Consider the following 72,089-nt stretch of genomic DNA (forward strand, 5'->3'; position numbering starts at 1 on the left):
AAGAAAATGATTAAGAAATATGAAAGAATTACCTAAAAATCCCATTAAGCAAAATAAAATCTTAGCCTATAAACAAACACCAAACCTTCAGTTGATAGAACAATAATTCTTATCACTAGCATAAACAATATGAGGACCTAGAAAATCATAAGATATCACTGTCATTAAAATGTGATTGATTTTTAAAAATTCTCTGTGAGTTATCAATATTTTAAAAGTTGACCAACTAAAAAAGAATGCATACTTGTTTTTCAAAAAAGGTGCAAACCATATATAGAATAAAAATTGAAAGTCTTCCTTCATAAACTTTCATATTTTTCCCTGGTGACTCATATGTTAAAGAATCTTCCTGAAGTGCAGGAGACCTGAGTTTGATCTCTGGGTCAGGAGGATCCCCTGGAGAAGGGAATAGCAATCCACTCCAGTATTCTTTCCTGGAGGATTCCATGGACAGAGGAGTCCTACAGTGCAGGGAGTTGCCAAGAGTTAGGTATGACTGAGTGGCTAACACTTTCACTTTCACTCTTCCCTCAACTCCTCCAGAGGTAACCACTGTTAACAGATTAATATATGCAGATCTTCCTCTCCATGTAATGAGGTTATGTCATGATAAACCTACTGTAAACTGAAAATATTGTTAGTTGAAATACATTTGATACATCTAACCTACCAAACAGCATAGCTGAGCCCAGCTAAATTTAAATGTTCTCAGAAAAATTTATTCGTCAATATTTGGGCAAACTCATTTAATGTAAAGTCTATAAACTGATGAATATTTCATGTAATTTGTTGACTACTATACTGAAAGTGAGAAATAAAATGGTTGTAGGTGTATTGATTGTTTATCCTCATGATGACATGGCTGACTGGGAGCCATGTGTTGTTGCCTTGCCCAGCATCACAAGTATTATTTCCTATGTCACTAGCCTGAAAATTAAAATTCATAATTCAAAGTATCAGTCAGTTCAGTCACTCAGTCGTGTCTGACTATTTGTGACCCCATGGACTGAAGCATGTCAGACCTCCCTGTCCATCACCAACTCCCAGAGATTACTCAAACTCATGGTTGATGCCATCCAACCATCTTATGCTCTGTCGTCCCCTTCGCCGCCTGCCTTCAATTTTTCCCAGCATCAGGGTCTTTTCAAATGAGTCAGTTCTTCATATTCTTCACAAAATCAGATGACCAAAGTATTGGAGTTTCAGCTTCAGTATCAGTCCTTCCAATGAATATTCAGGACTGATTTCCTTTAGGATTGACTGATTGGATCTCCTTGCAGTCCAAAGGGCTCTCAAGAGTCTTGGTTTCTTTTGAATGCCACTTTCACATCAATGTAAAGTTGAAAAATTCTAAGTCAGACCATTTTAAATAGGGAACCATCCATATTATGCAATCTTTTTATGTTTATACAAGTCACTGTATGTGGCTCAGTGTTAAAAGTATCTGCCTGCAATGCAAGAGACACAGGAGAAGAGGGTGCAATCCCTGGGTTGGAAATATTCCCTGCAGGAGGAATTGGCAACCCACTTCAGTATTCTTGCAAGGAGGATCCCATGGACAGAGGAGTCTGACAGGCTACAGTCCATGGGGTAGCAAAGAGTTGGACATAAGTGAGTGACTGAGTACATATAGATACGTGATCTTTCTTTAAGCAAAAAGAATAAATGGGATCATATTGTGTCCATCATTCTCCTTTCCCCCTACTTTATTTGTCTTAAAAATGTTTTTGCACATAATTGTCTATACTTTTCAATGAGTGCCGAGTATTCCACTGAATTAAATTAACACAAGTTATTAGCTATTTCTCAACTGATATTCATTTAAAACTTCAATTTTTCACAATTACAATGTCACAAGAAACATACTTGTTTTCTGCACATGTAAGAGTACTTTTGTAGAATAAATTCTTAAAAGTAGAATTCTTGGAATACATTTTAAAATTTTGATCCTGTTGAACAGTGTGCCTGTGTGCTTCAGTCGTGTTTGACTCTTTGAGACCCTGTGGACTGAAGGCCTCCAGGCTCCTCTGTCCATGGGATTATCCAGGCAAGAACACTGGAGAGGGTTGCCATGCCCTCCTCCATGGGCTCTTACCAACCCAGGGATTGAACCTGGTCTCCTGCCTTGGCAGGTGGGTTCTTTGGCACTAGTGTCATTTGGGAAACCCACTGTCAAATTACTCCACAAATAAAATTTTATTGATTTATATTCTTCCAAAGTTCTAAGAGTCCATTTGCTTGTAACTTCACCAGCACTGGATACCACCAGTTTAAATTTTTTGTTCATTTTTTGGTGGGCAACAGTTAGTATCTAACTGTTGTTTCAAGTTTTACTTTCCTGGTTACTTGTATGTTTGAACATCCTTTAATAAGCATATTGATGATTTGAGCTTTCTCTGTAAGTTATCTCTTCAGAGTCTTTGTTCATTTAAAAACACCTTTCTTCAAAGAATAATTTAAATATTCCTTATGTATTATGGCCTTTAACCAATTACGTATCACAAATAATTTCTTGTTGTCATTTAGCTTTAGCCTATGTATATTATAGCCTCCACTGAACAGAAGTTTTTAACATTTATGTTATTAATGCTCTCTGAACTCTCTAATCTATTCTTACTGAAATACTCTATAATTTTCTGCTATTATTTTGAATATTTAAAGTTATTTTTAGGGACTTTCTTGGCTGTCCAGTGGTTAAGAGTTAGCCTTCCAATGCAGATGGTGTGGATTTGATCCCTGATTGGGGAGCTAAGATCCCACATGCTTTATGGCCAAAAAACCGAAGCATAAAGCAGAAGCAATACTGTAACAAATTCAATAAAGACTTTAAAAAATGTCTATATTAAGGAAACTATATTTACATTTACCTCCTTAAGTCATCTGGTATTATTTTTATAACTTAATAAAAGACTATAACTTAATTGTTTCCATACAGGTACCAATCCCATTTATTGGAAAGGCTATTCTTTTCCTAATGAATTCAAATAGGTTAATAATATAATAAATTTATGAATATGCATGGATGTGTTTTGGGTTTTCTATTCATTGGCAATATTTGATTTTTCAGTATTCTTTTCATATACCTCTCCTATTTGACCACACAATCCTAACTCTTCTATACCCAAGTAGGGTAATTTTCTCAATGTTCACCTTACCTCTATCGCCTGCTACTATTTTCAAATTCTTCTTAGTTAGTCTCGTGCACTTGCTTTTTAAGATGGGTGTAAGAATATGTGTCAAATTTTATGAACAAGCAAGCAAACAAAACCTATGTAGATTTTGAATTCAGTATATTGAATATTTTAGAAAATTTGAAGATAATAGACATCTTCACATGAAGGACTTTCTTATATAGGAGCGTGATATTTTTTTCCCTTACTCTGGACTTGATAATGTTCTTCATAAGGTATTAAAAATGCTTGCTAAGTTCATTCCTGTTTTATGAAATTTTGGCTATTTTGTTAGTGTTTCTTTCCTCTGTTATTACAAGTTCATATCATCCCCTGCTGCTATACAAGAAATTTATTTCTCTTTATATACCCTTTGAATCTTATATTTAGGAAAATTATTTTACTAAGTCTGTTCCTCAGTGGATTGTCTTGGATATTCTAGTTATGAAGCCATGTCACAAACAAATCTTACGGTTTAGTTTCTTTCTTTACAAATTCTATACCTCCTATTTGTGATATGAAGTACAGCAGTGATCATTGGTGAGAGTTATTATCATCTCTTCTTTTCTTCTCACTGTATAGAAATACATTTCAACACTGAAGATGTTATTTGGTGTGTGTTCCTGACAGATACTTTTCATTATGTTAAGAAAGTTTCCCTTCTATTTCTAACTTCCTTAGGATTTTTCAAAGCAAAGAAATCATACCAGTCTTGGTGTCTATTGCACTGAATGTTTTCTTCCATCCAGAGATTTAGTGATTTATGTTAATATTTTATATCCTAATGTTGAAGTATCTTTGTATTCCTGGGACACATCCTACTGTGTTGAGAAGTATTATTTTTAATACAGTATTTGGCTCAATTTGATATTTTATTAGGACATTTGTATCAGAATTAATAAGTGAGATTAGCTTAATATTCTCTCTCCTTTCTTTCCTTCCTTCATTCTTTTATGCCTTCTATATATAGTTTGTGTATGTATGCTAAGTCTCTTCAGTCATGTCTGAATCTTTGTGACCTTATGAACTATAGCCGGCCAGTCTCCTCTGTTCATGGGATTTTCAGGCAGGATCAGATTAATTAGCTTTAGAGAATGCGTCTTGTTTTATGCTCTTGGACAATTAATATAAGATTTGTATTTATCTTGAAAATTTAGTATAGCACTGGTAAAATAAACTGGATCTCATCTCAAGATTTTTTGACTAGTTTGAATACTGTAAAAAATTCTGTCCACCGAATTATAAAAAATTATAGAACTTTGGAATATGGGTTAATAGCACAAAATTTTTCTGCCAGTTTAGTTTTTCTTCTTTGATGCTTTAGAACAATGCTGTTGAATTAATTTTGTTAAATATCATCTCCTCTACCCTTTTCTTTCTATTAACAAACATTTACTGAACACCTAGATATAGGTGTTCATATAGAAAATGAGGTGGTTAGAGGAAATTAGACAGTGTAGAAACAGACTTGTGAATAATTAGCTTTATCATTTCAGTTGTGCAGTCGTGTCTGACCCTTTGAGACCCCATGAACTGCAGCACACCAGGCCTCCCTGTCCATCACAAACTCCCGGAGTCCACCCAAACCCATATACATTGAGTTGATGATGCCATCCAACCATCTCATCCTCTGTCATCCCCTTCGCCTCCTGCCCTAAACTTTCCCAGCATCAGGGTCTTTTCCAATGAGTCAGCTCTTCGCATCAGGTGGCGAAAGTATTGGAGTTTCAGCTTCAACATCAGTCCTTTGAATGAACACCCAGGACTGATCTCCTTTAGGATGGACTGGTTGGATCTCCTTGCTGTCCAAGGGACTCTCAAGAGTCTTCTCCAACACCGCAGCTCAAAAGCATCAATTCTTCTGTGCTCAGCTTTCTTTATAGTCCAACTCTTACATCCATACATGACCACTGGAAAAACCATAGCCTTGACTAGATGGACCTTTGTTGGCAAAGTAATGTCTCTGCTTTTTAATATGTTATCTAGGTTGGTCATAACTTTCCTTCCAAGGAGTAAGCGTCTTTTAATTTCATGGCTGCAATCACCATCTGCAGTGATTTTGGAGCCCCCAAAAATAAAGTCTGACACTGTTTCCACTGTTTCTCCATCTATTTCCCATGAGGCGATGGGACCAGATGCCATGATCTTAGTTTTCTGAATGTTGAGCTTTAAGCCAACTTTTTCACTCTCCTCTTTCACTTTCATCAAGAGGCTTTTTAGTTCCTCTTCACTTTCTGGCATAAGGGTGGTGTCATCTGCATATCTGAGGTTATTGATATTTCTCCCGGCAATCTTGATTCCAGCTTGTTCTTCCTCCAGCCCAGCGTTTCTCATGATGTACTCTGCATATAAGTTAAATTAGCTTTATAATCTAACTGTAAAATACTAAGTCTTAAAAGAATGATCTGAAAAAAGTAATATGAGAGTGAAGGCAGTCACCATGTCTTGCCCTCTGTCAGCAGCACACAGTGTCATTCCAGGACCTTGCTTCAGAGGTGTAAGAACTCCTATCCATTAAACTACTTATGTATCTTATAAAAGTGATATGACATTTCAGAGATGAAGTTAGATAAGAACTTGGAATTCTTTAATTTGTTTTATAGACAATGAGGTACTTCTGAATTTTTCTGAGTAGGTAGATAACTTGATCTGGTTTCATTTTATTATGAAATAAAGGGGATGATGAAGGGAAAGATGGTCTTAGGGTATTATAATTAATAAAATGGCAATTAATACAATGGCAATCTTAATGGCAATTTTATAGAATATGAAGTAAATAGTAGAAAATCTTTGTAAATCAAGGTTTGAAGGTTGAAATCACATTTGTATGGAAACATTAGTTTTTCCCTACAGTTATCACAAAGGATACTTTGATCAGGGTAGTTATTAAAATAAAATATTTCTAACTGTGGTGCTGGAGAAGACCCTTGAGAGTCCCTTGGACAGCAAGGAGATCAAACCAGTCAATCTTAAAGGAAATTAATCCTGAATATTCACTGGAAGGATTGATGCTGAAGCTGAAACTCCAATACTTTGTCTGTCTGATATGAGGAGCCTACTCATTGGAAGAAACCCTGATACTGGGAATGATTGAGGGCTGGAGGAGAAGGGGGCAACAGAAGATGAGATGGTTGGATGGCATCATCGACTCAGTAGACATGAGTTTTAGCAAGCTCAGGGAGGTTGTGAAGGACAGGGAAGCCTGACATGCTGCAGTCCATGGGGTCACAAAGAATTGGACACAACTGAGAGACTGAACAACAAAGTTATTAAAATACTTACTAATTAGTGTGATATAGGTCCTGATAATCAGAACAGAGAACTGATCTATTTTGATAAAAATAGACCAAGTCATAAACATGTAATTAACAAGGGTGACCATACTGGTATGTACTGGCTGAATGTCAAACTTCCCCTTGACTCTGATTTTACAGCCATGGATCTCATAATCTAAAGTATTCTACTTGTTAAACACATTTCATAAATCTAGTAAAAATTTTATTTTCCAATTTCTGAATTTAGTATATTTCTCTAAAATCTATTCTTTCAATAGATTTCTATAATTTATATTAGCTTAAGATTAGTATCACAGAACTTAATTGATACAATTTTAACATCTGTCTGTAAAACCTGATTGTTGGTTGGCTTAGTGTCCTTATATCAGACAAACATGTCATTTCTATTTGGTATCTTGAAATATTAAAATATTTACCTAATTTTATAAAATTTCCAGAAGACGGGTGGACTGCTGTCCTCAAGTAATAGTGTTAATTTATTTCATGTACCTTATAGTAACCTGGAGATACTTTAAAACTCAATCTCTCTCTCACATCTCTCTCTGTCTCTCTCTCTCACACACACACACCATAAATGTCTTTATAATTGACCATATTCATTAGTTGCCAAAGTCTCTACAACTCCCTTTTGTATTACACATTTATATTATTTTATCAAACTGAACCTTGGAGGCATATGTGCTTGTCATCCCTGATTTAGATCTTTATAGGGCTTCCCTGGTGGCTCAGATGGTAAAGAATCGCCTGCAATGTGGGAGACTTGGGTTCAATTCCTGGGTTAGGAAGATCCCCTGGAGAAGGGAATGGCTACCCACTCCAGTATTCTGACCTGGAAAATCCCCATGGACAGAAGAGCCTGACGGGCTACAGTCCATGGGGAAGCAAAGAGTCGGACACAACTGAATGACTTTCATTCATTCATTCATTCAGGTCTTTGGAGACATCATTTTGTTCATGTCATTATCCAGTTCCAATTGTAATGAGTCATGCTGTGATAGGGTTTTAAAAATTTCTGAGGTGACTCCATCTCTTAAGCACCGTTAACTCTGAAGATTTACGATTTACATTTGGCAGATTTTGCTTGAGCTGAATTTGCTTTGACTTCCATTTTAAAGACTTTTTGACTCTTTAATATTCTATTGTTGAACTTCCCAATGATTTTGAAAATGACAATTCACTTTTTATACTATCCAAAACTTCTCATTTTGATTTTATTTTGAATCTTCCTTCTATTTATGTCTCCTGCTCCTCCTCTGAAACTAATTTCCTTAAAACCATTTCCCTAACTTCCACCAATAAAAGCATCAGTGAAAGTGAGTAATTCATGTTGTTGCCCTTGGTGCATGTGCATTGGCAGAGACCAACTGGAAATGTTCTTGTGCCTGTTTGGTTTGCCTGTTACTTTCATGCCCTCTCCATTCCTCCCTTGGACCAGTTGCTGATATTGTAACTAAGTCTAGTCTAAGACATGGCCAACTTTGTGCTCTAAATGTGCTTCCCCTCCCATTGCTCTTTGTAGACATGATGGATAATTTTAGTGAGGATGAAGTAGTGGAAGGACAACCAGAGGAATGTTGAATGGTCACAGCCCAAGTGGCAGATATAATGTTTTTTTCATGAACATTAATGAGCCAAGATGTTTGGCGAAAGTACATTACAAAGACTTCGTGAGAGGACATTATGACTGGACCCTGTGGGTCTTGCTTATATTCATGGGGAATCAGTATCCACACATCCTGACCTTTACACTACACTGGCCCATATTAAGTAGGAGAGTGGATGTCAAACTAATGGCAGAATTTGGGGAAATTTTTCTTTTTCCTTTACAAAAAAGGTAGACAGTGTTTTGAACACAACTTGCCATAGAACATGAAAGTGTAAGAGTTCTGGCTGTTTGAAGAGAAAAAAAATATAAATCTATTTATTTGAATGCTAAAAACTAGCCTTCTCTCAAGGGCTTAAAGAAAAAAGCCCTGAGAAATGGGAGTGGACTGCAAGATAGTGTTCGTGTAACAAGTACCTCAAACCACAGAAGTCACATGGGCTCTTTCTGCTTTGCTACTTTTGATTACTTGTCAGAGGGTTATACTTTTAGTTTCCCCCACCCTGCAAGGCCATTCAACCATGTGCTAGCTGGAGTAATCTTTACTCACAATGTCTTTACAAAAGCTCAGGAAACAGAGCAGCAATGGCAATTTCATGGAGTACTATGCTGGTCCAGGGCATAGCTCTTACTCCACACTCACAGGCAATTTTACCATGGATGATGATAACAGAAGGCTTCAAATGCTGGCAGATACTGTGGCTACTTTGCCTCGGGGAAGAAAGCAGGTATGAGGGCTATTTTTTACCTTTTACAGTGTTCTTGTTCTCTTGAGAGCAGAGTGATATATTTGTCTGACTGCATGTTAAAAATGTTATTTCAGATCCTTTGAAATTAGTGGCTCAGAGTATGAGTGAAGAAAGAGGCAAGGAGCCCAGAAAACTCACACTCTAGTCATTAAGTCTTAATTTAAGATTTAAGGCCATAAGAAAACATTTTTAAGGCAAACCTGAAAGAATATTATTTTCTCACTACAAGAGGTATTCTGATAAAATAAAAATCATTAAGCATATCAGCTTGAAGATGGTGTATATTGTAGACACAACCAGTTTGAGAATTATTGCTCCTTTTTCCTATACGTCTCCCATTGGGAAGGAGTCCTTCCCTCCCAGGCTCTCTCCCAGTCTCTAATAGTCATGTCAGTTCATAATCCAGGGAGAAGACACATTTTTTAGTGCAAGTTTTATTGACAACATTATCTTTAATTCTGGGCTCTGGCATGTACCTCACACTACTGGGAATTAAGACTTTTATTGAATAAATGAGTGCAAGATCTGCCACTTAGTAGCTGTGGAATCTTGAATAAGTCATTTTCTTCTCTAAGATTCAGTTTTCTTTTTTCTGAAATGAAGATAATAATAGAACCATCCTGTGGGGCTCTCCTGCGGTGTAAGTGAAGAAATGCGCGGTGTTTAACAGAATGACTGGTATGCAGTATGTGCTCAATAACTCAGTAATTATGTTATTATTTTAATTTTGATTGCAAAGTATTTCCCTAGAGAGGAAAACTTATTTGGGAAAATCCATGTCCAACTGGATTTATTGTGAGTTTTTTCAATTTCCAACTTGTAAAAAAGAATTAAACCAAAAAATCTCTTCAGATTTTGGTTCGTTAGCTTGCTACAATGTCCCACATACACATCTGAATGCAAAAATATTTAGAATTGTTTTAAAGCATGAATTTTTGCCCTTAAATCTTGCATGCACATTGTATGTTCCTCTTAAGCCTTCTAATTTCAGGATTACAGAGTTATAGCATAGTGGAAGAGTCATGATCTTTTTTTAGATCATTCTTTGGTATTTTTCAAAAGATATAAGGGAATAATTTGTTCTGGTTTGGATGACTGATCTTTTTCAATTCCAAAGTGCCTTTATGACATTAAGTTTAATAAAAAAACATTCCTATCGAGTTATTTTCTGAAAATAAAGCCCCTGTGGGAAGTACCAAAACCTTTATTCACTTTTCAGGTGTATAGCAGTGCAGGGTGTATAAAGATGAGAAGGACAATTTCCTGGCCTTATAGGGTTTACGATTGAGTAGACAGAACAAGTAGGTGTTATACAATGTAAAGTAACATACATGCTCGAACCCAAGTACATGTCTTTGAGTACAATCTTCAAGGATAGATGTACTGTATATTGAAGGGTATTCCAGCACAAAGGAATAATTAAAATGCTGAGGTACAGATCTTGGGGCCCTTAGGGCAGTTTAAGTAATAGTACATAACTGTGTTAGACAGACCTGATGAGTGTCTGTGTGGGAGAGAAGAGGAGACCTCAGAGCTGGCCTGCTTTTCATAAGATTTGGACCTGAGGAAGTAGTAATCTGACCAGCACCCAGGGAACCAACTGAGCATGACTGAATACAAAGTTTTAGGAACCTTACTCTGGAAACTTGCTTGTTGGTAAGTGGCTAGAGACTAGTGGTGAGGGAGCAATTTTTGCAGTAGTTGGAGAAAGAGGAACTGAAGGAATGGAGAAGAGACATAAAGACTTGGCTGTGAAAAGCAGAGAAGAAGAGGGAGCCACATTTGGTTTGAAGCCTGAGTGAAGAAAGCATGAACTGAAATGAAGCAATCAGGGAGTCTATGGGAGAAGATGAGAACAATTTAGGTATATGAGATACAGTGTGTGTGTGTAATCTGTATATCTATTTACACATACACACACACTTCCACACCAATTATTTTACTAATATGTTCACATCTTTTGTAGGTCTTTTCTTCTCCCTTTCCTCATATTCTTTCCCATGGTAAGACTCCTCCTATTCAAATGGCTTTTTGTTACTGTTGTGAAATTTACTTAAGGAAAATAAAAAGCAAAACAAAACATTTGTATATGATATATTTGATTCTGTACAATTATCATCAATGAGACTTGATGCAAGTTTATTCCAACCGTTCAGAATTTTCCAAATGGATGTTCATTTGCTTTAACTGATCTTTAGAGGATAACTATTCATTTGGCACTGACTGAATTGCAGGCAACGAGATCCCTGTGAAGCAATCCCACAAGCAGGTGTTTTCTGCCCACTGTTATTTTCAACCCTTTCAGTGCTGACGTCAACAGTTCATACTTCTTGTTATCATTGGCTTTGGTTTCTGCAAAGCTGTATCTGGTTAGCCCGTAGTTTCAGATTAATTTTCAGAATCATTTGGGTGTTTGCACTCAACATCATTTAAAAATAGATTTCTCTGTGTTTGTGTTATCTCAATACCTGTTTTTGTAGGAGGTGACATACGCCCAGTGAGGTCTCCTAGTTTTGAACACAGTTTTAGGAAAAAAAAAATCCCTGCAATGGAAAATGCTGTAGGAAGGAGATGGTATGAAGTAATGTTATCTTGATGAATGTTGTGATACTAAAAGAGTAGCCATGGGCCTTACACCCATTTTCCCAAGGGAAGTAGGTCACCCTTGGAAAGTAGTTTTCACTGAATGCTCTAGTGAAAAACTGACAAACAGAGGGGAAGACTGAATATGCATTCGTGGAACCACACACTGTTTTTCTTTGTTTGGTTTTCTTTGGTTATCAAATTATTACTAAGTAGACAAGAAAGGGTGATTTCAGTTATAAGTCAGATATAGAATATTGTGCTGACTTTGTATGTATTTCTGAGATGGATTCTGCCCTTCAGGAGCTTTTATTTTATTTCTGGCCACACACTCATCTGTCACCAAAATTCCTAAGTGTTCTTGATGTTAATAAGATATTTTGATCATTTAATGAATACTTTTAGTAGAAAACTGTTAACTTCATTACAAAAGAATTTGATAAGTAGTCTCTAATCCATATTGTGGTGTGCTTAGCGAATATATCCAAAAATTTTTCTTGAAAGAGATTCATGAGCCCACAATAAGAATTTCTTGAGAAGCTGCAGCGTTGTACAGTATTTACATTCCTTAAGAGCACTTATAGTTAAGAAATTGAGTTCAGCTCCATTATTTTGTTAATCTTAAAATGTTTCTGCAGAACTGTGTTATTCTAAGCCGCCTGACTCAAAAAGGGGAAAAAACCTGTATTCATGGAAGAATTGGGAGGATGAGGTAGGGTACTGGAAAGGGAGCAGAACACACAATTTGTGGACTTCTGAAACAAACAACAAAAGCAAAAATACCTCATCTGTGAATAGGTGTCTGCCCCTCCCCCCACTCTTGACACTTTCAGGAAATGAGTACACAGTGAGGAGAGGAAGTAGCAGGCTGTTACTTAGCAGCAGAAGTGGCTACAGTATGAAACTACAGGCTCCTCTGCAGGGCTGACTATCTGGCTCTGCTACAGATTTTTCCTATTTTCTGCAAACTGACAGTTGAAATATTTGGTCTTGTTTCCCACTAAAGAAAGACATTGTGAATCATCTCATAGCAACAAAAATTATGTTGCATTTTTTTGATAAGCTTTTAAATCACCTGACTAAAAACACAAGAGTTGGGATCCTCAGCCCAAACCCCAGGCATCTTTATGTTAGAAGCTGAAAAAAAGTGAAAAGCATTAGTTGCTCAGTCGTTTCTGACTCTTTGTGACCCCATGGACTGTAGTCCATCAGGCTCCTCTCTCCATGGAATTCTCCAGGCAAGAATACTGGAGTGGGTAGCCATTCCCTTCTCCAGAGGATCTTCCCAACCCAGGGATCAGAGGCTAGCAAGGGGTTAAGGAGCTTTGTCTTCTCAGGAGACATAATTGAATGTGTAGTTTGCAGCCCTGCCAAATTGCTAAACCTAGATTTCTCATATTAGATAATGTGTAATAAAAGACAGCTGTTGCCAGCATATGCTGTTTGTTGCATACCAGTTCCTCATTAAAGAGTTTTGGAGTCATCCCTCCAGCCCTGAGAAAAGACTCGGGTTGGGAGGGCGGTCTAGGGAGCAGAGACTCCACTGGTCAGATTCTAGAAGAAGGCTGCTCACTTCAGGGAAAGGCTGCAGACAAAACTTGTTCTAAAGTGTAAGATCTTTGATAAGACCTCAGACATACTTCTTTTCACGTAGACAGATAGTTTGGTCGAACCCTAAGAACATTCCTTTGGTTGAACCCTAAGAACATTCCACATCGCCTGAGTCTGAGAGTTCAGATAAAAAACAAGTAGGTACTGTGTCTAGATGTGGCATGTGTCAGAGAATTTGATGGTGCCTCATTTATTTAAATTTTTTTTTTTTTAACTTAAATGTTAGGTGCCTATGACAGGCTCATTGCTGATCCAGACTGGAAATTAATTTATAATTTGATTTAGTCTGATTTTTTTCTTTTTCTCACTGAACCCGAGTCAGTCCACAAGAACTGAGTTTCTTCTCTGCATCTCATGTTGTGCTAGGTAGAAAATTCCATTTTAATCTAGTCAATTAGCTAGAGTAGAACTGTTAGCCCAAGAGAGGTGGGGAAATTTCCTTTTCTGCAGACAACTTGGATTTGTCTTGTGGACTTAATTTTGTATTTGAATCTATCTAGAATGATTTTTTTTTAATTTAGAAGGCAGGTTAATGGAGGATGAGATGAAATCTTGAGATTCTCATCAATGCTATGATTATTTGCTTAGCAAATGTGTACTTAAAATTGATGAGGAAAAAGTCTCAAAACTTTAAGAATTCATTAATTCCTGTTAAATGAATGAAAATGAACTATTCATTCATTTAGCAGTTGTGTATTTAATGTTAGGTGTCTATGATAGGCTCATTGCTGATCCAGAGTGGAAACTAATTCATAATTTGATTTAGTCTGATTTTTTTGTTTCACTGATGACCCATGTCAGTCCACAAGAGCTGAGTATCTGCTCTGCATCTCATATTGTTCTAGGCAGATATTTCCATTTTAATCAGGTCAATTAGCTAGAGTTTGACTGACTTTGTTTTCTATTAGTCCTTTTGCTATGGTTCTTGCTGTTTTAGAAGTCAGTTTTTTTTTTTTTTAATCCTTGTTTGTTTTCTTTCATTAAAATTTTATTTTATATTTTTAAAAGTCTACCCTTGAGCTTTTCCTATGAATATTTAATTTAATGGACAGATTTGAAGACTCATATAAATCTTTGCATCTCCCACTACCACTTACTTGCTTGTATTGTTATCTAGTAGTTTACTTTTGTTTTTCTGTTTAGCTGTTTATATGGTTCCATTCTATTCCAAACCCTGTGCTAGGTGTTGGGGTAGAAATAAAATGAATACATCCCTCAAGAGGTCCAAAGCCTACAAGTAATTATGAACAGAAGTGAGGTGTTTAATCCCATCTGCCTTCATATAAGTACACATATATGCTTCCACATATATAAATATATGCATAATCTGATGAGTATTGATAGCAAGAGTAATATTTTTAAATATAAAGACTAGTTATGATTTACAGATAGCATGATATGACCTACCTAAGTAGTTTACATCCAAAATAAGGATAAAAGCCAAGCAAATGGAAATAATGAAAATAAAAAAATATGAGTATAGTATAGTTGAGAGGTTGAGAATGTTTGGGCATATCAAGTTTATTGCTCTCTTCCACAAGAAGGCAGCCCACTGCATAGCTGAATGGTCCCCACTCTTGTTAACGGCACTTATCAGGACAAAATCAGGCTGAAACAAACCACACAAACTGTAATAGGCCTTCCGCAGTTAGTCCTTATAAATTAAAAATAGATTGTTGTTCACTCGCTAAGTCGTGTCTGATTCTTTGTGACCCCATGGATGGCAGCATGCCCGGCTTCCCTGTCCTTCACTGTCTCCTGGAGTTTGCTCCGATTCATGTCCATTGAGTCAGTGTTGCTATCTAACCGTGTCATCCTCTGCTCCCCTCTTCTCCTTTTGCCTTCAATCTTTCCCACCATTAGGGTTTTCTTTTAAGCAAATATAGAGAAATGTGGGTTTTTTTTTTTTTTTTTTTTCGGTTCTGAGCCTTCTCTTGTTGTAGTCTTCAAGAGGATATAAATGATTTGCAGTCCAGAGCTAATAAAAGAGGAAAGTATAATAAGTTTATTATTATTGTAGGAAGACATCAGTTTTTCATTGGGTTAACAATACTGACCAGTGGCCAAATTCTGAACTCTGAACCATTCAAGAAAATTTGTGAGAATGCTGGCATTTTGTACTTGGTAATTCAAATTCCTTACAGTGATGTAGCTTCTCTAACAAATGCCTTAATGAAGATTTCATTTGTGCATTAATTTCTTCTGCATACTTTTCTCCTTTCGGCTGTTATCTTCTATTTTACTTTTATTTGTTTGGACTCCTGCATTACCTCCTGATATTTTCTGTAGTCATTGATATATAAGAAGCATAATAGGCTGCCACTTAAATAAACACCTTGGACTAACCAGTAGCATGAACTTCTGTTTTGGAACATTGGACCAACACTTGAGAAAGAGCTGATTAACATTTGTTAATGCCTAAGCAAAGAACCAACACAAAACACACAAAACTCACTATAATTACCTTAAAAAAAGAGATGACACCTTTCAGCAACTTTTCCTTTATTTATAATGATAGACTGTATCCTGGAAGCTTATCTCTAAATGATCTCTTCCCAAAACATGCAGAGAAGTAAAGTGAAAGTGTTAGTTGCTCAGTCCTGTCTGACTCTTTGCAACCCCGTGGACTATAGCCTGCCAGGCTCATCTCCAGCGAAGAATACCAGAGTGGGTTGTCATTCTCATCTCCAGGGGATCTTCCCGACCCAGGGATCAAACCCCGGTCTCCCACATTGCAGGCAGATTCTTTACCATCTGAGCTACCAGGGAAGCAAAAGGTTATGTCATTTACAACATTTATACCATTCTGAAGTTCCTTTCTTTTCTTGGCTGAAATCTCACTGTACACTTTTAAAATCATTGCAAAAATAAATCATAAAAATAATTGAGGTTTTGAGTCCCTCATTTTACCCAAATTATGCTTCTAGGTATTAGATGATTTTATCCTTCTAAAAACAGTAACATATTGAACTATTACAATAAACAGTCATTTCAACAGTATCTCCCCAAACTATAAACTATTTGGGTTTTATATGCCATTCTATGGGTGTTATTTTTTCTTTGGATTTCAGTGTGATTATAAACTGTTGTGGTTAAACTTTCAGAGGCTATTTCAGGTACAGATTAGATATGAAGTTCTTTTTGGAAGCTTTGGAATTTTGCCACATTACATTAACTCTTTTGCCATGAGGTGTTATTATCGAAGCCTCTTTTAATCTTTCAAATGGAATACCTGAATGGTTCCTTTCCCAGTTCTCCTTTGCTATCACTGGAGAATGGAAATCACTGCCTTTCTGTAACAATTTCCCAGGAGTGGGGCCAAAGAAGAGTCCTTTGTGATTTAGAACATTTTATAGATGTGTCTTAAGGATCTTTCAATAACTGTGTACCTATATTTTTCAGCTTGCTCTGACAAGATCAAGTTCTGTGGGTGACTTTTCCTGGTCTCAAAGGTAAAGAATTTCATTTATTTTTTGGTGTCTCACAAAGATGTTTAGGAACACAGCTTTCCAGGCTGTTGATATCTCTCTCTCTCTCTCTCTCTCTCTCTCACACACACACACACACACACACACACACACGGACAGTCATATATACTACAATTTATACAAACATCAGCTATTTTTTATTGACAGTTATTTTTAATGATAGATATGTGCCAAATGTGATACTTTAATCTTCATTCCTAGCTTTTTTTTTTTAACAGAAAGCTTGTTACCGTGGAAAAACAAGATAATGGAACATTTGGATTTGAAATTCAGGTGGGCAGTTTTCAAATTTTCCAGACTTTTAATTAAGAAAGTGGCACTGGCAATGTCATGGTATTTACAAAGAAAGAATGAAGTCGGGCTTAGGGATTGATAGAGGCTGTGACTTGTGCTCTATGTGTAGCTGTTTTTGGTAGTTTTTCAGTGTGTTGGGTACCATCAAGGAAAGAAAACATTCAAGCCGATAAAATAATCACCCTGAGATTTACTCAACTTCTTGTTTCTCTTTGCTTTATTCTTCTTGTCGGTCTGAGACTGATCAGAAATTCTTGCTATCAGTCAGCTCATAAATAAGAGAATGACATGCTCTTTATAGGTGAATCTTATATATTTGCATTAGTGATGGGTTTTGCATAATAATTTCTTATACTGTGCATCAGATTTTGTCTACACTTCAGTATTCAGAGATACTTGAAAGAAATGCATTTGTGTATATGGACTGCATCTATTCATTTATAGTTACTATTACATTTGAAAAAACTAAAGCTTTCATATTGGACTTTATGAGAAGTTTGTACTCTTCCTTAGTGATAACATTTTATAATTACTATTTGAAAATACTTAAGAATATTTGGCTCTATGCGTGTATTGCCTCATGCTGTTGGAAATTTTAAGTCTTTATGGATTTCTATTTAATAGCCTAAGAATTTAATTTCTTATTTGCTGTCTGCTTTTTCATGGCTATATTTGTAAATATAATGCATTAGGTCAAACAAAGGCTTGTCTAATTAAGCACAACAGAAGTAGTTTAAGTATTACTGTGTTCTTTTTCCATTACACTTTGCATTTCTTTTAGTAGCATTCTGCATAATCATATCCTCATGCCAAACATCAGTTTTTATATCTTAACTTTGGTGCTGGCTTCAGAAAACTTTGGTGACTAATTATCAGGGCAACAATTGGAAACTCAGTGTGTTTTAAGATTAGGAACAGGAAGCTGCTCTATAAGACACATTTTAAGAATAAACAAAACGGAACTTTAGCTGCAATGAGCAGGGAGAAGGCTCTCAGAGAAAAGAAGAGACCTTTTCCTTTCTGAATTCTACTTTTGAGTTTGGTGAAATCTCTAATTCTTTCATTGGGCTTCAGAAACATAGTACTCTCTCTTATTCTTCATTGTCATGAAACACTCCCTATTCTGTATTGTAGAGACACTGTGCTTTTTGTGACCACTTCTTTTCAAATGAGAATTATGCCCAAGGATGTGCAGTGATTGCTACTGAAAACAGGAACAGACTGCTCATTTATCCTTACTTAATGTGACCAAGGAGACTCTCTTCTCATCTTTCTATAGACATATCACTGCTTCCGCCACATTTCTCCTTCATACCATAAAAACTACATGGAGCAAGAATCAAAACTGTCATTAATAGACAGCAGGTTATAGTGACCTGAACCTTTGTGGATTCACATGAATGATGGCTTCACCTCTGGACTGTAGCATGTTATTTTAGTGATGCAACTGTCCATTCCTCTGCAAATTCCCTATGGGTGTATGCTTTCCATTACTAGCTCTGTGCATTACCTATTACCTAGTACTCACAAGGCTTATAGTGGTTGTCAAATAGGGGGCATGCCCTGAGAACATTTTAAAGGCCAAGTAGAGCCTCACATACCCTTATTGTGCCTCCAGGACATGTGTTTGGGTCCTGGTCAGTGGGGCACAGGGCATGCTGGGAGAGAATAAGTCCGAGTCCTCTGGTTTCCATGGATGTTAGCGTTTTGCTGATATGGAGAGACCAGAACACAAACCTTAGATTCATTTACGACTGAATTTGTGTTCTTTCAGTGCTACTTTAGTAGGCTCTTAGGCATTTCAAATGAGATAACATATGTGAAGTACTTAGTACTTAGTAATGTGCCTGGTTCCAATAGAAGGTCAGCAAATGACAAGGTAGAATCAAGGCTATTGGGCATGAGAAAGTAGTGTAATTTTGTGTCTCTAGGAGATGACTGAACAAAAGAAAAATATCCAACTGATTAGTTCTTTCTAAAGCTTTGGGACCTCTGCCTATCTCTAACCACAAATTTTACACTTCTGGCAAACATATACGCAAGTGCATGCTACATCAATTAATGTTTCCCCTTCACTGTACTTACTTTGCTTCCTGGACATGGAGTGTAAATTCTCACTGCTAATGAGAATCATTATAACAGCGGTTTCCCAAAGGAAGTTCTCTTATAGCTTTGGTCCATGTGTTGCATGAACCAGATCATGCTTCATTTCTGGAAGGGCCTGGGCGGTGGCAAAAAATTCCCTGGCAAAAAAAAAATCTGTTAAAGGAATCTCTGATATTGATGGAAAGTAAATTCAGTTCAGTTCAGTCGCCCAGTCATGTCCGACTCTTTGCGACTCCATAGACTGCAGCATGTCAGGCCTCCCTTCCATCACCAACTCTTGGAGCTTGCTCAGACTCATGTCCATCGAGTCAGTGACACCATCCAACCATCTCTTCCTCTGTTGTCCCCTTCTCCTCCTGCCTTCAATCTTTCCTAGCATCAGGGTCTTGAGAGTAGATTACATGATCTCTAAAAGTCTCATCTGCCTTTAAGATATGGGGATTCTAAATGCCTTTCAGAGTGAATAGAAATCCCTTCAAGGTTAACAAAGTCAAGTTTCTAAAAGTTTCTTGCATTGATTGACTTCTGGTTCTGCTGGTTCTGGAAATTGTATGTCTAAAATATAAAGGAATGGACATCGGAGATTAGTTTTTCCACAAGGACGCAGTACTGGAATGTGGTTTAATTTTAGGAAACAGATATTAGGAAGACCTACTCAACTCAGAATGCTGATTTTGACTCTAAATGGAACTAGGCCTCATAACTTAAATATGTGAAAAAGAAGAATATAGATCACTGGGCCACTCTATTCATCAAACACTGATGCTGTGTTCTTGGTACAAATCGAAAGGAAAAGCAAAACCAAGTTGCTTTTGCCAAATTGAGGCAAGAGGTGAAGCATAACTTTTTCTCTTTTAGTCGAGTGGCTAATGAATTGGTGAGTATTCAGGGCAGGTGTACCAACGAGCATTCAGGAATGAAGATAATTGAGTCAATTATAATGCTTTCGAATTAATGAAGGGCAGATTGTCATTATTTGCAGAACTCTGATTTAATATAATTACTGTTGGCATATCTCCCTTGCTGGATGTGTAATGTTTCATACGCTCCTGTAATGAGTACTTTAGCTTGGGAGAACCACATAGAGATTTTTCTCTCTGCTCTTGGCTACTGTTGTTTTATCCTACTGGGGAAAGAGAAACTGAATTTTTCTTGTTAAATATACAATAGCATCAAGTGGTCTCTTAGGCATGAAAGTCTTAAATCTTAAACCAGTCTTACACTACTTGCTTTCTTAAGCCAGATGTGTTTTCTTTTAACATTTGTTTATTTATTGTTTGGTTGTGCTGGTTCTTTGTTGCTGAGTTGCTTTTCTCTAGTTGTAGTGAGTGGGGACTACTCTCTAGTCGCAGTGAGGGGGCTTCTCATTGCAGTGGCCTCTCTTTTAACAAAGCACAGGCTCTAGAGCGTGTGGGCTTCAGTAGTTGTGACTCTCAGGCTCAGTAGTTGTGGCACATGGGCTTAGTTGCCCCCTGGCATGCAGGATAATACTGGACCAGGGATCCAACATTGTGTCTCCTGCATTGGCAGGCAGGTTCTTTACCACTGAGCCACCAGGGAAGCCCTAGATGTGTTTTCTTTTTTTTTTTTTTAATGAATGGGGTCAGCTACAGAATGTGTGGAAGTGTCAGATTGGTCCTTAGATTCAGTTTATACTCAGAAAAGCTTCCCAAGTTGTTATTTGTATTTGTGTTATGTAAGGTAACTGATACTGCTTAATTTTTTTGACAAATAGATTTTGAGTTTTTTAATAGTAATTATGTATCTTTCTCATTTTACAGACTTACAGGCTCTCAAACCAGAACACCTGCTCCACAGATATATGCACCCTGATCTGCAAAATCCAGGAGGCCAGCCCAGCACACTGTGCTGGCCTGCAAGCTGGTAAGTCAGAACTATGCTCATGCTTGGGATTATTTAAATAGCAAGAAATTTTTTTTTTTTTTTTTTTTTTTTGCTGGTGAAGGTCAGGATGTGATTGTTGCTTTGAATTTCCTCAGCTCCTTTATGTTGCCAAGGTTTGGGGCTTGTGTGTTTTGTTTCATTTGTGGGTCAGGAAAGATTATTTAACCAACCATTTTAACACTTGTTTTTCTTGGCATCTCCCAGGTGATGTCCTTGCAAACATCAATGGTGTGAGCACAGAAGGCTTTACCCACAAACAAGTTGTTGACCTGATCAGATCGTCAGGAAACCTGTTAACGTAACTATCTGGCGGCTTCCTGTGGGGCTTCAAAAGTTGTTACGGTCTCTCATAATGCCAGTCGAGTGAATGAATAGGCTTTTTGTTCAGGATCACAAGAAGGGAGGCAGTGCGCCATAGCTTGGGGACTGGGTACAGACATTTCTATCAGTTCCTTTTGTTTCTCAAGGTTTCCTCAAACTTGAACATGTTGTCAACATCTGAAGTCAGAGGGCATCAGTAGCCCAAACGTCTGCGTGGGAAGGATAACATTTAAAAAATTTATTTTTGATTCAAATTCAATTAAACTGGCCCACATTCTCTTTAGACAGAGAGGAATGGATCCAGTTTCTGTGGTTGACATAATCCTGTGGTTAGAGCAAATGAAAGTTCAGAAGGGCCGAGCTTTTTCTTCTTGTACCACCAGCCAGTTGTTTTTCTCTCCTGGTGTTCTGTCTGAAAGAACAGTCTGCTCAGCCCTCCTGCCCTACCACACATACACTGACTCTGCTACTATTCCCGATTTACTAATGGGATGTGCGTTTCCCCAATAGAGATTCAACTGATGTTTCCACCCTTAGACCCTAATAAGACAAAGATGGAATTCACCCATTCATTAAAATAATATTTATTGAGCAAATACTATATTTCCAGCTCTGTGACAGGCTCAGGGAGACAAAGACTCTTCTATTGCTTTATTTATTAAGGAAAGAGATAGGTAAGAAAAGCCCACAAAAATAAGTAACTTTGATATTTAAATTATGATAACTATTATGGAGAAAGTAGAAAAAGGGATGGGATAAAACACTGAGGGAGAGGGCTGCATTTTTCGTTTAAGTGTTAAAAGTGGTCCTTTCTGAGAAGGTGAATTTTGAGCTGAGAGCGAAATGATGAGAAGGAATGGTTTGATGAACTCCTGGTAAGAACATATCAGGTGAAAAAGAGAAGTTTGAGTTATCAAAGTAGGCTTGGCATGTTCAAGGGATAGAGAGATAGCCAGTATAATTAATTGGTGGCTGGTGAATTAAGAAGAATAGAGTAAGAAATGAAGACAGAGCGTTCTCCAGGAAGCAAAGCATGGGTCTCACCAGTCAGGTTTAATAGTTTAGAATTTATTCTGATTATCTTTTATTCTTTATAGTCATCTCATGAAGTTGATTTTATTCCTATTTATAAACAAAGTGACTCAGGCTGAAATGAGGTTTAGTTAAAACCAACCACCTAGTAAGTGCCCGCACTGGGATCTGACCATCTGCTCTGGATGACAGGATCCTTTCTCGAGCTATCCCACAGCTGTTCCTTGCAAGCTGCCAATAAAAAAATTCCCTGGACACTCTTTTGTGATTCTAGTCTAAAACTTCAAAGGATGCTTTTTTTGGGGGGAGAGGGCAGTTGTGTGAGAGTAATTTCGAAAGATGACTTGTGGTGGAAGAGGACCGTGTCCAACTCTATGGTTCCTATGAGTTCAGGATAAAGGGTGAGGACCACTCTAGCTCCAGAGAAACTTCAATCTATGAAGTAGGAACATGTTCAAGGGAACATGCTGGTGGTTAGAATCAGAAACCTGTATTCCAAATGGGTGAAGTGGGCAGACCTCAGGTGTATACTTAAAGAGTAGTGGGTGGAGACATGTGGAAATCCAGAGGTCAGGGAAATGAGAGACAATTTGTACAAATACTGAAGACAGCGGCCAGTCTATGCCTACAATTCTGCCCACAGATATCTGTTGCTTGGGTAGATCAGATCAACAGTAAGGTACCAAACAGATTCACATGGATCCTCCCTATCATCTAGAGTCAAGAGCCTATAATGAGAAAGCTGATGTGTTGGCTTGCTATCATCTCATTGTCTTGGGTATAATGCTATTGGAAACAGCATTATACCCAATAGACTGGATTTAATATTATTATTTTACCTTGACAAATTTCTTGCATCTTTATAGAGTTACAGCTTATTTATCAGAATGACTTTGAACGAATCCTTAAAAAGATGCTTAGTTTTGTAACTCATACGTCATATTTATCTTATTCAGAATGATGCTTTAGTAGTCAAAATAAAGGCTTCTAACTTGAGCCCACAAAACAAATAAATCACTCAGGATAGAACAAGTCTCTTTATTTTCAGAAAGGCATTTGGTATAGGGAGAAAGAACACCATTAAATTGATAATTCTAGGATTAAAGTTTGTACACTTAAAAGTTTTGAGATGAGTCATTTGAAAGTTAATATCTCAGTAGTTCTGACCCGATTTGTTCTAGTTCTAAGGTTCGGGCAATTTACAGAGGTAAAATTTTCTAGAATCTTAAGGAAGAAAAGATTTTCCCATTTTAAGAAGTAGTTTTTTGATTTCATGTTTGAAAGTCCCTAATGCGGGTTTTCAATTGCTGTATTCCTCATGCTTAGCACAATGTCTAGAGTCTGGCTCATAGTAGATGCCCAATGAATATTCACCAAATGAGAGGTGGTTCAGCCAGACCACACAACACGTTCTAGTAGAGAACAACCATCATTGCCCTAGAGTGGCTTCTATAAAATGAGCTACAGTTTACAAATAAACCAGAGTCTTTTCTTCTAGTCACCCTCTCAAAGGGTGTATTTTTTTTTTTTTTTCATATTCTTTCTTTGAATGTTGTCAGAAGGTTTGGCTTAGGTCCAGATACTTGAAGTGCCATGAGAATGGTGACATTTATGTTGCTTTTTGAGGATAGTCTGTGCTCAAAGTGTAGTACTCCGTAAGGGATGGTGCTTGTTTGAGAGAATCACTCATGTTTTTTCCCGCTCCCCTCCTTTTTTTCTTAAAACAGGATAGAGACTCTTAATGGAACAATGATTCTCAAAAGAACAGAGCTTGAGGCAAAGCTGCAAGTTTTAAAGGTAATTTAATTTAATACAGTGAGGCAAATTTTTCATCCTTTAATGTGTGAGTGGAAGAATAAATATCTATTTGAAGAATTGAGATAGCCCTTGAAGGTGATGAGTCTAAACTGCTGAATTATCAAGAGCCATACAATTACCTTTGCAGGAATATTAAATTCTACAAACCAGGGCAAATCACTTCCTTCCTTCCTCCTTCTGTCTATGGGGCTCAAAAAGGCAACAGGAAAGCACATCACCTGAAGAAGTTTTCATTAATGCACCTGTGATCTCTTTTGATTTACATTCTGTTTGGGAAAAAACAAAGATGGAGGAGCTGTCAATTTTCCTAAGTGCTGTATGTGTGTGCAGGAAGGCCTAGGATTTTTGTTTTCTGTTGTCCTTCCATTTTGCCTCCTTCTTACTACAAAGATCAAGTTCCTCTACTCCTGTGGATGTCCTTGAATCTACTTTTGCTGGCAAATACACTGTCAACTTTGGAGAAGAAATTGAAGTTTTCAGGAGATAGTGCACAATGCAGGATGTTCAGTGAAAATTCTCTGGGCTCTTTGAGGGCCTTAAAAATCTCAGTTTCTTAGAATGTGGAAGTTCTGGCAGGCCATGAAGTCTAGGTCCACACTCATGTGCATCTTAATTATATGGCCCAAGAGGGTAGAGTTACCATATTTCTGTTTTATCTTGTATTCCTCCTTTCTCCCACATCTGATTTATCAACAAGCCCTGTTTTCTTCTTTGTCAACATTAGTTTTATATTCTTGTCATTTTGCTTATCCCTCTGATCTTTTGAATCAATTTATAAAATTCCTTGAAAAAAATATCCTCTGTTAGATTTTGATAAGAATTGAATTGTCTTTACAGAATAAATAAGATCAATGAACATTTTTATGATTTTTGCTTTCCTTACTTCAAACACAGGGTCTGTGTCTTTCTGTTCAAGTCTTTTATGTACTTCAAAAAATTCTGTATTTTCTTCATCCATTTTATATTTACACTGATTATACATTACATATTATATAATGTACATTACATATACACTGATAGATTTATTCCTATATAATAAATAAATTTAAATTGTAATTTTAATTAATAAATATAATTATTTCTAAATTTTTCTTGCTGTAATTAATGTGGTTTTTTAATTTTTCAAATACTTATTGCTATTGATATTTATGTAAATTTTAGATCCAAGAGTCTTGCTGAACTCCCTTTATTCTAGTTATATGTTTGCAGATTCCCTTGGATTTTTTATGTAAACATATTATCTGCATATAATAAAAGTTTGCCCCTTTACTCCCAATTGTTCAACTAGTTTATTTTTTTCTTCTCTTATAATATTGGTTAGGACCTTCAGGATATTGCAAATAATGACTGTTAGTTTTCAAGTTAAAAGAAGTGTCTCTAACATTTTATCATTAAAGTTTTGTAAGGAGTAAATAGCTCATCATATTATTTTTAGGTTTTTTAAAACTGTCAAAAGCTAATTTGCTTCTGCAGAAGAGAGTCTTAGTGAAAATCTTTTTTTGAAAAAGTAAAACTGGCTGTTTCAGCCTTTTGTAAAAAAAAAAAAAAGAAAGAAATGTAGAATATAAGCTAGTAATGTTATTTAAAACATAAGTGAAAAATAGGTTTATGTTTCACGGAATAAAGAACTCTCTTGCACGACACATTTGCATGTTTATAAGCATTTTCTTTGCTTTGAACATTTTCTCTTGAAGTAGTAATATACATACTTTATTGTTTTTCTAACCTAGAATATTTTCAACACCTCCATTGTCTCCCAGAACATCACGAATCTTAACATCTTTAAACGTCCATTTAAACCTCCATCTTCTTTATTATTGCTTACTTTAGAAAATTCTATCAATTTTTAGAATAAAAAAGACAGGTTTTTATTCCTAACAGCTGGTAATGAGCAAGTATACCAACCTGTGAACTGATTGGCTTGCCCCGTTTCTTATATTCTGTTCTTTACTTTTGGGTTTACTTTCCTTCTTGCCATAGTGTTTCTTTTAGTGAGGGTGGGTGGGTCTTTATTGGAAAATATTTATTTCACTGCTGCTATTGAAAGAGTTTTATAGGTAATTGGATTATTCTAAGCTGATGTTTTGTCTCCTTAGCACTTTGATTGTATTGTTCTTTGATATTTTGTTTATGAGGGCTCTCCTAATTGTTTATCTTTTGTAGGTAATTTGCATTTTCTATATTTTCTTCTAAAAGTTTAAAGTGTTTTTTTTTAATATTGAAATCTTTAATTCACTTAAAATTAATTTTTTATGTAGTATAAGATAGGATTCCAATTTTATTTTATTTTTTCTCTTTGGAAACTCAGTTCTCCCAGTACCATTTATTTTATACAGTCTTTCCTTTTCCCCAGTGGATCTGAAATGAAACTTCTGTTTTTACACTAGTTCCATATATGAATGAATCTTATAGGCTTCTAATTCTGATCCATTGATTAATTTGTTTCTCTCAGACTCAGCTATTCCACCTTTGTAATAAATATTGATGTCTGATTGGGCAAGATTTTTAGGTTATTCTTGGCCCTTTAATTGTGCACACTTTAGAATCAGATTGTCAAATTCTATAATTTTGGAGTTTTGATAGGTATCATTGTTTTATACAGATCAATTTGAGGAACCTGCTATATGTATGCTATTGAGCTTTCTTACTGACAAGACTATCTCACTAGATAATTTTTAATTATTTTTTGTATTTCAATAAGGTCCTATATTTTTATGCAGATAGACTTTATGCATCTTTTGTTAGATTTATTCCTTTGTAAAATGATTTTTCTTCTTATATACTTTATTAAAAATATTGTTTTGAGGTTTATTCATAGATGTGTGAAATAAATTTTCCTATGCTGTTATTATACTCAAACACTTTGCCAGACTATATAATTTCTAATTATCTATAGATTATTTTGAGTTTCTCATGAAGATAGTAACTATCTATTAGGAATGATATTCAGCTCTTATTTTGCTATATTGGGTAAGGTCTACAATACAGTGATGAATAGAAACTAAACTAGTAGGCATCCTAACTTTGCTCTTGACCATAAAGGGAGTTCTTTAGACTCTTTCTTATCTCTAGGGATATACTTTTCATGTTAAGAAGGCTCCCTTCTATACCAAGTTTGCTAGTCGTTTTTACAGTGCTTGTATATTATCTTGTAGCAGGTACATTGTTTTTCTGTAAGTGTTGAGATGGTCTTCTCATTTATTTTTAAAAATCTGTCAGTTTGGTGAATAACATTTAAAGATTTCTAATGTAAAAACACCCTTGCATTTCTATAATATATCCATAATTTACATAATTATAATAAGTATAACATAATTATGTAAATTGTGGTCATAATTTATACTTTTTATATACTTGTAGATTTGGCCTGCTGACATTTTCTTTAGAATTGTTGAAGGTAACTTCATTTTACAGATAGAACGGCCTGTAATTTTCTTCTCTCAGACTATCTTTTTTTTAATCTTCTTTTTTAGTTTTGGTATCGAATTTACTAGGCTCTTAGCATGAGCTGAGGAATCTCTTCCCCTTTTTGTCCTCTGGCAGAATTCTTGTAACACTATCTGAATCACCTGGACCTGGGGCTCTTTTTGACGTGAATACTTCTAAACTCGGTTTTGGTTTCTTTATAAGACTGCTCAAGGTTTCTGCTGTTTGTTTGTTTGTTTGCTTGAGCCAGCTTTATTGAATGATGTTTTTGCTAGTAAAGTTTTGAAATTTTCAAATTTATTGCACGAAGTTGATAATAAACATTCTATTTTCATCTTTTTCTTTCCTAACAAGCTGTGCTTATGTCCCCATTTTCATTTGTACTACTTTTTATGGCTTTTTTTTCCCTTGGTAATTCTCTCTAGAGGATTTCCCATTTGGGGATCTTTTCAAAACCCAGTATTTCAATTTTGGTCAATTATTCATCTTTTTCCTGGTTGCTTTTAAGGTGTTCTTTTGTCTTTATTGATCTAGTTTCACCACAGTCTGATTAGGCTTGGATTCATTTCTAAATTTATCCTGCTGGGAACTTGCAGTGTCCTCAGTTTTTGTGACTTTCTTTGGTTTGGGGTAATTATCAGCTTGACCTCTGTGAATATACCTTCCTCATCATTCCCTGGATAATCTTCTGAAACTCCTGCTAGGCACATTTCAGAGTCTTTTGATTTAACTTCCATGCTTCTTAACCACCCTTTCAGATTTTGTATCACAATATGTTTTTGTTTAATTTTTTAATTGCAGTACAATTGATTTACAATCAATTATGTTAGTTTTAGGTGTACAGCAGTGATTCACTTATACATATATATGTGTATGTATCTATGTTCTTTTTTCAATTCTTTTCATCGTTATGTTATTTTTTAATTCCTTCATATTATCTTTAGTAATGTTGTCTGTGTTCTGTATAGAATGTGTTTTTTCTGTTGAGTTTTAAAAATTAATTTTTTATTTTCAAATAATTTGTTTTCATGCTTATGTTTTCTTTTCTTCCTTTGTTTCAAATTTCTTATTCTTAGGAACATCACATTTCTCTCTCATAGGATTGAAAATACTCTTTATTTTAGTCTTTGAACACTTTTCTATTTTTATTTTGTTTGGAGAGAATTCATGTACTGATTATCAGTTTTGTTGTCTTTCTTATCATTAAACTTCTGTGGCGTTCTGGAGTGTGGATTGCCTGCTTCCCTTGCCCTCTCGGTGCCACTCAGTGTGAACTGGGCAGTGGTCTCTGCTCTGCAACTCAAGACCTCCAGCACACAGCCAGGCCTGGCAGCTTGGATGCCTTCCCCAGGGGCCAGTATGCAGCTTGGGTCGTGAGGCTGCATTCATGTGCTTCTGCCCCTGTGGGTACAAACTTTCCATGAGCTATAGTCACCCTTAGCAGCTTTGTTCAGCCTCCTTTTCATGGTGGTAGAGCTTAACCAAGGTCCTTCTCTCAAGCAGGAAACCTTTCTTTGTCTCTGCCTCACACAGGGTCTAATTTTCTCCTGACTTCTTTCTTTTTCTCCAGGTCTAGTAGAACTTTGGGTTCATTCCTGTTCATCATCTTTCGTTTCTATTGCCTTTCCAATCTTGTAATTGTGAGATTTCCGGCTCATCACTTGGGCTAGAAATGTCTGGGTCTGACCTATTAACCAGAGTCAGATTGGCTTCCCCTTCACGCGATGACATTTAGTTTGTGCATCCTGCTATGTCAGTGTGCATTGTCTCACAAAGACCCCTTGTGTGGCCACGACCTCTTCTTCAGAAACAACGGTCCCTTCTGAGCTAAATTTTCAGGGATTCCCTTTCTTGTGACCTATGATTCAAATGTTTGACATGAAAACAGCACATCTAGTGGGATAACTGAGGGAACTATTCTCTGATATTTACTGAGTTTGTGGCCCTTGGGAAACATTTTGCTACATTGAACCTTTATTTTTTAATCTGGAACTTTTAGGAAAGTTATCTATGAAAGCACTATAAAAGTAGTAAGTGTTAGTTGCTCAGTCATGTCTTATCCTTTGTGACCCCACAGACCGTAGCCCATCAGGCTCCTCTGGCCATGGAATTCTCCAGGCAAGAATACTGGAGTGGGTAGACATTCCATTCTCCAGGGGATCTTCCCGACCCAGGGTTCAAACCCAGGGTCTCCTGCATTGCATTGCAGGCAGATTGTTTTCTGTCTGAGCCACCAGGGCAGCCCAGGTGGCATATAAGTAGTAAAGTACCATGGAAATGTTTATCTGTAAGTCTCATGGAGAATGAAAACTTTGGAGACATATTCAACCAAATATCCAGTCTGTGACAGCAGAGTGTTTTTTTCAGGAAGCCACCCTTTCATGTATTCATTTAGCCAACATTTAAGGAGCAGCTTCAGTATGACAGGCACTGAACTAGGCACAGTGAGTTGAGCTGATGTGGCCTAGTAGGGTTAGATCTCGCCTACACTTCAATTTTCTTCTAATAACGAGAGGTTACATTGGTCCAAATACACCACTGTGATGTTAACAGTAGACTGAAACAGACTCTGAGGAAAATAGGGAAGCTTCAATACAAACTAAAAGCTCTTAGTCACTTTGACACAGCTGCTCTTTACACTGGTATTTTCTTGGTTTAAGTGACGACATACTGAGATGACTGGGACAAACCAACAGATTTGATACTTAAAAACCTTTATTTTCACAGAAACTATTTGGCAAGCCCTGACTTTGTATTTATAGGTAGTAAGTACAGAAATACATCTTCCTCTTCTGCCTATAATTAGTTTTGAGTGTTGGTCTTATGCTCCCCAATTGGACTCTATCCTCTTGTAAGAGATAAACCTCTTTAAGAAGGAAAAAAGGGCTTAGTGTATATGCCAGATCCCTGCTGGTTCTGTACTTCCTGGTTTCCTGACTCTGACCTTCACATGACCTCAGATTTACAAGAGCTATAATTCAGGTAGCCCAGCAGTCTTTGAGCCAGGTAGACTATGTTTTAGTATTGAAAAAACAAGGAATTAACTGAGCGAGGTATTTTATGTCTTTGACTTGTTGGTCACATATTACATTAACAGGCATAAGGAGTGCCGCTATATGTTCCTGTATCAAGGCTGAGAAAATCCGGCCCAATGATTGTTCATTCCCTGAACCAGCCAGAGTCCCCCTTAAACATTTAATGACATTCTTGTAATATTTCCTTTTCCTTTAGTCTTCCCCTTCCGAATGTACTTTTTCCCCACTCTCCCATTTTAGCCTTCGTCTACCCCTTCCAGACTGATTTGTACAAAGGACCACTTGTTTCTAACTAGGCTGCCTTTCCTTCCTGATAAATGCCCACAGGCAAATCTGAGTGGTGGGGGACCTAAACCTGGGGGCTTGCGGTGGGGACCTGAAGTGGCAAGGAAGGGGTAGAGTAAAAAGCAGAGAGAAGGGAGAAGGAGCCTTTTTGCCTTGTCGGGTGCCTTCTGCTTCGTTGACTTTCGATTCCCATCCACAGCCTGGCTGTGGGCTAGGCCAGGCCTCATGTGCAGTTGTGACCATTACAACAGCCACTTCATCCCTCCCTGGGCCACTGTTCTCATGCACAGGGCAGCCAAGGAAGGAAGCAGCTAAGAAGTCAAGAACTGTTAAGAAATGTTCCAAGTTTAGCCCTCCAAGGATATCTTTTAGAGCTGGTCAGCTTCCCTTTTTGTGTATAGAAAATAAATAGATTTCTCGCAGAAAAGACAGTGTTGATGACCCAGGCTTATAGAATGATGGTGGTATTTCTTTTAATCGAAATACAGTTGATTTACAATATTGTGTTAGTTTCGGATGTACAGCAAAGTGACCCAGCTATACATTTTTTTTTTCAGATTTCTTTCTATTACATGTTACTATAAGATACTGAATGCAGTTCTCTGTGGTGTACGATAAATTCTTGTTGTTTATCTATTTTATGTATAGTGGTATGTATGTCTTAATCCTATACTCCTAATTTATCCCTCCCCTGCCCTGTTCCCCCTTTGATAAGCATGTTTGTTTTCTATGTCTGTGAATCTGTTTCTGTTTTATAAATAAGCTTATTGGTATCATTTTTTTAGGTTCCACATATAAGTGATATCATATAGTATTTGTCTTTCTCTTTCTGACTTGCTTTTTTCTTAGTGTGATAATCTCTAGGCCCATCCATACTGCTGCAAATGGCATTATTTCATTCTTTTTCATGGCTGAGTAATATTTCATTGTATATATGTACCACATCTTCTGTGTCCATTCAAAATGATCATGGCATTTTTTTGAACATTTACTAAGCTGTATCCACTGTTCCACCCATTTTCATCTACTAATGCTTATAATCCTCATGAAAATCCCAGGGTTTAGGTTCTGTTGTCCTCATGTTATAGATGAGAGAAGCCTAGAGTTTAAAGTCATGCTGAATCAGCTAGTAAATGGACACAAACCCAAGCAATCTGCTTTTCCAGTAATTTAAAATAAAAAAACCCACAAGTATCATTGTTTCTATTATCTGTCGTCTCTATTGAAACAATGTCATTGTTTCAATTTGTTGGTGCTTCTAGACTATTTCTTGAGAAATTGGTGTTTCCAATATTCCCCTATTACACAGAAAAAAAAATCTTTCAAATGAATGAGAGGGATTGTTAGTGCTAGAAAGAAATGAAAAAAAATGAATTGACAAATCTGAACATCTGAAAATACATTGCTATCTTCTCTGGGGTTTCCTAATAATTAGCACTTTTTTTCTTCTTTCTCAGCAAACCTTGAAGAAGAAATGGGTGGAGTTCAGATCTCTGCAGTTACAGGAACAGCGCCTGCTTCATGGTAAATGTGATTTCCGGTTCAGAAACCACACTTACATTTCATCCTTTCAGTACTTCTGTGTCTAACTTGTTTTAAGATTGGCATCATTACAAGGAAAAAATTGTCTAGCATGGGTTAAAAATAGTTTGTATTCCTTTGGCTTGGCTTTTGGAGTGACCAGTGTATTTGGAGGAGAGGTAAGTCCAATGACGTCCCCTCTTCCATACATATAACACATGCACATGAAAACATGGACATGCATGCATGCATGCACACACTCGCAAGAAGCACCTAGGGATTTTAGAAGAGCAATATGAATGATTGCCTCATTTTCCTATTTGGCAGATGAATTAAATTCCTGAGAATACCTATGGCTCAGGGGCTGCATAGTTCTGAGACACTCTTGAAGCTGGAATGGTAGCATGCTTCTAGGGTGGAGCTTGTATTATTTGTTCAAATTGTGTAAGTTACAATAATGCAGAGGTATTGTGCATTCATATGGCCCTCAAACCATATGAGGGCCTTCATGGCCCTCAAACCAAAGAAATGTTAAGGATCTTTAAAACAGTAAATACATGCTTCTTGCCATTGTATGCATTCTGAGAAGAAGGGTTGAGTTTAAAATTTGTTGACTTGGTACTTGCTGTGTGACTGGTATAACCTGAGGAATGAGCTTATGTGTACAAATAATGCACTGAAACCACTCGCTATGTGGGTGTGAAATATAGGTTATATCTTTGTTGGATAATACTGACCTAAAGTCTCTATTTGTAACCTTACAATATCTGTTGGTTAAAGTGATCATCTGTTTATAGAAAAAAGATACATTAAATTCTTAATTTGGCACTAATATATGACAGAAGTTTGTGTTCAAGTTCTTGCTTTTCAGGAAATGAAACACATATGAGTTACTTCTCTATTTGTGTTTATAAAGTAATAGTCTTAAAAATATATAACAGGGTTTTTCTGAGGGATCTAAAATTTGCTAACAAATTAGAGGCACAAATATATGACCGCTTCCTGGATTTCTGTAGACTTCAGGGTGTTTGGGATATCTTTGCCTCCACTTGCAGAGGAGCATCCTGAAGGTGAGATGGGGTTTGATCTAATAAGTGTAGGCAGTTCTGTGGTTCTATGGGCATGGCCTTGTATAGACAAGGTCCTTATTTCAGGATCAAGGAGATTGGCTCCTCATAAGGCCACTGTCTATATTTTTTTGAGAGATTAAAAGAGTTCTTTAGTTTACTTTTTATAGACCTAGAATAAACATCCAGGGCATGAGATTCTACAAGCCAAATGCTCTCCAATCAAAAGACATTCATCAACTTGTTGCCAGATGAAATAAAGTAGGTTTTGTTAACAAAAAAGAATGCATTTTAACTGGTCACCACAGGGCTGACCCTACTCAACCTTGCAGATCAAATGGAAAAATAAACAAACAGTCTCTTTTAATATTGTCAACCAAGGGCAAAGGAGAGCAGCAGTAGAGACAATCAGCATGAGGTTAAAAAAACACATCTCTGAGTGTGTAATGTTCTATTACTTTTCAGGAAGCAAAGTCACCTTCAAATGATTTTTTTTTCTGGCCAGTATTACAAATAATCTCCTTTCTTTTAGCAGCATACCAAACAACTCAGATAGTACAGAAGCAAGTGGAATATGAACAGGCTGTTGGTGTGAGATTAAAATTTGAGTTTGGAGAGCCCAGATGTAGGTTATAAAAGGTGGATGACGAAATTCAGCCAAGCAGATAACATTCAATATTTTCAAATGATTATTTATTTTAGGACAGGGATGTTTTCTGGATACACTACCATTTCAAAGAATTTAAGTATTTAAGTATTCTACGAATAAACTGGGAATATCGAAGCTCTAAGATATCCTTTCTGTTCTAAACATCTTTGAATTCTCTAATAATCAGTCCATAAGGTGCAGGTTTTATAACTGTGCTTTCCATACACTTCAAGTGATGTTATAATAATAAAAAATGCAGTAAATAAAAATCAGAGGAACTAAAACAGAGAAAATCCATAAGAGGGCATTTCTCCAAGTATATTCTTTGGAACCCATTTCTATGATGATTTTAACAAAAAGTGCAGGATCACTTCAATGTAATAAATGATTCTTTTGGAAATTCTAAAGTTGCACTGGAATGCTGTTAGTTGAATTGAATTGTTTTCATGTGAAGAATTTTATTTCAATTTATTTAATCTAGACTATTCTTGTGACCATGGAATCCTTTACATGAAACTAATCCATCAACAAGGGTTTCCCAGGTGGCACAGTGCTAAATTATCCACCTACCAATGCAGGAGATGCAAGAGATGGAGGTTTGGTCCCTGGGTCAGGAAGATTCTCTGGAGTAGGAAATGGCAACCTAATCCAGTGTTCTTGCCTGGAAAACTCCATGGACAGAAGAGCCTGGCAGCCTACAGTCACAGGGTCACAAAGAGTCAAACACAACTGAGTAACTGAGCACACACAGTCTATGGACGAATAGCTTGAAAAATCATACTCTTAAGCTTATCAAATGATCTCCTAGACAGTCACTTATTTGTGCAAGCTTGGTGAAAAGAATTATTTACCCTTACTCTTTCTTCTGCCTTTCAAAGAGAAATTTTGATGTATTTACTTGTAAGAAGTGATGTTTAGATCTATTTCACAGTAGACTTTCTTTTCTGCATTCTAGGCGATGCAACTAACTGCCCAAGTTTGGATAATATGGACATAGATGAATCAACATTGCTTGGACTCCTGCCTGGCCCAGCCCTCCTGGACCGGAATCGATTATCCAGTGCAAGCAGTTGTAAGAGCTGGCTGAGCTCCATGACGATAGACAGTGAGGATGGATACCAGACCTGTGCGTCTGAAGACTCCAGTCGGGAAGCCTTCAGCCGCCAGACAAGCACAGATGATGAGTGCTTTGTCCCCAAGGAAGGAGATGATTTTCTGAAGAGGTCTTCTTCGAGGAGGAATCGGAGCATTAGTTCTGCCAGCAGTGGGTCCATGTCTCCTTTGTGTGAAGGCAACTTCTCAGGCATGTATGGGACCCTGCCCAGGAAAAGCAGAAGGGGAAGTGTCCGGAAACAGCTCTTGAAATTCATCCCAGGCCTTCACCGCGCTGTGGAAGAGGAAGAGAGTCGCTTTTAATGGGTTGTCGTGCCCTTTCATATTAGCTTATTTTGTAAATATCTCCAGATTCCTTTAGATCAACTCCACCCAACTTAGTGGGAAAGTGCAGATGGATTGCAAAACTGACATTGCATTTCATATCGGTAGTGAACTTTATTTAAACTTTTGTACCATTATGTATGCTTCTGCAATTGTTTTTTAACCAGAATGGTTCAAGTTCTAAGCAGGCAGTAGGAAAATTAAATAATAATAAATTACAAAATATAACAAATTAACTCAAGTGCCTGCTTATTTTAATGCTGCCTGTGAAAGCAAGGGTAATATTTATTTTCTAGATTAGTCATATGAGAAGTTGAGAAATTTTAGAATCAAGTGTAAATAAGAAAGTGACAGAATGTAATTATTTGGAATATCTTCTGTAGATTAATTGGTAGGGTACAAAACTTCATATTTGCTTAAGCTCAGTAGACTATGGGGAGGCTTATTAATAGGTGATTTTGAATGTTTCTTGTCAAGTTTATGAAAGATTAGAAGTGAAGATGATCATCAGCCCTTTTTTACATCCACAGTGACAATGAAGCAGGAAGTAGATTTAATAGGATGATTTAAGCTTTATAAAATCCATTGAAAGATGTTTTCTAAGATGGGTGCTAAAGAAGACTATAATAAGGTCTTTTTTATTGGTGGCCTAAACAAAATGAATGAGGATGTCTTTCTTACCTGATTCAACTTTTGCTCTTCCTAAACATTGATGACAAGTCTGGAACTCTCAAGATCCTACAGCCTTGTGATTTTTTTGAACAAATATCTAAAATTTGAAAAATTAGAGTTAGGAAAACGATTTTCCTCCTGTGGAATTTTTTTTGCATTGCTCCTCACTTTATATTATATATTTTTAATAGTTATTGCCTCAGCACTCTCTTGTCTATTAGTTATGTTGGTATCACTTTACTCCTCACCTTTCAATCACATTTTTATTCAATGCCCATTAAAGTTCATGATTTCTCTGTTCTGGTGATATAGCTGCTCATTACCTGTATTCTAGGATAGATAATCTGGACAATGCAATAAGCAGTCCCTACTGATTGTGAATGCTGTGTGTGCATGTGTGTGTGTGTGTGTGAGAGATGACTGAGTGCAACTGATACAATTAAACTAAGTAAAGAGTGACTCATTTTGAGAAAAAAAAGAGATGAGGGCAAGGAAGCTTGTAGGGTAAGAAATAAATGATAAAATAAAATAGGAAAACATTTCTAATGGGACATGCTGCTGCTGCTGCTGCTAAGTCTCTTCAATTATGTCCAACTCTGTGCGACCTCATAGACGGCAGCCCACCAGGCTCCCCCGTCCCTGGGATTCTCCAGGCAAGAACACTGGAGTGGGTTGCCATTTCCTTCTCCAAAGCATGAAAGTGAAAAGTGAAAGCGAAGTCGCTCAGTTGTGTCTGACTCTTCGCAACCCCATGGACTGCAGCCCACCAGGCTCCTCCGCCCATGGGATTTTCCAGGCAAGAGTACTGGAGTGGGTTGTCTTTGCCTTCTCCGCTAATGGGACATACTTTCTATTAATTCTTTGAATTCAGGAGTGTCCAGTGGGCTCTGCGTAAGAATCATTCATGTGAAAATTAGAGCTTTCACAGGAACAACGGCAGTCTTGTCTGTCATTTACTGAATGCATAATAGGTGAAAGATGTTGTCCATGTGATCCCAGAAATAAACCTGTAGAGAGACGTTAGGCACATAGATAAGGAAGCAGGTATTCAGAGAACCTCCCATGGTCACTGGGAGGGCTAATAATGGAAGCCAGTTTTTCCCAGCTCTAGCTTACCTGCTTAGTCTCTCTGGATGTTGTTCACCTCTTTGCTGGTTCTGTGTAGTTATCACCACAGGACTACCATTTGCTCCAACCCCAATGTTTAAAATGTACAATTGTAGATATTGCATGAATAAGGATATTGTAAATAGGAGAAAAAACTCTATTTGGTACATAGGAAGGCAAACATATATAAGGTGACTCTTCTCAGGTCTACAAGCAAGTTTTCAGACATAAGCACATAACTTATAATAGCTACACGGTTAGCAATACATTTATTTTCAACAGGGGCTTGCAAATCAATTATGATTTGACAGATACTGCTTATTTCTCACCACAGACTAGAATTGTCATGTTAAAGATCTGCTTACATGAATGTAGCATTTTCTGTTAATCCTCTTTCACCAAGTCCAGGGGCAAAAATACCACATTTATTTTAGGAAAGATGATTTTAAAGTATTCTACGTGAACAATGTTTTAAGAACTACCACAGTTCATCTGGAAAAGCAGACAACATGTCATTTGCTTTTCTGTGGTTTGAAGTGTTAAATATTGTATGATACCATCTTACAGTAAGCATCAAACCCAAAATGGTAGAGGGAAGAAGCATAGCGTTTTGCGCCGTCGTCTGCGATAAGAAGCGTGAGAGTCAAGTTAGATATGTTCGGGAAAAAAGTTAAGCATTTTTTAACCAAAGTACAGGAAGGAAGGGCATCTCATGTTTTGCGTGTTCACAGGTTGTAAGAAACCTCTTGTTGAGTGGAAATGTGGGTAAATTTCTCATAGCATAGTTTTTTCAGCCTGAATCTGACCTCAGTGGGGCTTTAGAAGATGTCATTTCTCTAATTTTCTGGTGCACAATGACCACGGTGACTTACTTTGATATAATTTACTGGGAAAAGAAAAGTGAAGAGTTGTTTTTTTTTTTTTTAACCCCAAAGTTGTCAAATATGTAATATTGGTGAATTTATTAATTGACAATTTGTTATGAAAATGCATTTTTCTAATATGGCTTTGATTGATAAATCAAATTTGAATCAAACCTATTAGGAATCACTCTTGTCATGTGACTATAGGAACACCACCATGTCAAACAGGTTGGAACTATATTTTTTGAAATGACTTTTATTTATCATTTCTACTTTTTAATGCTTTTCCATCTTAGTGCATGATACAAACAATATTAAAAATCCCAGTCTGAACTGAAGATCAAACTTGGAAACAGCTTGTGTATACTAATCATAAAGTATAAATATATGTGGATGTATACAGTCTAAGCATAGTAAATAATACATAACAACTATACTATACTTTGGATTATAAAATTATTGGTGCTTTATATCCAATTCCTTATAGAAATATGGGCAATAAAATAAAATTTTGACACCTTTATGAAATAAAGAATGCTACTCTTCAATTACAGAAATTTGTGCTGTCTCTCTCTGTCTTTATTTACTTTAAATGAAATGAAATTAAAAAAAATCTAGAATGACCTATTAACACCTACCTCTTTGAGGTTCTTAAAATATATTACCTATTTAATTGAGGCTTTGCACTTGTATTAGCTTTCTGTTGTTGTTTGACAAATTGCTGCAAATGGAGGTTTAAAACATATTTATTATCTCAAAGGTTTGTGGGTCAGGAGTATGGGCAATGCTTAGCTGGGTCTCCTTGAAACGAAGCAGGACCCTGTGGTCCTTGACCCCCAACCCCACAATATCCACTGCCTGCTTTTGTCTGTGGAAAACTTCAGTCAAAGAATAAGTTTAATCAGAGAAATGAAAATGTAGAAACAAAGGAAAACAGTCAAAGGAGATTAAATAATAATAATAATGTAGTAATTAAACATAGTTAAGGACATTTATTTCCTTCTCAAGGACTATAGATAATATTCTGAACCATATCCCAGGAACTGTCTTATAGATACTAAAACACCAGGTGAAAAAATTAACTACATGATGACCAGACTATACCCATGACATAAGCTGCCACAATTCCAAGAATTGGCCTCAAAGAAATGGGAGGAAACACCCTGGAACTGAAAATTAACTGTACCTAAAACAACCAAGTTGACATTGGTTAGACCACTGATGACCAATTTGAAGATGACTGTCAAAGATGACTGTGCTGTTTCTGTATGTAACCCCACTTCTGTCTCTAAAAGCTCTTGCCCCTCTGGTTGTGGGGGGTGCTCTGCCAGTTGGGGGTGGGTACGGCCTTTTGACAGATGTCTGCCCACCATCCCCCTAGTTGCTGGCATCTGAAATAAAGCAAGCTTTCCTTTCCACCAAACTGGCCTGTTTATTGGCTTTTGAACTGTGGGCAGCCTGACCCTACACTCTTTGTAACATCCTCAGAGTTTCACAGAGCAGCAATCATGATGTCACCCAGGACTGAGTTCTTATCTACAGGCTTGACTGGGGAAGGATTTCCTATCACAATTCCTCAGGGTTGTTGTCAGAAGCATTCCTTATAGCCATAGGTTTCATGGCAACTTGCTTATCAAAACCCAACAATAGAGAGCAAGAGATACTACAAGCATTAGTTGCTCAATCATGTCCAACTCTTTGTGACCCCATGGACTGTAGCCTGCCAGGCTCTTCTCTCCATCAAATTCTCCAGGCAAGATACTGGAGGGGGTAGCCATTCCCTTCTCCAGAAGGTTTTCCCCAACTCAGGGATTGAACCTGAGTCTCCCACATTGCAGGCAGATTCTTTACCCTCTGAGCCCCAGGGAAGTGAGACAGAGTCCTAAATAATGCAATGCAACCAGGCTGACATCCCAGTACCTTTGCCATAGAACAGAACATAAACACAAGAGTGATATTCTATCAATTGTGCCATCTATTTGTTAGATAAAAGTCACAGGACCCACCCACATTCACAAAGCTGGGCTTACACAAAGGCACGAACATCAGGAGAAGGGAATTGGGAGCTATGTTAGAAGCTAGTCACAACACAATTCAGGGAGTTCACAAATTGATAATTTAAGATATTGAATCTTCTCTAAACTTCTATGAGCAAAAAGAAAGTGTTAATGTCATAATTTTTAATTTTTACATAGAGAAATGTTAAGATTAATGACTTTTTAAATTAAAGAAACTGGCCAAGATTGTATAACCAGACAAAAAGCTGAGGAGGAAACTATCCAGCTCTATTCTAGACCTCCCAGCTTTGTCCCCCAACTGCATGAAATGACAAGATTTTAAAAGAATGTTAAAGAGTGAACCAGTTACTTGCTTCTAAATTCTGCTCAGGGAATCTGAATGTATTTAAATGAATTCACTGATTGATATGCTGGACTTTTTCACATCTATGTGGGTACATCTTTGTGAGCAGATGAAAGGAATTCCACAGAAAAACAAAACTTTCATAATCAAAACTCTAAAACACAAAATGATATGATTAACTATGAGCAAATTGTCAGGTGATCTTGCAAATAGCACATTTATTAGAACTTGGGAAAATAAGACAGTTTGAAGAATAGAAAGCATGTATATCTTAGGAATAGAGGATAAGCCCCACAACTTGATAAAGAACATCTATTAAAACCCTACAGCTAGCTAATATTACGATGTGAGAAACTGGATGCTTTCCCTCTAAGATGAGGTACAGATGAAGGATATCCCCTCACCACTTCTATTTACCACTATACCGAAGATCTTAGTTAGTTCATTAAGACAAGGAAAGGAAATAAAAGATATACAAATTGGGAAGGAAGACATGAAACTGCCTTTGTTTTCAGATAATATGATTGTCAGTGTGGAAAATCCCCCTAAATCAACAACAAACATTCTGCAACTAATAAGTGAGTATAGCAAGTTTACAGGAAACAAATCACTATACAAAAGTATGGTAACTGATTTCCTGTATACAAGAAATGGACAAGTAGGATTTTAAACTCAACCAACAATACTGGTCACAACAGTGCCAAAAAATGAAACACTTAGGTATAAACTTGACAAAATATGTACAGATCTATTTATATCTCAATGCTGATGAAATAAATCTGAGAACATCTAAATAGATATTCTGTGTTCATAGACTGAAAGACTCAATAGTATTGCTATTAGTTCTTCCTAACTTAATCTATAGATTCACTGACATCCCAATTAACATTCCTGCAAGCTATTTTGTAATCATTGAGAAACAGATTTTAAAATTTCTATGAAAAAGTAAATAGTCAATGTAACACCAAAGAAGAAGTATAAGAAGAAGGAGGAGGAAGAGAAGAAGAAGAAAATTAGAGGAATCATAATAAACTATTTCTAGATGTCCTATAAATCTATAATGATTGAGACAACATGGTTTTGGCAAAAGAATAAACTTGCAGATCAAAACAGATTAAAGTGCCCAGACACAGACCTGCACAAATATAGTCACTGATCTTTGACAAAGAAGTAAATGTAGTTTCATGGAGAAAGGACAGTATTTTCAAAAATGGTTCTTGAACAATTGGACATCCATATGCAAGACTTTACACATTTCATGAAATTAACTTAAATGAATCATAGACCTAGATGCAGAACATAAAAGTATAAAATTTCTGGATGATGACATAAGAGAACATCTAGGTAACCTTGGGTTTGATGATAATTTTTTACATACACCAAAAAGGTGATTTGTAAAAGTAAAACCAATATATATTGGATTTTATTAAAATTAACTACTTCCACTTTAGGAAATATACTGTTAAAAGGATCAAAAGAAAAACCTTACACCGGGAGAAAATATTTGCAAAACACATACTTGAAAAAGAACTTGCATCCAAAATATAAAAAGAACTTTTAAAATTCAAAAATAAGAATGCAAACAACCCAATTAAAGCATGCTCAAAAGATGTGAGCAAGCACATCTCCAAAGATGGTATGTAGGTGGCAAATAAGCACATTAAAAGAGCTCAATATCACTTATCACTTGGGATTTACAAATTAAATTTAATTTACAAATTAAATCCCAAGTAGTAACAAGATACTACTCCATGGTTGTTAGGATGACTAAAATCCAGATAAATGACAATATAAATTGCTGGCAACGATGTGGACTAACAGGAATATTCCTTCATTGCTGATGGGAATACAAACTAGTATAGTGCTTTGGAAGACAGTTTGGCAGTATTTTTATGAAGCTAAACATAATTTTACCATATGATCTAGCATTTGCACTTTTAGGTACAGACATACCTTGCTTAGTTGCACTATATTTTGTTATACTTCACCGATAATGCTTTTTTTTTTTTTTTTGCAAATTGAAGGTATTTAAAAAAATTGAAGGCAACCCCACATTTAGCAAGTCTATCAGCAAACTGCATTTGCTCACTTCATATCTTGGTGTCACATTTTGTGAATTCTTGCAATATTTAAATTTTTTTCATTACTATTATATTTTATATTTGTTATGATGATCTGTGATCAGTGATCTTTGATGTTATTACTATAGTTGTTTTGAGCTGCCACAAACTGTGTTCATATAAGATGGCAAACTTAATTGATAAATGTTATGTGTATTCTGACTGTTCCACCAACCAACTGTTCCCCCATCTCTCCCCATTGCCTCAGGCCTCCCTATTCTCTGAAATACACAATATTGAAATTAGGCCAGTGAATAACTCCACTATGGGCCTCTAAGTGTTCAAGTGAAAGGAAGAGTCACACACCTACCTTAAATCAAAAGCTAGAAATGATAGAGCTTAGTGAGGAAGCCATGCTGAAAGTTGAGATAGGTCAAAAGTTGGGTCCTTTTCCTGAATAGTTAGCTGAGTTGTGAATGCAAAGGAAAAAAAAAATACTGAGGGAAATTAAAGGTGCCACTAGAGTGAACACATGAATAAGAGAGTGAAACAGTGTTATTGATGATATGGGAAAAGTTTGAGTGGTCTGGATAGAAGCTCAAACTAGCCCACAATATTTCCTTAAGCCAAAGTCTAATCCAGAGCATTCATTAATTCTATGAAGGCCAAGAGATGTGAGGAAGCTGCAGAAGAAATGTTTGAAGGTAGTAGAAGCTGATTTCTGAAATTTTAGGAAAGAAGTCATCTCTGTAACATCAAAGTGCAAGGTGAAGAAGCAATGCTGATGCAGAAGCTGCAGTAAGTTATTCAGAAGATCTAGCTAAGATCATTAACGAAGGTGATTACACTAACCAATAGATTTTCCATGTAGATGAACAGCTTTATTGGAAGAAGACGCCATATAGGACTTTCATAGCTAGAGAGGAGAAGTCAATGCCTGGCTTCAAAGCTTCAAATGACAGGCTGACTCTCTTGTTAGAGGCTCATGCAGCAACTGACTTTAAGTTGAAACCATTCTGAAAATCCTAGAGCCCTTCAGAAACATATTAAACTACTTTGCCTGTACTCTATCAATGGAAAAATACAGAGCTTACATGACAGAACATCTGCTTACAACATGGATTACTAACTACTTTAAACTCACTATTAGACCTACTTTTCAGAAAAAAAAAAAAAAACAACAAACAAACAGATTCCTTTCAGAATATTACTGCTCACTGACAATGTGTCTGATCACCCAAGAGCTCTGTTGGAGACATCCAATGAGATTCATGCTGTTTTCATGCCTGCTAACACAACCTTCATTGTGCAACTCATGGATCAAGGAATAATTTTGACTTCTAAACTGTATTATTTAAGAAATACATTTTGGAAGGCTGTAGCTGCCATAGATAGTGATTCTTCTAATGGACCTGGGCAAAGTAACTTTAGCAAAACATTTGCCATTCTAAATGCCATTAAGAACAACTGTGATACATGGGAAGAGGCCAAAATATGAACATCAGCAAGAGGTTGGAAGAAGTTAATTCCATCCCCTGTAGGTGATTTTGAGGGGCTCAAAACTTCAGTAGAGGAGACCGCTGCAGATTTGGTGGAAATAGCAAGAAAATCTGAAGTAGAAATGGAGCCTGAAGATGTGTCTGTAATGCTGCAATCTCATGATAAAATTTTAATTGATGAGGAGTTACTTCTTAGAGATGAGCAAAGAAAGTGATTTACCGAGGTGGAATCTACTCCTGGTCATGTTGCTGTGAAGATTGTTGAAATGATCACAAAGAATTTAGAATATTACATGAACTTATTTGATAAAGCAGCAGTAGGGTTTGAGAAGACTGACTCCAATTATGAAAGAAGTCCTACTATAGGTAGAATGCTATCAGATAGCATTGCATGTTATAGAGAAATCATTTCAAAAAGGAAGAGTCAATCGATGTGGCAAACTTTATTTTTGTCTTATTTTAAAAAATTCCACAGCTATCCTAACTTTCGACAATCACCACCATGATCAGTCAGCAGCCATCAACATTAAGGTAAGACACCCCACCTACAAAAGCATTACAACACACTGAAGGCACAGATGATGCTCAGCATTTTTTGGCAATAAAGTATTTTTAAATTAAGACAAATACATTGGTGGGTATTTTTAATCCTATTCTTTTTTGTTAACTAATTAGCTTATTTATTCATTTTTGGTTGCACTGGGCCTTTGTTGCTGCATGCGGGCTTTCTCTAGTTGAGGTAACCTGGGGCTAGCCTTCAATGCAGTGCATGGGCTTCTCATTATGGTGACTTCACTTATTGTAGAGCATCGGCTCTAAGTGCACGGGCTCTAGTAATTACAGCATGTGGACTCAGTTCTGCTGCATGTAAAATCTTCCCCTGGCCAGGGAATCAAGCCTGTGTCCCCTGCATTGGCAGGCATATTCTTCTCCACTGTACCACCAGGGATGTCCCATTGGCCATTGTTTATAATGATATTGCACAATTAATAGACAGCCGTATAGTTTAAATATAACTTATATGGACTGGGAAACCAAAAAAATCATGTAACTCTATTTATTGTGCTGTTTACTTTATTAGGGCTTCCCAAATGGTGCTAGTGGTAAAGAACACGCCTACCAATGCAGGAGACATAAGAGTCGCAGGTTCAATCCTTGGGTCGGAAAGATCCCCTCGAGAAGGAAATAGCCACCCATTCCAGTATTCTTGCCCGGAGAATCCCATGGAAGGAGAAGCCTGGCAGGCTGCAGACCATAGGGTTGCAAAGAGTCGGACACAACTGAAGTGACTTAGCATGCACCAGTTTACTTTATTTCAGAGTCTGGAACTGAACCTGCAGGATTTCCTAAGTATGCCTATATTTGGGGCTTCTATGGTACTCAGATAGTTAGAATCTGCCTGCAGAGCGGCAGACCCGGGTTCAATCTCTGGGTCAGGAAGATACCCTGGAGAAGGCAACCTGCCCCTGTTTTCTCACCTGGTAGAGGAGCCTGGCAGGCTACAGTCCATGAGGTCGTAAGCAGTTGGACACGACTGAGTGACTAACACTTTCACTTTTTTCATGTTTATTTATATTTACCTGATTGACTTGAAAACTTACTTCCTCACACAAAAACCCCAAAACAAATATTTCCGGCAGTTTTATTCTCAATCACAGAAAAAATTGGAATGATCTGAAATGTCCTTTAAAAGGTTAATGGATAAGCAGTGGAATATTATTCAACTATTGTAAAAATGAGCTCAAGCCAGGAAAAGTCTGGATGAACCTTAAATACATGTTGATTAGTGAAAGAAGCTAGTCTGAAAGAGTTGCATACTGTATAGTTCCACTTATATGACATTCTGGAAGAGACAATACTGTAGTGATTGTGAAAAGATCAGTGGTTTGCAGGGGTTTTGGAGGGTGGTGTGGGGTGTTTGGGTATGTGGAGAAGGTTGAATAGATGGGGTACTCACGAGTTTTATAGCATTCTCTTAGTCTACCTGGGCTATTGAAATAAAATACCACAGACTAGGTGGTGAAACAACAGATATCTATTTTCTCAAAGTTCTGGATGCTGACTGCCTAGCAGAGCCTTGGGGTAGGGATGATGCCTGAGGACAAAGCCACTTGCAAGCCAAGAAAGAGCTCTAAACAAAAACTGAACCCTCCCAAAATTGATCTTGGACTAGATCTGGAACCAGCATCTAGAACAAAGAGAAAAGTTTCTGTTGCATATGCTACCCCGTCTATGGAATTTTGTTGTGGGAGCTGAGCAGACTAAGAACAGCAAATGACTCTGTTTGACATTATAATTATGAATATATGACACTATGCATTTGTCAATACCCATAGAATTTTCAGCTCAAAAATGACTCAATGTATGCAAATTAATAAAAACCCACTTAGAAGTTTGGGGGATCCCAGAATTGAATGCAGAATGTGACAAGTCAATCTAACTGTATTAGTAATGTATGAAACAACTTACTTAAGAAAGTGGAAGGAAAAGAAGCTGACCTAAGTAACTCTGGAAATGATTTAAGTCTATAAGATTCAAGGCAAGAAAAAAATGACACATCAACATTATATTCTAACTGAAACAATTGTTTCCTGTGGGGGTGCTAGTTAAACATTCTGATACTGGTATACATGTATATTGTAATTAAGCTATTAATAAATAAATAGCTGATTATGGGAACCAGGCTTTTCACTGTTAGAGTGATAATTTACAGATAAGCAACAGAAGAGGCTGGAATGATTCATACCAAAAAAGTAGTTAGAGTTGGAGACGTCAGAATTTACCCATTATAATATCAATATAGATATAGATGATTATACAGAGAAATACTTATAGATATGTTTATATACATGGGTTAATATACACACATATATTAACTTGCTCTGTCAGCTGAGACAGAGCCCAGAAACAAAGATATCCTGGTAGCAATGAGCACACCTAATACTAAGATTTTGGTTTCTAATACCATCCTGCAATAAAAGAAACCAGCATTCCCTGGAAAAACAACTGATTCTAGGATTGGCGCAAGAAATGTACAAAAAGATCCTTAAGTGTTTTATAGTGCTAGAAAATAAGGAAGTATTAAAGAAAAAGAAGAAAAAATCTCACAGTGATGGAATATATCAGAGACACAGAAACCAACTGAATGAGCTTCCAATTACCAAATATAGAACACTTTGAGCAACAAAATAAAAGAATAGTAGATTGTAACCCAAAATACAAAATAAATATCCTTGTATGAGTCCATCCATACTGATATAAATAGATGACTGAATAAATAATAAATGGGGTAAAGAGACAAATCTCCTGTATGAAAGGATTCCATGTAATTAATGTACTCTACTTTCAAGCTTCCCTGGTTGCTCAGAGGTTAAAGCATCTGCCTGTAATGTGGGAGACCCAGGTTCTATCCCTGGGTCGGGAAGATCCCCTGGAGAAGGAAATGGCAACCCACTCCAGTATTCTTGCCTGGAGAATCCCATGGAGGGAGGAGCCTGGTAGGCTATAGTCCACGGGGTCGCAAAGAGTCGGGCACCACTGAACCACTTCACTTTCACTTTCAAGGAAGTGGAGCAGAAGTCCTATTCCTTAAGCATGGTGACTTACTTCCAAAGAGTATAATGTAGAAAGGGGAGGGAAAAAAGTAACTCTACAGTAGAGATTCTCGATAAAGATTATTTCAGTCAGATGCTCAAGATCAGCATCAGTAATGACAAAGCGTTCTGACAATATGTATACTTGATATGATGACTATACAGTGGAAATGAGAAAAAGATTTAAGGGACTAGATCTGATAGAGTGCCTGATGAACTATGGACGGAGGTTCATGACATTGTACAGGAGACAGGGATTAAGACCATCCCCATGGAAGAGAAATGCAAAAACACAAAATGGTTGTCTGAGGAGGCCTTACAAAAAGCTGTGAAAAGAAGAGAAGTGCAAAGCAAAGGAGAAAGGGAAAGATATTCCTGTTTGAATGCAGAGTTCCAAAGAATAGCAAGGAGAGATAAGAAAGCCTTCCTCAGTGATCAATGCAAAGAAATAGAGGAAAACAACAGAATGGGAAAGACTAGAGATCACTTCAAGAAAATGAGAGATACCAAGGGAACGTTTCATGCAAAGATGAGTTTGATAACGGACAGAAATTGTATGGACCTAACAGAAGCAGAATATATTAAGAAGAGGTGGCAAGAATACACAGAAGAACTGTACAAAAAAGATCTTCACGACCTAGATAATCATGATGGTGTGATCCTTCACCTAGAGCCAGACATCCCGGAATGTGAAGTCAAGTGGGCCTTAGAAAGCATCACTATGAACAAAGCTAGTCGAGGTGATGGAATTCCAGTTGAGCTATTTCAAATCCTGAAAGATGATGCTGTGAAAGTGCTACACTCAACATGCCAGCAAATTTGGAAAACTCAGCAGTGGCCACAGGACTGGAGAAGGTCAGCTTTCATTCCAATCCCAGAGAAAGGCAATGCCAAAGAATGCTCAAACTACCGCACAATTGCACTCATCTCACACGCTAGTAAAGTAATGCTCAAAATTCTCGAAGCCAGGCTTCAGCAATATGTGAACCGTGAACTACCAGATGTTCAAGCTGGTTTTAGAAAAGGCAGAGGAACCAGAGATCAAATTGCCAACATCTGCTGGATCATCGAAAAAACAAGAGAGTTCCAGAAAGACATCTACTTCTGTTTTATTGACTATGCCAAAGCCTTTGACTGTGTAGATGACAATAAACTGTAGAAAATTCTGAAAGAGATGGGAATACCAGACCACCTGACCTGCAGCTTGAGAAACCTGTATGCAGGTCAGGAAGCAACAGTTAGAACTGGACGTGGAACAACAGACTGGTTGCAAATACGAAAAGGAGTATGTCAAGGCTGTATATTGTCACCCTGCTTATTTAACTTATATGCAGAGTATATCATGAGAAATGCTGGGCTGGAAGAAGCACAAGCTGGAATCAAGATTGCCGGGAGAAATATCAATAACCTCAGATATGCAGATGACACCACCCTTGTGGCAGAAAGTGAAGAGGAACTAAAGAGCGTCTTGATGAAAGTGAAAGAGGAGAGTGAAAAAGTTGGCTTAAAGCTCAACATTCAGAAAACTAAGATCATGGCATCTGGTCCCATCACTTCATGGGAAATAGATGGAGAAGCAGTGGAAACAGTGTCAGACTTTATTTTTTTGGGTTCCAAAATCACTGCAGATGGTGATTGCAGCCATGAAATTAAAAGACACTTACCCCTTGGAAGGAAAGTTGTGACCAATCTAGACAGCATATTAAGGGGCAGAGACATTACTTTGCCAACAAAGGTCCATCTAGTCAAGGCTATGGTTTTTCTAGTGGTCATGTATGGATGTGAGAGTTGGACTGTGAAGAAAGCTGAGCGCTGAAAAATTGATGCTTTTGAACTGTGGTGTAGGAGAAGACTCTTGAGAGTCCCTTGGACTGCAAGGAGATCCAACCAGTCCATCCTAAATGAGATCAGTCCTGGGTGTTCATTGGAAGGACTGATGCTGAAGCTGAAACTCCAATACTTTGGCCACCTCATGCGAAGAGTTGACTCATTTGAAAAGACCCTGATGCTGGGAGGGATTGGGGGCAGGAGGAGAAGGGGACGACAGAGGATGAGATGGCTGGATTGTATCACCGACTCGATGGACATGAGTTTGAGTAAACTCCGGGAGTTGGTGATGGACAGGGAGGCCCGGCATGCTGCAATTCATGGGGTCTCAAAGAGTCGGACACGACTGAGCGACTGAACTGAACTGAACTGATACTTGATATGACATGGTGCAAATGGCACTCTATCTCTGTGTTCTTCATCCCCTAAATCTATACCCTGATTCTAATAGCAAGAAAAACATAAAAAAAAATCATAGTTAAAAGACATTCTACAAAATGCCAACTGGTACTTCTCAAAACTATCAAGGTTATCAAAACAAGTAAAGTCTGAGAAACTGTCATAGCCAAGAGTAGCCTATGTAGATATGATGAATAAATATAATGTGATATTGAAATAGCATCCTGGAACAGAAAAGGACATTAGGTAAAAGAAATTCTGAATAAATTATGGACATTAGTTAATTTCCATTAAATCCCATTTATGTACTTAATGTAATAATATATTAATAATGGTTCATTAAATATAAGAAATGTACCATACTAATGAACGATGTCAGTAAGAGGTGAAACTGGGTGCAAGGTATAGAGGAACTCTGTATACAATCTTCACAGTTTTTCTGTAGATATACAATTGTTCTAAAAATAAAGTTTATTAAATATAAGGATTTTGAAATCGATTAAAGAGAATAAAAAGAATAAAAATCATCTTGGAATAAAAATAGCAACATTAATTGAGAAGATGTAAATAAATATAAGCACATTTCATGTCTAAAAATATTGCCACTGAAATTAAATCTTCACAATGGATGAAACAGCATATCACACATGGAAACAGAGAATTTATGAACTGAATGATGAAGGAAATTGCATTAATGTAGAGAGAGAGATAAAGAGATTGAAAGTATCAAAAACAAGTTAAAGCCAAGGCAAAGAGAATGAAAAACTCCAATATACATCTAATGGATATTTGGAAAGACGAAATAGAGAAAATGAGAGGGGGGCAATATTTGAAGATCTGAGAATTTAGCAGAATTAGTAAACACCCAAGAACAACTCGAGGGGAATAAATAAAAATAAACCCACCCTCACACATTAGAGTAGAACCATGGAACACTTAAGCCAATGAAAAAAAATTTAAAAGCAACCAAAAAGACAAGACAAATCACAAGGAACAATAATGATGCTGACACAATCAAGTTTCTACATCTGTAACAGGGAAGAGACCTACCTACAAATTCTGATCGTAAAGAAAGCCACTTCATGATATCTTTTGTGAGATTTTCCACTAACCTTTCCTAGGCGCACAACTTAACTTACAAGGATGGCATGTACACTTTTCCTTTTTTCTTATATGTCTGCAGATACTACATGAAGAAAATATTTACTAAAGACACAAGTCTTAGGGTAGAGGTCTGTTAGAAGACATATATTTATATCATAGAATGATACATTCTTCTTCTTCTTCTTCTTTTTTTTAACCACACCATGCGGCATGCAGGATCTTTGCTCTCCAAACAGGGAAGCGTGGAGTCCCCTGCAGTGGAAGTGTGGAGTTCCAGCCAGTGGACCACCAGGGATTTCCTCATGATAAATTCTAAGGTAAAGATATGTAATGGGCATCTAGGTTGCTTCCATGTCCTGGCTATTATAAACAGTGCTGCGATGAACATTGGGGTACACGTGTCTCTTTCAGATCTGGTTTCCTTGGTGTGTAGGCCTGGGAGTGGGATTGCTGGGTCATAGTCCAGGTTGGATGCATGAGACAAATGCTCAGGGCTGGTGCACTAGGATGACCCAGAGGGATGGGATGGGGAGGGAGGTGGGAGGGGGGTTCGGGATGGGGAACACATGTAAATCCATGGCTGATTCATGTCAATGTACGGCAAAAACCACTACAATATTTTAAAATAATTAGCCTCCAACTAATAAAAATAAATGGAAACAAACAAAAATACAAAAACAAAAAAGATATGTAATGTACTTTAAGAACTTATACTAGGGCCACTAAATTCAGACTGGAGTTAGAAATGTGATTATTATTTGTCACAAATCCTTCAGAAGAGGAGAACAAAGAACTTCACTTATGTTTTGACATTAAGTCAGATGGATTTCCCAGGTGGCACTAGTGGTAAAGAACCCGCTTGCCAACCCAGGAGATGCGGGTTTGATCCCTGAGTCAGGAAGATTCCCCTGGAGGAGGGCATGGCAACCTACTCTGCTATCCTTGCCTGGAGAATCCCATGGACAGAGGACCCTGGAGGGCTACAGTCTACAGGGTTGCAAAGAGTTGGACATAACTGAAGCCATTTAGCATGCATGAGAGTCAGACATATGAGAAAGGAAACTACAAAGTTTTTCATGTAAGTGCATCACTTGAATTTGAAGTGAGCTTTCCTTTTCTTCACAACAGTGTCAATTTGGTACTGTTGACATGAGAGCATTCTGCCCAGATCAGAAATTCATTACTGATGAAAGTGTCTGAAGAGCAGAGAAGGTGGAATGGTACCCACCTTCCTTCTCAATGGCCAACACAAAGTGCCTTCCATTTTTGCCACACTTGTTTCCTACTTGAATCTCCAAGTACCAATGAATCAGTTAAACCAGAGAGGAAATGAACAGAGGAATGGTGTTTGCACTGTTTGGAGACTAAAATTCTGTGATTATCTTGTCCCCAAATGCCCAGAATTAAGTAACTAGGTTGATACATCTTCAAATCTAATTGACTAAACAATGCAGCTTACTATTATAATTATGCTTCAATATTGTAATTCTACCATTCTTGACCATCCATAAATAAGTGGATTTTAAACTATTTTTTTAAAAATAAAAAATAACAAAATCATAGAAGATGAGCTTGGGTTTGAGTCTGATCCTAGCTAGCTGCACTTGAAGGCACAGTTGCCATTTCCTCACCACAATGTGTGACACTTTTATTTTAGTTTTAAAACTGTAGACTCAGCCACTGATTAAAAACAGGATGTGGGTGAATAGTCATGCATAGGACTTGCAGGACTAGACATGAGCTAAGATAGTGGTTCTGAAACAGCATCATCAGACCAGTGCTGGCTTGCTGCGCAAGAAATCACCTGAGAAACTTGTTAGGATGCAGACTCCCAGGCACCAGGTCCCAGATAATCTGTCAGATAGGTCTGGGCCGGGGTTCAGAAGTCTTCCTTTTTAAACAAGCTCCCCGAGAGAGTCTGAGAGAGATAGTCAAGAAACACTGTTCTAAAATCTTACTATTTGTTTGCCAGCTCTGGATGTGTTAAAGGGTTGGATTCTGAGTTATAAGAAAAGTCTCACGTGTCTTCTCTCGCCGACGCCGTTCATCCAGAGGGTATCCCTGTATCCTGCCGAGGCTGGACCCCGGCAACAAAGATTATTAAAAGAGTCTTTAGAAAAAAAGCTAAATTTTTCCTATGAATTTCCTGTTTGATTTCCCATCATGGCTGAGTGAAATCTTTACACTTTCCAGCCTCTATTTCTCCTCATTTTTGGTGTGTAACACTAACCCCTACTTCACTGCAGTGGAAGTCACCTGAATGGAGTTTCTTTAATTCCCTTCTTCTAACAACTGTCTCTCTTTCCCTTTGTCCCTGGTTCAGAGATAAGGTACTGACAGAAGTGAAACCATGTTTTTCCCATCTTTCACAGCTTTTTAACTTAACCATTGATGTCTTCCATCAAGCCTATACATTTTTTTTAAAAATTTTTTCTTATTCTGATTTTGAACAGTTAGACCTGCTTTTCCAGCATGAAATTAAATAAAATCATATCTCTTCAATATTTAATTTTATGAATCCACAAAGTGCTCAGCTTTGAAGGAGGGGACTTTGATTCATGGGTCCTGTTTCACCTTCATTTCTAAATTCCCTGAGAATCATGGGACCTTCCTTACTTGATAGTGCTTCCAAACTTCCTGAAAAAAGAAGTGGAGAATTTGAAATGCCACTAGTGGGCCCAGATTCTGTTACTGTTGCTTTTTCTACAGTCACAAAACATCATTACTGAAATCCTGCCCTGTAGAGTTCAAGGGACTGACATCATCCCTTGTCCTGAGACTTCAGGATCTTGGTATTTTTTTGGAAAGGGGCCAGCCTAGGTATTTAAAGCAGCCAAAAGAATGTGAGTTTCCAAGATTTCAGTTCTCTTAATTTTCATTCATATGTTGTATCTATTTTTAAACTAGATATACACATTTTTAATTAAAAATATAATTTATATATACTCCATCTTTTGTCTTCAAGACACCTTTCTTAATCGGATGGCTGAATTGGAAGGAGTTGTGGTCTAATTTTGCACACTGGAGCAACCCCTCTTTGCGTACTGAGCAAGGTTCTGATATTAAGCTAAACCCACCAGCTGAGACTGCTCCTTCCCCTGTGGTGAAATCTCTTTGTGATATTTTCCTGTTAGTGGACTTCATTAAGGACAATTTCAGTTAATGAAAGGTCTTAAAGATCTGGCTTTAGAGTCTAGAGAGAGGGAACCAGTGTTTCTTTTCTGACGTCTTGGTTCTCCTCCAATGATATCCAACTTCACATACCAAAGATACTCCTTGTTTGCTGATGAAAAGTCCTGTTTTTTTACACCTGGTAGGGTAGACTGTGACTTGTGTTACAACTGCTTCATTAAAAAGCCAAGCTAGTGATTCTTCCCTTGTTAACAAAATCATAGTCCAAGATTACTTGCTGTCTCCACTTCCAAACTTAGAGAAATTTGTCACAACATATTTCCCTTAAATATATGTGTATATATACAGATACATGTATATATCTGTGTATATATGTATATATACATACATACATATGTATACATCTGTATATATCCATCTTCTCTTGACTGATTTCTTCTTGCATCTGTTGCTGTATCTTTTCCCTTCTGTTAACAGCTAGTCTTGGAAAAGTGTCATTGACAACCTTCTAAAGAACAAGGCTGTGGTTCTTTCAATTAAACTTTATCTTCCTCAACCACTTTGTAACATTTGATACCTGCAGTCAGCCTCTTTCCTTTATGAAACACTACTGCCTTCTTGATTATTCCTTTTCTGATTTCTCTTTCAGCCACTTAAGTGAGCTATTCCTTAGGTTCTCTCCTCTTTATATTCTTTTCTTGGGGTTCTCATCTTCTGTTATAATTTCACATACCACTGCTGTGTACCTAAGCAGTTTTCCCAGACATAATTCCTTGCTCTTAATCTAACTGTCTGACCCTATCTTATCCTGCTTATCCTATATATCCTGTATTTCAGTTATACTGAATGAACAGCGATTCTCTACGACTACAGAGATTAGGGAGAATATATAAATGAGTGATATGGGCTGGATCACAAATCATTTTGAACAGACAGTCTCTCTCAGTGTCAGGACATCAGGGAAAGGTAGGTGAGACTCAGGAGGTCATGGCCAGGAAGCCAGATGCTGCTCAGCCCTGCTGAATTATTTTTCAGACTTCCCTCCCTCCTTCCTTCTTTCTTTCTTTCTTCTCTTCCTTCCTCCCTTCCTCTCTTTCTTTGTTTCTGCATGGTCTACTGGTTTCTAAATGTTCAAAACTAAATTTTAAATTTTAGAAAACACATTGCAAACCAACCAGAATATATTTTCCAGCTGTTTGTAGCCTGATGAAAAGCAGTTTGCAACTTCTGGCCTCAACCTAGATTATTGCCAAAACTCCTTGCCCAATCCATGCCCTAACTCCAATCTCTGTCTATTCCACTCACTGTACGAAGTTGCTAGATCTATCTTCCAAAGGTTGAAGTGAACTGAAAGTCATTTTCCAGTAAAACATTCTGTTGTTGGTCAAACCAATCATAAAACCTTAGCAGAACTCTAAACGTTCTTCTCACATGGTTACAATTTTCCTGTCCAGCCTTATTTGCCCTGCTTCTCTGCCTGTGTCTGTGGCTTAGTGACTTTCTCAACAGACGTCTGCTTAACTGCCCCACAGAGTGACTCAAGCTCTCCGTTCCTACCTTCCCCCACCTATGGTATGTCCACGCACTTCTGCTCCTGCTAGTGGGGATATGCCATTCAAGGTTTCTTTGTTTTTGTTCTCATCTGGGCTTGTAATTTTAAATCTGTTGTTGAAATTTGGCTGGACAATATAAAAAGTTAGAAGAAAATAGCAAAACTCCAAAATTCTGCAATTAGATTTCTTCACAAGGGTCTTCTAATTTTCCTTTCATTTTAAAGAAGCTAAGACTGAATGTTCTGGGTAACGCTTTATACAAGAAGGATAACATTGGAGTGCCAGGTAGTGGATCTATACTGAAAGAAGAGTACAAGGCCTTAGGTCAAAATGGTGATGAGTGAATCTATACCTGTATGCATGCATGTGAAGTCACTTTAGTCATGTCTGACTCTTTGTAACCCTATGGACTATAGGCCACCAGGTTCCTCTGTTCATGGGATTCTCTAGGCAAGAATACTGGAGTGAGTAGCCATTCCTTTCTCTAGGGGATATTTTGGACCCTGGGATTGAAACGGGATATCTTATTTCTTCTGCATTGGCAGATGGGTTCTTTACCACTAGTGCCTTTTGGGAAGCCCCTATACATGTATATTTTAGGTTAAAATAAATGCATGCCATTTCATGATTATCTGCTTTAATAGACTTTGTAGATTGATCCACTATGTGTCAAAATTACCTCAGATTGTATTTGGTAGTCTGCAACCTCCCTCCCTCCGAAAGGAGAGTGAAAAAGCTGGTTTAAAACTCAACATTCAAAAAACAAAGATTGTGGTATCTGGTCCCATCACTTCATGGAAAATAGATAGGGGAACAATGGAAACAGTGACAGAATTAATTTTATTGAGCTCCAAAATCACTGCAGATTGTGACTGTAGCCATGAAATTAAAAGATGCTTGCTCCTGGGAAGAAAAGCTATGACCAATCTAGACAGCATATTAAAAAGCAGAGACATTACTTTGCTGACAGAGGTCCATCTAGTCTAAGCTATGGTTTTTCCAGTAGGCATGTATGGATGTGAAAGCTGGACCATAAAGAAAGCTGAATGCCAAAGAATTGATGCTTTTGAACTGTGGTGTTGGAGAAGACTCATGAGAGTCTCTTGGACTTCAAGGAGATCAAACCATTCATTTGTAAAGGAAATCAGTCCTGAATATTCATTGGAAGGACTGATGCTGAAGCTGAAGCTCAAATAATTTGGCAACCTGATGTGAAGAACTAACTCATTGGAAAAGACCCTGATGCTGGGAAAGATTGAAGGCAGGAGAAGAAAGGGACAACAGAGGACGAGATGGTTGGATGGCATCACTGACTCAATGGACATGAGTTTGAGCAAGCTCCAGGAGTTGGTGATGGACAGGGAAGCCTGACGTGTTGCTGTCCATGTGGTCCCAAAGAGTTGGACACACACACAGACACACACACACACAGAGTGACTGAACTGAACTGAATTGAACCTCCCTTCACCCAAACTTCCTTGACATTATTGTTTTATTTACTCTGCTCCCTCAGCCTATTGGTCCCCCTCTTCACGTCTAATTTTCTGAAATTCATTATTTGTAAATTGGCTCAAATGTCATGCTCATCACTCTACATGTGTGCAAGTATACATATGCATGCATATCCAGACCACACCCACAATTTTCCATTTGAATTTTCTGCTTGAAATGAACTCTCTGTCTTTTCCCTATCTTTGATCTTTTTGCTTCTCTTTCCTGATATTAATAGTACTGATTCTCTTCTTTGTTATACTGAATAGTGACTTGTGTTTTTATCTTATGCCTTATTCTTTGAAGGCAGATTTATTTATGTATTCATTTCTATGTTTCCCACTGTACCAACCATTGTATATACACATAGGAAGCATCTAAACTGGTTTGGTTTCTTACACCCCAAAACTCTTCTCACTCCTTTTACTTAAGAGCAAAGGGGCTGTCAGTTTTATCTGGACCTCTAATGGGTGCTCAAATCTGTTGAACGATTGTATTTAAATACCCAAGAGACTAAAATCTTTCACAGGATTTGCAGGCCAGTAATAATGAATTTCTTCCCTTTCTCTGTCATCAGAGTTGACAAACTCAGGGAAAAAGATACACTGAGTTTAGAAGTGGTATATTGCCAGGCCAATACTGAGTTGATATTCACTGCTTTTAGCAAAATCTTTGGATTTAATGCATGTTCATGTTTGCAGTATGTATGTTGATTTTTTTAATTTGAGATTGTATGTAAATCCACATACTTTACTTCTGTGCAACTGGAGGTTTTTGATTGTCGCTATTTTAAGGGGAAGAATTTCACATTCAAAGTGGTCCAAAAGATATCTATTGATGTTTTTGCCTTAAAAACAAAAAACAACAACAGCAAAAAATATTGTGTATGCATTGCTAGCCATGGAACAGATAAAAACTTGGCAGTCCTTTTAAACTGATAACAACAGATACTATACTTTATCTTAGCCAAAAGGCCGAGAAGTGATGACAATCATTTTAGAAAGGCAATAGAAATATGTGTCCCCACTGGGCTTATTTTGGAAACAAAAAAGAATTTGAAAATGTCAAGTTTACAAGAGCAGAATCCCTTTGTGAGGCGCCAGAACATGGAACATGCTTAACAGGAATCAAGCATGGATTATTGACATTCCTCAAATTGTTAGGGGAAGCACACTGTCTGAAACCGCTCACCCTTGCCAGGCACCATAGTAACCATTTGCATGAGCTGTTTTATGACAGGAGATAAAACAACTGAAAAGGTGGAACATGGAACTAATAAGCTACCACCACCCGGGAGAGTTCAGGAAAGGTCAAAATATGACAACCATGTGTCCAACCTCCTCCCAGAATCCTTCTCGCTGGCATCCATCTTGGCTGAACAAGGGGTGCACCACCAGGAAGGACTCTGAGTTAGAATGATTGGCTGAAGACAACCCAGAAACTAATCCCATCACCATAAAACCTGAGACTGTGAGCCACGTGGCCGAGCAGTCCTCCTGGGTTCCCTTACCCTCTTCTATAGCTCTCTGCCTGGGCACCCCTTCCCAATAAAATCTCTTGCTTTGTCAACACATGTGTCTCCTTGGATGATTCATTTCCAAGTGTTAGACAAGAGCCCACTTTCAGGCCCTGAAAGGGGTCCCCCCTCCTGCAATAAAATGAGAATATTCATGAGCATAGTTACCTGGCAGTGAGAAAACAATTTTGTGTTTTTATGAAATCATATTAAAAATATTCACAGTTAACTCCTACTCACTTCCTCAGAGGAGTTTTTGTCAACACTTTAGTGAGCTTTCTTACAGGCCTTTGTCTGGGCATTGATATATTAAATTGTGGCTTAAAAAATATATATGTATATATATGTGTGTGTGTGTGTAATTGTAGTTTTTAATATACCTCAAACCGAAAACATAATATATTTATATAAATGAGTTATATCATATATAATGCTCAATAACTTGATGTTTTAAATTTCATCAGAGTCTATTTATTTTTGTAAAATTTAGAATCAAGTTTTTAATATCTAAGCCTTTTAAAATTTATTTCTCCCTGAAATTTCTTATTAAGTTAAAAAAATTTTTTCCTTCTTATTAGCATTTAAACTATTTTAATGAATCCCTTTCTTATGCTAATGATTTCCTGATTTTCTTCTTCTTTGTGTGTGCTGGTTACAGATATCCAATCACCCCACTCTCACCCCATCCTCCTTATACTATTGGAAGTTTGCTATTATTATTCAGTCCCTAAGTGGTATCCTGACTCTTTGTGACCCCATGGACTGTAGCATGCAGCGTGCCAGTCTTTCCTGTCCTTCACTATCTCCCAGAGTTTGCCCAAATTCACGTCCATTGAGCTGGTGATGCCATCTAACCACTTCATCTTCTGCCGCCCCCTTCTTTTGCCTTCAGTCTTTCCCTGCATCAGGGTCTTTTCTGATGAGCTGGCTCTTCGCATCAGGTGGACAAAGTATTGGAGCTTCAACTTCAGCATAAGTGCTTCCAATGAATAGTCAGGATTGATTTCCTTTAGGATTGATGGGTTTGATTTCCTTGCTTTTTAAGGGACTCTCAAGAATCGTCTCCAGCACCACAATTCAAAAGCATCAATTCTATGGTGCTCTTTACAGTCCAACTGTCAACATCAGTAGCATCTTCCCAAGTGGCACAGTGGTAACAAATCTGCCTGCCATTGCAGGAAGTGCAAAGAGACACAGGTTCAATTCCTGGGTCGGGGAGATGCTTTGGAGTAGGAAATGGCAACCCACTCTGTATTCTTGCCTGGAAAATTCTATGGACAGAGGAGCCTGGTGGGCTACAGTCCATGGGCCAACAAAGAGTTGGACATGACGGAGGGAATGCCCACACACATTGTCACATCCCTACACGACTACTGGAAAAACCATAGCTTTGACTATAGGGATCTTTGTTGGCAAAGTCATGTCTTTGCTTTTTAATACACTCCAAAATCACTGCAGATGGTGATTGCAGCCATGAAATTAAAAGATGCTTACTCCTTGGAAGGAAAGCTATGACCAATCTAGACAGCATATTAAAAATCAGAGACATTACTTTGCCAACAAAGGTCTGTCTAGTCAAGGCTATGGTTTCTCCAGTGGTTATGTATAGATGTGAGAGTTGGACTATAAAGAAAGCTGAGTGCAGAAAAATTGATGCTTTTGAACTGTGGTGTTGGAGAAGACTCTTGAGAGTCCCTTGGACTGCAAGGAAATCCAACCAGTCCATCCTAAATGAGATCAGTCCTGGGTGTTCATTGGAAGGACTGATGCTGAAGCTGAAACTCCAATACTTTGGCCACCTGATGCAAAGAGTTGACTCATTTGAAAAGACCATGAAGCTGGGAAAGATTGAAGGCAGGAGGAGAAGGAGATGACAGAGGATGGGATGGTTGGATGGCATCATCAACTCTATGGACATGGGTTTTGGTGGATTCTGGGAGTTGATGATGGACAGGGAGGCCTGGCGTGCTGTGGTTCATGGGGTCACAGGGAGTTGGACACGACTGAGTGACTGAACTGAACTGAACTAGGTTTGCCATAGCTTTCCTTCAAAGGAGCAAACATCTTTTAATTTCATGGCTGTAGTCACCTTCCACATTGATTTTGGAGCCCAAGAAAGTAAAATCTGTCACTGCTTCCACTTTTTCCCCTTTTATTTGCCATGAACTGATGGGACCAGATGCCATGATTTTAGTTTTGAAAATGTTGAATTTTAAGCCAGCTTTTTCACTCTGCCCCTTCAATCTCATCAAGAGGCTCTTTAGTTCCTCTTCACTTTCTGCCTTTAGAGTGGTGTCATCTGCATACCTGAGGCTGTTTATACTGCTTTGTCTATGATCCAACAAATATTTGAGGTTTAAGATTATACAAAACTTTCTAGTACTGACTCTTGACTGAACTATTTTCCTCATTGTGGCCCTGTGGACTATCAAGGTAATTCTAGAGTTAGAATGAACTGAGCAATGTTTGTCTTTTTCTGTTCTCCCAGAGAGTTTCTGAAAGGCTGCCATAGTCTGGTCCTCAAAGGATTGATAGAACTCAACTTTAAAATCCCCTAGGTCTACTATTTGCTTTGCAGAAAATCATTAAAATTTTGTTTTGATTTTTCTCTACTATTTTTAGGATTATTCCAGAATTGTTTCTTCTTGAGAACTTTTTAATAATTTATTTCTAGAACTCTTCATTTTGTATCACTTTTTAAAGTCTTTAACATAATATTTTTCACAGTATCATTTTATTTTCTTTCTACCTTTTTGGTTGTGCATATGTGTGTGTTAAGTCACTTCAGTCATTTGACTCTCTGTGACTCCATGGACTGTAGATCTCCAGGCTCTTCTGCTGATGGGATTCTCTAGGCAAGAATACTGGAGTGGGTTGCCATGCCCTTCTCCAGGGAATCTTCCTGGCCCAGAGATTGAACCCAGATCTCTCATTTCTCCTGCATTCATAGGCAGATTCTTTACCACTGGTGCCACCTGGGAAGCCCACTTTTTATTGGTTAAATTACCTTAAAAAAAAAATCTTAATATTATTTATTTGTCTCTTTTCATTTTCCTTCTTCAATCTTGGTAGAAGCTTGTCTATTTTATTAGTCTTTTAAAGTCTTTAAAGAATGAACTTTTATCTTTGTTGAATTTATTGTATTTTTGTTTGATTGATTTTTGGGCTTACCAGGTGATGCTAGTGGTAAAGAATCCATCTGCCAATGCAGGTGATTTGGGTTTGATCCTTGGGTTGGGAAGATTCCCTGGAGTAGAAAATAGCTACCCACTCCAGTTATTCTTGCCTGGAAAATTCCATAGGCAATGGAGACTGGGGCCGCAAAGAGGCGGACATGACTGAGCATATAGCACATTAATTTTAGCGCTTCTAAAATTTTCTTCTTCCTACTACTTTCTTCAAACTTAGCCTACTGTTATATTTCTAACTTCTTATAATGGATTTGTATTTTCTAAAGTAATAATTTAAGATCATAGATTTCTTTCTAATGATTAGTTTGGATGCATCCCATAGGTTTTATCCCATATTTGATATTTTTATTTTTTATTGTTGTTTAGTACTAAATATTTTAATTTTGCATTATTATTATTTTACAATTACGGAATTGTGTTTTATATCTCCAAATGTATGGGATGCTTTATTTAACTTTTTGTTATTTATTTCTTAATTAAAGTGAAAGTTGCTCAGTTGTGTCCAACTCTTTGCAACCCCGTGGACTATACAGGCCATGGAATTCTCCAGGCCAGAATACTGGAGTGGGTAGCCTTACCTTTCTCCAGGGGATCTTCCCAACCCAGGGATCAAACCCAGGTCTCCCACATTGCAAGCGGATTCTTTACCAGCTGAGCCACAAGGGAAGCCCATTTCTTAATTAACTACACTGAAAATAAAATGGCTTGTATCATGTATTTTGTTTAACATTAACTGAGATTTTTAAATCTTGTTATAGATCAAGATTTTCTTGTTCCACATGTACCAGAGCAGATGTATATTCTCTAATTTCTGCCTACAAAATTATATATAATTCACGTTTCTGTGCTTGGTCAATGAGGCATGTATTTGAGTCTTCCACTTTGCTTTATGTATTCTGAAGTTATCTTATTAGATGTAAAAAAGTTTAGAATTAATACATCTTTCTGATGGCTGGCAACATTCATCACTTTGTAGAGATGTCTTTGTCCCCACAGTAATTTTTGTATTAAAGTCCATATTTCTGATATTAATATAGGCATTTCAGGATTTTTAATTTGTTATTTGCCTGGTGTATCATTTTCCATGCTTTCAATGTCTTTGGATCTTTAACTTTCAGATGTCTCTTATAAACAGAATATAGATCAATTTTTAGAAGAGTTTATCCTTAAAAAATCTACTTTTTTGTTGTAATATTTAGTTTCATTTTATTTATTTTGATAAGTGAATTTTTTGTCCTAGTATTTTATGTGTGCTGGAGCTATTGATTTGTTTTTTCTATCTTCTGAAAATGCTCCATTTTAAGTGAATGAATTTTGTTTTTGTTTTCCATCTATCAGGTTGAACTCGAGATTATACCTTCTATTTTAACTCTTTTAATGGGCACCCTTAAACTTGTACCTTGTGCACTTAATAACCTAGCAAAGTCTGAAGTTTATAAAAACAGTTAACCTCCTCTTTTGATGAAATAAAGAATATTATCCAAAATATTATCCATTAACTCTGATCATCCTCTTGACTTGCATTCTATTATTTTCTAGTATTTCAATTCTGTCTTCTAATTATACAAATTAAATATAATAACTATTATTTTGTAAAGACAATCTTTATTACCCTTATCTTGATTAATTTTTACTATTTCTTGAATCTCAGGCAGTTCTGAGACCATTTTCTCAGGACTGATCCAGAAAAAAGATCTTTTAGTAAAAATCTAGTGGTGAATCCTCTTTTTTTAATATAAAAGCAATCTTCATTTCACATTTTTAAAAATAAAGATTTTTATAGATTCATAATTTTAGGTATGTAGCATATTCTCTCAACACATTAAAGATTTTATTTTACAGCTTTATTAAGTTTTTGCCACTCAGAAATCTGCTATCAGTTTATTTTACTTTCTAGTTTTTTTTCTAAGTGAATAATTTTAGTATCTTCTTCTTGTCTATTATTATTACCCTTTTTACTGCTATATGTCTAGGTATTGATTTCTTTTGTTTATCTTGATTGGTCTATATTTTGCTTTCTATATCTAGGACTTCTTATTTTTTATCAGTTCTGGAAATTTTTCAGCTATATCTCTTGAATATCACCTTGCCTCCATTTTATTTTTCTCCTTTTGCATATTTAATTAGATGTGTGTTAGATAATGCCATTCTATGCTTCTGTGTTTTTACCTCTATTTTGCATTTTCCATCTCCTAGTTTCACTGTTTCCATCCTGATTTATTCACATTTAACTAATTCTGGGTAATTTCTTCAGATTGTTCTTTCATCTGGACCTAAACTCTTATTTAATCCATCCACTGAATGTTTAATTTCAGTACTTGTTTTCTCTAAATGTTCTACTTGGTTCTTTTTAAAATTTTCATCATTACTTAGTACTCTTTTGTCCCTTGCTCATTTTAAAAAAGCAATATTTTTATTTTAAAAAATATGTAGTACATAGTTATTTTTTATTCTGTACCTAATAGTTTCAACTGAAGACCTTGATGATACAATCTATTGTTTCTGGTTACTCTTAACCAGGGTGATTTGTTTCTTTGGTGTGTTCTTGATCACTGTAGCTCTTCATTGAATCCCTTTTCAGAGTTCATAATCCTTTTAATTTTATGAGTGTAGGGTAGTAGAGTTTAATTTTTTTCCATTTCATAGGGTTCTCTTAGATTTTTTGCTGTTCTTATCTTTTTATTCATTTAAAAAAAAATTGTGGCTTTCGGTTGAGGTTCCCATGTTGGGATCTTTGTTTCTTATTCCTCTTCTTGAATGAGGAAGTTAATGTGCACCTGTGCTTTAATTAAGAGTAGTGTGAACCATGCACCCCAGGTCTGAGTTGGAGTCATGAACAGCTTCAGATTAGGAATGTTGCCTCACAAGTCCTCATCAATTCAACATAGTTTTCTGACCTGATAGCATGTTTCCTTTCTATGTGAGCAGGTGAACTAGGCGGAGATCATATTGGGTTTCAGTAGAGCATATTGGCTTACCATGGTCTTAAAAGTGATCATTCTGGATTTATTTCTGCTCAGTTGCATTCATCCTTAACTGCAAATCTGGGTTTTGTTCCTCTTCTGTCCTCCTCCTCATGTTACCTCCAGATGGTGGTTGGAGGTCAGATACCCCAGCCTTGATGGCAGTTTCTCCTGTTCTATTTGCATGGTGTTGGCTTTGACTTTCTTAGGACTGTACCATGAGTCTTCTTCAGAAGCCATGCCCTTAATCCTCCTTACGTTGTATAAAATGCCATTGGCAGAGTCTTTGAGTGATCCTTTGGCTTACTTCAAGATGCTTAAGTTTATATCTTCCTCCCTCATTTTTGGCTACATTTACCAAACTGAACTCAGTAGATTTTATGTGTTTGTCCCCCTTGATTTTTTTTTTTTTATGTTTGTTTGCTAGCTGTTTTCTGAACTTGTGAGTGTAATGTTCCTCCTCATTTAAACTTCTTGGGCGCTTTTGGTAGATTTTAAGGAAAACTATAGAATAAATGTAACTTTGACATATTTTCTTGAAATTCCAAACCAAATGATTTTAGAAAAATGGGGTTAAATTCAAGGCCTGCTTCTTTTTCAGTGTAAGCCTGCAGGATGGTCCTTTGATGTGGTTTGATATGAGATACCATCTAAGGAGGCAAGCCCAAACAACAAAGCAAGAGGAAGGGTTTAAACACTCTGAACTTCTTCCCAGAAAAACATTTTTAAGGGACTCTGTCTTTCCTCCATGTTACTTTGATCATAGAGAGTGACACTTGCATTTCTGTTTTTTCCCACCAGGGTCTTACAGATACTTTGGGTCACAAAAATACTGTGGGAGCTTTTACTTATAGCCTCTCCTCTCCATAGGACTTGGATAGTAACTCACATGGAGAGTGAGGTTTAAGCCAAAAGACAAGTCCAAGCAAGATTAACCAACACCAACAGTAGCATTTTAACAGTACATAATTAGGTAGAAGTCTTTCCAGGAAGCTTCTCTGTCCTGCCATTATTGAATCTTGGTGTGCATAAAATCTGAGATACACCCGAACATATTTGTATAGAGTTTATCATTTCTTTTCAAAAACACTGCTGGGTAGAATTAAAATTTTAGTTTGTATTTATTTAATACTTACTACATATGTTCTAGTGCTCTTTAAGCTAACACACATACATTATTTCATATTTACTGGTCATAATCTAAGAGCTAGTTATTAGGTTGGCCAAAAAGTTCATTTGGGTTTTTCATAAGATATTACAGAAAGCCCGAGCAAACTTTTTGGTCAGCCCAATATATCATCGTTCCCATTTTTAATATGAGGACATTGTAGGTCATTAAAGTTTTCTGTCTTGTCCAAGGCACACTCAGCTAATAAAAAGTGACATTAACCCAACTTTATAATGACTAAAAGTTTGAACTTGTAGTCCCATAGGTCTGGGATCAAACCCTGTCTCACTCTGCAAGCTTTATAATGTTGGACAAGACACTTAACTTCTTTGAGTCTCAATTTCTTCAGACATAACACAGAGATAATAGCAACATCTATCTATAGAGGTTTGTGAGGATTAAATTGAGTAAATTATACATAGAGCTTAGCATTGTAGCTGGCACATACTTAGACTCAATAAATGCTGCCAATAAAAAGAAAGAATTTATATCTTCATTGAAAGCAAGAGGTTACATAAGAGGAGGGGATTCCTGCAAATCAACCTAATAAATCAGAATTTACTGAAATTCATACCTACTGATACTTTCAAGAGGAAAAGAAAATGGAAGTTTTAAAAATGACTTCACTTGGAAAAACACATAAGCTCAATCTGGAGACTTTCACAAGCTCTTGAAGAAAATGAACACAAATTGTCAGACTGTGTCCAATATTATGCTGCTCATTTTGAAGACTTTGATCCTGTAAGTTATGGTTAAATACCAGGAGGCTGTTATTGGTAAGTGGAAATGTTTGAGCAGAAGCTCATGAGATCTACTGGTCTTGTTAAAGAGAATAGTGAAAGGGTTGAGAGCTTGGACTTTGGAATCAGATGCTAGTGTTTCTGTCTCATAATTGTATAATCTTGGCCTATTCCTTATCTTTAAAATCAAGGTCAAAATTTATTACACAAATCACAAAGCTGTTGGGTGATGAAATGAGATTGTTAATGTAAGCTCTCAGTTTAGTGCCTGGTCTATAAGGAAGATTCACTAAATGTTAATTATGTTTAAAAACTGCCACACTTTGGCTTTTATCTCCCCAACTCTTTTAAAAGTGTGAAAGTTGGAAAATTCTTTATTGATTCTAGAATTTCTCTTTATTTATAAATAACCCTACTTGAGTTTTATAACTTAGACCATTACTTTCCAAATATGTTCACCTTAAATAACCACACACTTGGTGCTCTTCTCTAGATACTCTCTTTTAAAATGCCTTTGAATGAGAAGAAATTGTCTATTTTGGTAGCCTTTTACTTTTACTTATTCCATTTATCCCTAAGTCTGTAAAAAAAGGCAAGTTTCTCACTATCCTTTGTCCTGAGCTTCTAAGCTAAAAAGATGTGTATTTGTGTAAAGAGATGGTTAATTCATAGCTAAGGACTGAGCACACACAACTCATTGCTCCTTCTCCAGGAGATCTTCCCGACCCAGATATTGAACCCGGGTCTCCCGCATTGTAGGCAGACGCTTTACCATCTGAGCCACGAGGGAAGCCTCAATAATAAAGTGCCTCAGTATAATTACAGAGTAGCATTCAGTACTTTAAGGGAAAATAAAATTATGGGACTCGTTTAATTTTCATTTCTTGAATAGGTGCTATTCTCCTATAAGTACAAATTGATATAGTTTTGCCAACTATAGTAGTGATGATACAGTGAATTAGATGTGAAGGTATTCTAAGCATTGTGTGTGTGTGTGTGTGTGTTAGTTGCTCAGTTGTGTCCGATTCTTTGCGACCCCATGGGCTACAGGGTAGCCCACCAGGCTCCTCTGTCCAAGGGATTATCCAGGCAAGAATACTGGAATAGCTAGTAGCCATTCCCTTCCGCAGGAGATCTTCCCGACCCAGGGATTGAACCAAGATCTACTGCATTGCAGGCAGATTCTTTACCACCTGAGCCCCAGGGAAGCCCCGAAGCACTACATATCATGAGTAAAATGCTTCCAAGTTGATGTCTCATTTACATCTTTGAGCAATTCCAATGAGGTTTCTGAGTCTTAATTTTACAATTAAGGACTTTGGGGCTCAGAAAAGTAAAGCAACTGACCTGAGATAACCTGGCTGGTTAGTGATGGAGCACGGAGGCAAACTTGTCTTTCTTACTATATACTCTGTGCTCTTTTGGCAGTAGGGCATGCTTCCCAATAAAGTGGCTTGTGCGTGTGTGTGCTAAGTTACTTCAGTCATGTCTGACGCTTTGCGACCCTATGGACTGTAGCCTGCCAGGCTCCTCTGTCCATGGGGATTCTCCAGGCAAGAATACTGGAGTGGGTTGTCATTTCCTCCTCCAGGGGATCTTCCCAGGGATTGAGCCCATGTCTCTTATGTCTCCTGCATTGGTAGGTAGGTTATTTATCACCAGCATCACCTGGGAAACCCCAAGACATTTAAAGCAGCTTAAACATGTGAATTAAGCTTTAGATTTTGACATTTTTTCCCAGGGTTACTTTAACCATCTAGATATACTAGTTATTTTCCCCCGCTGATGGAAAATATTTTTTTCCAGAGGGGCACACTGATATTTGCTGATGACCAATAAAAAGGAAAAGTTGTTCTCTATGTTAATATCACTACTTTTATATTTTATATAAAACTAATGTGTATCTCTCCAACTGACTCATTTACCATAGCCATTTCACTATGATAAGTTCTATATAAATATTCCATTTTTAACTCAAGTACCACTTTATTTTACTTACTTATGTTGACAAAATATTTTCTGTAACTGTTTGAAAAACTGGGTTAGAAGAGTTTAGAGCTTTGAAACTTTAAATTTCTCGTACTCTTTATCCATGGTTAAAAGGAGCTGACCGTTTCCCAGATTAATGAGGTGGTAAAATCAGATGCTTTGGAGAAGGAAATGGCAACCCACTCTAGTGTTCTTGCCTGGAGAATCCCAGGGACGGGGGAGCCTGGTGGGCTGCCGTCTATGGGATCGCAGAATCAGACATGACTGAAGCGACTTAGCAGCAGCAGCAGCAGCAAAATCAGATGCTTACAATTACCCTGAGACTTAAAGAAGTAAAGCTTTGTAACGTTTTCTACAAAGTTTTCTACTTTCATGAGATTCTTACTAAAATTTCCTTGCAGCATTTATAAGGTTACGAAACTTGGTTTATCAAAATACAAAGGTCTAAGCAGATCTTCCATGGGACGTCTTGTGCAATCATATTTGTATTAATACTTCAAGGACATGGCCTGAGATCCTGTGCTATTCTTCCTCTAGCCCAAAGGGTTCTGGGCATTATCCTTGTAGAACAAAAACAGATTGCAGATTTGTTCCCCTGGTTTTTACTGTTCATCTCCACAAATACAAGATTTGATAGACATAATGTGATTTTTTTCAAATATCTATCACAAAGCATTCAGACCTTTGTATTGCCTAGAAGCCTGATGCATAGTTTCTAGGTTAACCAACAAAGAGGATGAAAAAAAAAAAAAATAGAGAGAAAGGCCTGAAGTGCAGTGGTTTGGAGTCTCAACTCTGTAGACGTTTTCTTTCGGCATTTTGTAAAATTTGTTTCACTAGACTCTTCTTTCAGTAAGAAAACTAACTTATGAACCAAATGTTAGGTTCAGATTTTTTTTTTTTTGGCTGAGAAGCTCATTAGAGGACTTCTAAATTTGCCTCCCTCAAGTAGACTCATTTTAATTTTTTCTGTTAACAAAGACATGTTATCAGTCTTGGCCACCTTTTTAGCTCACTCAGCTCAAAACTTCCTCAGTTCAAAAGTACACAAGAGCTGATGATTAGAAGTGAATTTGCTTTGTATTTTCCAGCCATGTTTCAAGCTTTCCCCCTCTATTTCTTTCATCCCCTTTGCCTTTACATATTTTTTTACTTTCATTTTATTTTAGCTTTTCTTTGTCCATATCTATGCTGACCAAATTTTATCAAAATTATATAATAAGGCTGTAGCACTTAATGAAACATTGTGAAAAATGTATAGTCTTGTTTAAAATATAGAAACAGAGGTAGAATAAATAGAGGAAAGACATGGAAAATCTCACAAATGCAGAAGCCCTGGTCTTTCTACAGTGATCACAGAATTAGAGACAACCTTTACTTACTTTTATTTCTATGCCAGTCTCACAATGCATTGTTCTGTAATTCTCTAATATCAAGTAGACCCTTCCTCATTTTCAAACCTTCTCTTACTTAGCTACTTTATTTTTGTTATCAATTTTGAACTCCTACCATGCAGTGCAGAGACTGGTATAAAATAGATTGAGGAATAAAGTACAAAAATTGTTGCTTCAATTCCTCATTTTGATTTCACACATCACATCAATCATAAAACCTATTGACTTTACTTCCAAAATATATCCTGAATCTGACCACCTCTTAGAGTCACCATTTCTTCTCTGGACCCACTTTCAATGATAGTCCAAGCCATCAACTATTTTTTGTCTGTATTACTGAATGTTTCAAAAAACTAAATAACTTCCCTACTTCCACTCCTTTGTGCTAAATAACCAGAGTAAGCTCTTAACAATGTAAATTAGATCCTCCTGGTTCATTGCTAGAAACACTCCAGTTGCTTGTTCCCATTGAACTTAGTTTAAATACAAACTCATTCTCAAGGTTTCCACATCCTTGCAGAATCTGGCTCTTGCTCATCACACTGACCACATCTTCAACCACATTGATTTTTGTGCTTTTGCCATAGTGGCCTCTCTTCCCTAAACATGTCATGCTTACCATTGTGGTTCCCTCTACTTTAACCATTTTTCCTTCCAGTGTTCAAGTGGGAGGCTTCTCATCACTCAGTTCTTCACTTCTCAGAGTCTGCTGCGAGAGTAGAAATAAGCTCTTCCTTGTCCCGATCTTTGTTGCTTTTCCTTATTCTATTACCCAGCTTCTTTTCTTTATAACACTTATCTCTATCTGGAATTATCTATTCATACTTCATTGTTCAGTGTCTGCCTTCCTAAATTAGAACTGTGAGAACAGGATACTCATCTGTCTTCTCGACTGCAGCCTTGGGAACCTGGTACATTGTAGATGCTCAATCTCTTGGATATTTCCCCTGGGATTTATTATCTGAGTGGTAAATCAATGTGATTTGAAAAGACTAATGAGAAATATAGAATTAGTTGTTGTATACATATGAGTTCTGAAGGGCAATCAAATGGGAAAAGTATGGAGAAGGGAATGGTGAAAATCAAGGCTGAACAATTGGCTAGTGGTGAGTTTGTCATCTAGAAGAGTGCCTGAAATTCAGATGCCCAATTTTCTTCTGAGCACCAAACAAGTACTCTACAGTTGCTTGAAAGAATGTACTTTGATAATTGGAAGGAACTTAATTGTGGGGCAGATCAAAGTTGCTGGAGTAGCAAAGAGGATAAGCCCAGTCAAAAGCAAAGTCAATCACTGCTGTTGCTGTGTTGGGTCAACAGAACAGTTCTTTGATAGTGAAAGATGTTTGAATTCTGGACATCAGTATATAATGTTCTATTTCTTCTTTAAAAACAGCTTTGGGATTTCTGGGATTTCCCTAGTGGATCAGTGGTAAAGAATCTGCCTGCCAATGCAAGAGATATGTGTTCGACTCCTAGGTCAGGAAGATCCCCTGGAGTAGGAAATGATGACCCATTCTAGTATTCTTGTCTGGGAACATACTTTGATAACTGGAGACCTCCTTTTTCACTAATGAATTTCCAGAGTGAACCTCTATTAAATGAAGTAACTGGAAAATGCCTCTAGTCTTTGGTAACTTCTAAGAGACTATATAAGAAGTCTAATCATTCATCAACCCATATTTTTCTCAGATATCTTAGTGAATCATTTTATCATGTATAAAAATAAACTTAATCCCTTATCACTGTAATTTGTTAGTCCTTGTTCATCACTCTAGAAAAACACCAAGTCTACACCATTATCTTTATGACAATCTGTTAACTATGGAAGATAACTACCTCTCCTCAGTAGCCCCAAGCCTCTAACCAAATATTTATATCATTTAAAATATTCTCACATTCCCCAGTAATGTCAAGTGACATTGTTCCCAGAACTTTAAACATTGTCAATGTCTGATTCTTCTTTAATTTGTAAACATTCTATTTCAATGTTTTATCCAGGGTCAGACATGCCTCAGTTGTTATTGGCATTATACTCTTATTAATATAGCCTGAGATTTCATTGACTTTTGGC

At 37.1% G+C, this 72,089-nt stretch overlaps 1 protein-coding gene and 1 non-coding gene across 2 annotated transcripts; one reads left to right on the forward strand and one right to left on the reverse strand.

Annotated features, from left to right (window-relative positions):
* The first annotated feature begins 8,539 nt into the window (after window positions 1-8,539).
* CYTIP (cytohesin 1 interacting protein) lies at window positions 8,540-35,632 on the forward strand. Its single transcript, XM_061135010.1, has 8 exons — window positions 8,540-8,797; window positions 16,415-16,464; window positions 16,719-16,773; window positions 20,682-20,784; window positions 21,010-21,103; window positions 23,886-23,955; window positions 32,180-32,246; window positions 34,915-35,632. The coding sequence occupies exons 1-8, from the start codon at window positions 8,621-8,623 to the stop codon at window positions 35,373-35,375; spliced, it is 1,077 nt and encodes a 358-aa protein (XP_060990993.1). The 5' UTR covers window positions 8,540-8,620; the 3' UTR covers window positions 35,376-35,632.
* A 22,221-nt stretch (window positions 35,633-57,853) lies between these two features.
* LOC133051386 (U2 spliceosomal RNA) lies at window positions 57,854-58,043 on the reverse strand. The gene has a single exon (XR_009691870.1). It is a non-coding gene; the product is annotated as a U2 spliceosomal RNA (small nuclear RNA).
* Window positions 58,044-72,089: the final 14,046 nt, after the last annotated feature.

Source organism: Dama dama, chromosome 33 (genome assembly GCF_033118175.1).
Source record: "Dama dama isolate Ldn47 chromosome 33, ASM3311817v1, whole genome shotgun sequence".
Taxonomy (NCBI): Eukaryota; Metazoa; Chordata; class Mammalia; order Artiodactyla; family Cervidae; genus Dama; species Dama dama.

Bases quoted from the DNA above. Each gene is read 5' to 3' on its own strand.
- CYTIP (XM_061135010.1), top strand. From the start codon at position 8,621: ATGTCTTTACAAAAGCTCAGGAAACAGAGCAGCAATGGCAATTTCATG. The intron at 21,104-23,885 runs GTAACTATCTGG...TTCTTAAAACAG, and splicing joins TCGTCAGGAAACCTGTTAAC to GATAGAGACTCTTAATGGAA. The intron at 32,247-34,914 runs GTAAATGTGATT...TCTGCATTCTAG, and splicing joins GGAACAGCGCCTGCTTCATG to GCGATGCAACTAACTGCCCA.